This window comes from Carlito syrichta, unplaced genomic scaffold (genome assembly GCF_000164805.1).
Source record: "Carlito syrichta isolate Samal-C Ts95f unplaced genomic scaffold, Tarsius_syrichta-2.0.1 Scaffold311374, whole genome shotgun sequence".
NCBI lineage: Eukaryota > Metazoa > Chordata > Mammalia > Primates > Tarsiidae > Carlito > Carlito syrichta.
In genome coordinates this window covers 92,287-164,375 of record NW_007255470.1, presented here as the reverse complement: position 1 = coordinate 164,375, position 72,089 = coordinate 92,287, and the positions used below count along the sequence as shown (strand labels likewise).

Here is a 72,089-nt window from a genome sequence, read left to right as displayed (position 1 = left end):
CTTAATCATGAAGCTGTACTGTCTCTGTGTTACAGATCTTAGGTTTCATGGTAGAGATGAGAAGAAGCCACTGAAAGTTTTTACACTAGGGAATAATATGTCTAGTTTGCATTTTAGGAAGACAAAGTGGAAAATGGACTAGAACCAGGACAAAGAGACCAGCAAGAAGCCTACTACTAAGTTAAAGGCAAGATTTAAGGTAGGGAGTAGAAAGAAGAGAGGAAAGATTTTAGAAATATCCAGAATGTAGAAAGTATTAAGGACTTTGATAGATAGTATGATGGTTGAAGACCCACATATTCCTGCCCTGCTATCCACCATTCTCTCTATATGTATTTACACTTAAAAAAGAATAAGGAATCAAAAGCTGAATGAAAATCAAAGTAACACTATATTATTAGTTGGCTCAGCATCCAAATACCACAAAGCAGGATCTAGTAAAGGTGGACTGGGCATTTCATTTAAGATCAAGATGCAATTGAAGGCCTTTATCTTTCCTTAAGTCCAATTCTGTATCTTGGAATCTTCCCATCTTTTCAGGCCAACCACACATTACAGGAATCTAAGTAGTGTCTGGGCTACTTAGGCTTATATGCAGACAGAAAACAAGAATGAGATTATAGAATGAACACCTGGGTTGCACAAAGTGTTCTGGGTGAACTTACTACTCTGACTACATAGAAGGAAGAAGTATAAATGTAAAGAGAAAGTAATGGCAGTACTATCTCATGAAGGCAGGAAACCCTCAAGAGGAAGAACAAGATAGCAAGGCTGGTCCAATCCCAAAGATAATAAAAAATGAGAGAGGATCCCTATAGCTGCATGGTACATATAGCCTAATAAAAGTCCTATACTTTACCAATTAGATTAGTATATTGTTAGCATACCTTTGCCCCTCTGTATCTGCAGAGGATTGGTTCTAGGAACCCTGGAGGATACCAAAATTCACAGATGCTCAAGCCCCTTACATCAAATGGCACCGTATTTGTATAGTATATCCTGCATACAATCTTTTGCATGCTCTAAATTATCTCTAGATTACCTATAACACCCAATACAATGTAAATGCTATATATGCAGTTGTAATATTTTATTTGTACTATTTTTATAATTGTATTAATTTTTTCTTGAATATTTTCAATCTGTAGTTGGTTAATCTGTGGATACAGCCTCTGTCTGGTACAGCAGGCCAACTGTATTAGAAAAAGCCACAGGACACCAAGTGTGATGAAAATGAAGGGACAAAGGCAAACAGGAGCACACCATGATGGGTCAATCTGAAAGTAAAATTAATGCCAAGATCATGGTGAAGGAACTATAATTCATGTGATATTGATTAGATTTGGAGGAGGCAGGCTGGTCACCTAAAACAGATCCAACAACAAAACTGTCATCTCCGCCAGCTTTAGTTGGATCCCAGCATCTTTAAGCCTGACATTCTTTGAGTATTAGAAAAGAAAAAACTGGACAACCTCTATAGCATAGTCCCCAATATTATTTGAGAGGTAGGACCCACAGCCTCCCTAGAAGATCAAGGGCAAAAAGTATTTTTCAAAGATTCTAGACAATACAGGACACTGTATGCACTAAGAGCCACAGCCAAGAGAAATAATCATTCTGGCCTTGGGGGAAAAAAGAGATAATGGCAAGACTTCCCATTAGTAAACTAGCTAAATAATACAATGTAAAAGATCTCACACTAGCTGGGTGTAGTGACATGAACCTGTAGTCCCAGCTACTTGGGACTTGGAAGACTGTCTGTCACTCCATCCTGGGCAATAGAGCAAGACCCAGTATCCTAAAAAAACAAACAAAAAAACCCAGACTGATTGCCTAATTACTAAGCAAGGGGGAGGAGGAAGCTTTGGGTCTAGCAGATTTATACACTGTTTTTAATACTGGGCACAGGGAAGACATTCAACAAAATATACTACTTACTAGTTTAATCATCTTAGTATCAACTTTTCAACATTTTGATGAAAATACAGTCTTGATCATACTAATAAAAGAAACCATATGGCGCTGACACTTTTCAGCTTCTAAGAAGGAAAACTTGGTCGGGCATGGTGGCTCAAGCCTATAATCCCAGCACTTTGGGAGGCCGAGGTAAGATGATGTCCTGAGCCCAGGGTTCAAGACCAGCCTGGGCAACTTGGTGAGACCTTGTCTCTACAGTATATCAAAAAATTATCTGGGCCTGGTAGCGTGTGCCTGTAGTTCTGGCTACTTGGAAGGCTGAGATGGAAGGATCACCTGAGTCCAAGGGGTAGACGCTGGGGTCACCGTGAGAGTGCCACTGCACTCTAGACTGGGAGACAGAGTGAGACTCTGACTCATAAAAGAAGGTAAAACTCAGAATCAAATCCTTGGACAAACATAAATTAAGATTTATGACTAGTACGATATATGAGCTACATGATTTGTCATAAAATGGAGGAGTCAGTCACACATCATACTTTTCAGTGAAAAGTAATCTCACAACTATTGAGATTCATGACATGTCCGTCGCACAGGTGCTATAGACAGCTCCACAAATTCTGTGACTGTTTTGTCCTCAGATCAAGAGACCTATCTAAACTGCACAATGACTAATTCAACCCTTCTTAGAGGGATGAACTTTTCCAATAAAAGAAAAATAAATTGAAATGCCAGCTACTTTAAATCAAGCACTTAACTAACGTGTTGCTGCTTAAATTGCAGATAAATATTCTGGCCTAAGTTCAAGGGAAACATGAATGCAAATGTAGGTCATAATGAATGAGTTCTATTTGGAGAATGGCTTTAAGGTATACATTTACTTTTCAAGTCTCAAAAAAACAATCTCCTGGTTTTGTTAGAACAGGATTTGCAAGCAGTTCAAAGTTACCAGAAAATCAACTGTGCATTATTCTTTCCACTAATATTTGTTCTTTTCACATATTTCAAAAACCCCCAAATGCTAGATTCCCTGTTCTCACCACAATCTTGGGTATTCTTCTAACTCTAAGACTTAAAGAAAAAAATCCAAAAAGGAATGTCATCCCCGGAAATAATGGGCTTCCAGAACCTTGGCTGTAGTGATAGCTGCCAACAGAGTACACTAGATTCCACTCTTGTTGCAGCTGAGCCTGCCAAGTCTACCAGTGGGCCAAATTAAGGCTGGTAAAGTTACAAGCATGTTTTTTCTTTTCAAATGGATTAGGAAGATTCAAAATGTATTCATCTTAAGAGTCTGAGTAACATCAAGCTATGGGTGATGCTATGAAATAAAAATAAAGACTTCAAAAACAATACTACTACATTCTCCTTAGCCACCCTTAAACTGGAAATCTTTATTTATGCAATATCTTTTGACTTAATGAGTGACCTACAGTTCTTTCTCCAAGATATAATATGCTGGTTTGTCATTTATCTAGAATAGACTATTGCTCACCAAGGTTGCATTTCTTTGCTTCCCTGGTTAAAAGACAATTTTTCTCAGGATGAGATACCCCCATCTCTAAGTCTCCATGCTAGTGTTTACTGCTGCTGTTCATTACCAGCAAAACTAAAGAGGGAAAACAGATATTTGGATATATAAAGACAAGTATATAATCCATTACAGGAGGTTCTCATTATTCCAGGACAACAGTTATTTGAAAAAGAACACTTAAAGTAAAATCACTTAAAATAGGGACCAAAATTTCATAGTGAATGTGGGAAAAGGGTTTCATTAAGTTAAAAATTGAGATTAAATATAAGTATATTTTACCTTCTAATTAACAAAATGCATGTAATAAATGCAACTATGACATGAATAGACATTTCTCAAAAGACATATGAGCAATAAATAAATAAATGCAACTATGTCCTAACCAAAATAACAGTAGCAGTATTAGTAATAAACAGTTGTTAGACACCTTTCAGTATAGGTCTTCTAACATTTCCTAACTTTCCCAGCACAATTATAAGGAGAGATGTTCTTCCAAAAATATCTGGACATCACCAAAATTCCCTTAATCTTTAATACTCTGATTTCCTCTAAATCATTTTAGTGGATTTTCTCTTTTTCTATTGTTCACTGGTCTAATACTGCCAGAATTTTATTTGCCAATGGCTTTATATGTAAGTCTGGCAGTTCTTCTATCTCACTTTTCCTGATTTCAAGAAATCTTTATTTCCTGTACTTTTGCAAAATCTACCATTTGACTTTGCAATTGAGCACACTGGTTTTACATCTTCCCAGCAATCAGTGAAACACTATAACTAATGAGATGGGCAGGAATAGTATTCATCAGGGATGAATGTTTGAGTGGGAACTAATTTTACATGTGGACAGTTCATTAGTGAATATTTTTATACTATGATGACTTCTGTTTCCCTATGTAACCTCCGCAACTGCAAGGCAAGATATAATGAATATTCAGACAAGGGCACTATATATGAAAGTCATCACAGAAATGCCTCTGTCTCTGAGAACTAGAAAAGTTTCTCAGGGGACTAGAATCATATCTCAGAGGCACATCCTAACATTCTACATTTTAATATTGCCTGTCTGCGTGCCCTATTAGCACAATATAAACAGACTGAACAAAATGGTATCTAGTATGCATCTCACTCTTTGATAATGGAGACGATTCCAATCTGGCATCATCTGCTAGCCATGGTAGCAAAATTTAAATCTTGATTTATTAATTTAAGCATCCAAATGTATATCTGACAAGTGCCAGATTCCAGACCTACTAATGGTACTAAATGCTTTTAGAAGATTAAAAGATATACAGCAGATGAATATCATCCTTGTTCTGTAAAGTGTGTGAGTGTGTGTGTGTGTGTGTGTGTGTGTGTGTGTGTGTGTGTGTGTGTGTGTGTGTAGAGAGAGAAGAAAAAATTTTTTTTTTTTTAATTTTTGAAGCCTCACAAAAACAAAGATAATAGCACAAGATGATGATAAATAGAGACGGAAAAGACAGTGCTGTGTGTTTAAAAAAAAACAACCTTTAAAGTCAAAGAAATCTGAGCTTCAATCCTTGCTATTATGTTCCAGCTATATGATTATAAGTTCATTATGTTCTCTAAGTCTCAGTTTCCTCATTTGTAACATATAGTAGTTGGACAATAATACAATAATACTTACCTCCCAGGTAAGACCAAATGAAATACTGTGTCTGGAAAATTGAGGGCATTACCTGTGTTATAAACCATTTTAGCTAATATAATAACTTTCCTCCTTTTTCCAGGGATTATGACAAAACATAAGCCTTCAGAAGTCTTTGATAAGGCCCTACCTACTATAAAAACAAGGTATTAGGATATCATTCTGAGGACTTCGTCAGAATCCCTTGATAAAGCTACTATTATACACAAAGCTTCCCTCAAAACAATGAAATCCCAGGCCAAGCATATTTCTCCTAAGCCTCACAAAAAACGGGAGAAATGGTATTTAGATACATAAATGGTTTCTTTCTTAGTAACACTGTATAACATAACTGACTAAAGTTCAACATATCTGGGTTAGTATCCTAGACTTCTAGTTTTGAGATCAAATTACTTAACCTTTCTGAGGCCGTGTAAAATAAGAATAATAAAGCCTACTTCCAAGAGTCGTTTTAAGAACTCAAACAAATAATTTATGTAAAAGCACCTAGAGTACTATAAGCCATCGATCCTTATTCCTAACACCTCATTGACAATGCTAGTTTGAAAATAAGACACCGACAATTTATATTACAAAACAAAAACAGGCTGGGCTCAGTGGCTCAGCCTATAATTCTAGGATTTTGGGAGGCCAGGCCAGTGGATTGTCTGAGCCTACAGGTTCAAGAACAGCCCTGGCAGCGTGGCAAGACCTCGTCTCTACAATAATTTAAAAAATTAGCTGGGCAATGTAGCGCACACCTGGCTACTTGGAAGGCTGAGGTGGAAGGATTGCCAGAGCCCAGCAGGTCGACGCTGGGGTGGCCGTGAGCATGCCACTGCACTCCAGCCTCAGCGATGGAGTGATACTCCAACTCAAAAAAATAATAAATAAATAAAAATTTAAGCCGGGCTCGGTGGCTCAGTCTGTAATTCCGCGCCTTTGGGAGGCTGAGGTGAGTGGATTGCCTGAGCCCACGGGTTCAAGACCCGCCTGGGCAGCGAGACCTCATCTCTACAATAAATCAAAAAATCAGCCAGGTGTGGTAGTGCATGCCTGTAATTCCGGCTACTTTAAAGGCTGAGGCGGAAAGATCGCTGGAGCCCAGCAGGTCGAGGCTGCAGTGGCCCGGAGCAGCCACTGCACTCCAGTCTGGGCAACAGAGTAAGACTCCAACTCAAAAAAATAAATAAATAAATAAATATAAATAAATAAAAATTTAAAAAACAAACAAAACAACACCTCCAGAGATCAAGATATAAGGCAAACTCTTTCAGACCCAGATTCTGTAAGGAGTGTATGTATGTATACATACAAATTTTGGGGATTTTTTTTTTTTTGTAGAAATGAATTCTATGTTGCCTATGCTGGTCTTGAACTTCTGGGTTAAAGCATTCCTTCCATCTCAGCCTCTCAAAGTGCTGGGATTACAGGTGTAAGCCACCGCGCCCAGCCTGTAGGGTATATTTTAGAACACATTCTTTGCAGTCTCGAAGGTTGCAAAGGAAAACAAGTCATCATAATATAAAAACGTAATATTCTTTCCTTCCTTCTATTACACAAAATGAAGGCATTTCTCATGCCACTGACTTTCCCTCTTCAACCTCTCCCACTTGGATCCTTTTAATCAACAATTGAACAGCTTTGGTACCTTTACTCTTTAAAAGTCACATGCATTTTTTTTTTTTTTTTTTTTTGAGTTGGAGTCTCACTCCATCGCCCAGGCTGGAGTGCAATGGCATGCTCACAGCCACCCCAGTGTTGACCTGCTGGGCTCTGGTGATCCTTCTGACTCAGCCTTCCAAGTAGCCAGAACTATAGGCACATGCTACCATGACCGGCTAAGTTTTTGATTTATTGTAGAGATGAGGTCTCACCATGCTGCCCAGGCTGGTCTGAAACGTATGGACTCAGGCAATCCCTCTCCTAGGCATCCCAAAATGCTGGAATTACAGGCTTGAGCCACAGTGCCCAGCCCACATTCATTTCTAACAACCCTCTTGTATCTTTCTTCATTTTCACAGCAATGTTTACCAAAAATGTTACCAATTCTTTCCTTTCTCCATTTCTTTATCTCACAGAACTTTTTTAAATAAATTCAACTCCCACGGGGCTCGGTGGCTCATCCTGTAATCCCGCGCTTTGGGAGGCTGAGGTGAGTGGATTGCCTGAGCCCACAGGTTCAAGACCCACCTTGGCAACTTAGCGAGACCTCATCTCTACAATAAATCAAAAAAATTAGACAGGCGTGATAGCACGTGCCTGTAGTTCCAGTTACTTGGAAGGCTGAGGCAGAAGGATCGCTGGGGCCCAGCAGGTCAAGGCTGCGGTGGCAGGGAGCATGTCACTGCACTCCAGTCTGGGTGAGAGTGAGACTCCAATTCAAAAAAAAAAATTTCAACCCCCTATTTAATTTTTAGAAAGATGTTATGGCAAGTATAACAAAAGATAAATAAAAATCAAATACTATCTTCCTCCTTTTCTTACCCTATCCTCAATTTCCTAAAGTAATCAATATTAAATTCATATATATGGTTGTTTACTGACAAAAGCAGCATCATAATTAATACTATCTATAATGTGTTTTGTAACAATTTTTATGGAACTCTCTCTAGGTCAATTCATGGATAAAATTGATTCTTTTTATTTTAATTAATTCCCTCATTCATGGGCATTTTGGTCATTTTTAATTTTTTGATGTTATAAACCATGCTGCAACAATCATCCTTATGTACAAATTTTCATTGAAAGAATTTTGCCAACAGAGATTTCTGACTCAATAAGTGTATGTATGTTTAATTTTATATAAAGTATAATTTGCATCTTTAACCTTCTTTAATCTGACTTCCACTCTTACCGTATCAGTGAAACTGCTCCTGCCAAGGTAAGTAGTACACTCTGCGTTGCCAGGGCTGAGGGAAACCTCGTGTTTCTTATCTACTTGATCTGTCAGTAAAATCTGGCATCATTGATCTGTCCTTCCTTGAAGCCACACTTGCTTGCTTGTCCTTCTCTTGCTAGCTGTTTCTTCCCCCATTTTCTTTGACAACTTTTCCCCTTCTACCTGAGCAAATTTTGAAGTACCTCAGACTCAGTTCTAGGTCCTGTTTTCTTCTTCTACACTTTACTGCATTCTATTACTTTTGGATTTAGTCAACTCCTATAGCTTCAAATATCATCCTCTATGACAACAACCCTTAAGTTTGCTTTTCCAGCCCAACCTCCTTTTTTTTTTTTTAATCTCCAAGCCTGTATATCTAACAATGCTCCCTTGAAGTCTCACTAGCTGAAGAACACATCTCAGATCTACTCATTTCTGTCTAACTCCACTGCCACTATCTTTACACAAGCAACTACTAACCTCTCCTGTGCTACAACAGAAGTCTCCTGACTCATCTCCCTGCTTCCTTTCCCACCTACCTCAATCCAATCCCCACAAAGAAGACAAAGTCTTTAAAAAATTAAAGTCAGGTCATGTCATATTCCTCCTTAATACCCTTCCCAGGGACTGTACTTTCCACAGACTACTGCAAGGTCTTTAATGTGCCCTCCAGAGCAATCCAGCCCTGAACAACCTGGTCATTACCTACCTCTCGGCCCCACTGTCATTCTTCAACTACAATGACTTCTCTCCATTTCCTTAAACAGGCCGAGTTCTTTCCTCCCTCAAGGTTTTTCTCTCTGTCTTACTCCAAATGCTTCCCCCTTTTGTCTTTGACTCTCTAACTCCTAATCAATATTTAGTTCTCTACTTAAATATCTCTTCCCTAAAAGATCTCCCCTGACTCCCCAGTTTAAACTATATTCCTCTGTTACACCTATATTGCCCACCTGTGCTTTTCCTTTGCTCCATTTATCATGGCTTATAAATTTCTCTTTATTGTAATTATTTTGTTTAACATTTGATTTTCCTACTAAGCTGTAAGCTATAAGGGCAGAGAATGTGTGTTCAAAACTCCCCACTGTAGTTCTAGAAACCAGCACAGTGCCTGTCAGGAAGCAGGCACTAGATAAGTATTTGCTGAATAAATGGAAAAAAAAAAAAAACCTTTATTTCATTTGGAAGATCAAAAATTTCCTGGAAGCAGTGGCATTTCTGTTTGCCAAATGAAAGAGATAGAATTTCAAGGGTGGAGATGAGAGAATACTTTAGAAAAAAGAAACTGAGCAAATGTTTGGTACTAGTTTGAGATTTTGTAACCCAAAATCCAACACAATCCTGGCTCCAAGCACAAAATAAGAATCTCATTACATAAAAGCAAAGCAGATAAAATAGTAAATACCATCATTTTTTAAATTAAATAATAATTCTGCAACTAGCTCAAGCTGACTCCTTCACAGCTTCTATCTACCAATCACATTCCATTTCCCAGCCACCTAGGTTCCAAACATTAAAGTTCTCTTTGACTCAATTTATTGTTTTTTTCTCTATATTCAATCAGTCATAAAGTTTGACTGGTTTTCTTTTGAAATACCTTTCACAGTTATTTCCTTTCTCCATTTTAATCAAACACACCCTAATTCAGGGGCCCATCATTAACGGGATTACTGCAACCTTTTCCTAAACCAGAGTTTCTCAACCTTAGCACCATTGACTTTTGGGGTTGGATAATTCTCTGTTATAGGGAGCTGTCCTGTGTATGTTTAGCAACATCCCTGGCTTCTACTCACTGGATACCAACAGTATTCACCCACTCAAAACTCTCCAGTTTGCCAAATGTCCCCTGGGGGAACAAAATCACCACTGTTCCAGATGACATCATATGAAAAGGACTCTAAAAGGCTCTCATCAAAACTCAAAACCCATAGTTTAAGGCTAACTCAACTTTCATCTTTTCTATGAAAATGTGGATGCTGATCAACAAATAGATGCATGGTTGTTAACTTTACAAATAATCAAAAATCTGCACAATAAAACAAATGAGAGGTCATGGTTTGCTTATCAGTTTGACAAAGATTAAAAATAATGATAATGTCTATTTTTGATAAGAATGTGGGGAAATAGACTATCACACACTGATAGAAATGAACTGATATAATGCTTTTGGATAGCATTTAGTAAAGTATTTTACATTTTAGGATGATTGTAATCTCTGACTCTGCTTGTTTGGAAATAATCAGGTAAGTGGACAAAGACAATATTGTTCTATAACAGCAAAACTAGAAACATGCTAAAGATCCCTCAATAGGGGACTGGTTGGGTAAGCAACAGTACATTTAGAACACTCTGCTATTGTTAAAAAGAATAAAGCAGATTTTTATGGACTGATATAGAATGACAGCCACAATAAATATAAAGATGTATGTGCAAGGTTTCAAAATAGCATGTGCAACATAATATCATTTTTGTAAATATTATGTTTATGTATGATTATACATGGAAGACTAGAATATATTTAAAAATATATGAATATATGTCAAAATATTAACATTTCTGTAGTCAAATCATATTTTGAATGTATTAGAGAAACTGTTAAATCCTCTTTAAAAATCTCTTAGAAAAGTTTATGAATACCCACACTTTAAAATCCATACTTCAGTTTACTTAAAGCAGGACTTTGCATTCTCCACCTTTATTTCAGGCAAATATCTTGAGTTGAAATGTTTTTTCTTAGCCATATTTTTGCCCTTGAGAAATTAATGGCAAAAAAGGAAATTTACAGAAACAAACATATTTTTGTGCATGACAGTTACCGGTGTGATGCATCCATGAATCATACTGAAAATATGTCCCTTGAAATCAAAGAAAACAATATGTTTATACAAAGAATGTGCCCCAAAGTTCCCCAATAAAGAAAAGTGTTTAATCAAAATATTTGTTGACAGCTGGTTAGTGCTGATTCTGAAGTAGAAAAGAAAATCAGTGTCATTGTAGTCTTTTGTTTTGTGTACAAGAGCCGAATATGCAAATGAGCCCAAAATGGAGACTCATTATCTGTTTTACACTTCAAGTGTGATTTTAAGCACTGTAGGTATATACACACACACACATCCAGAATACACATATGTCTCAACAAACTATGCACATCATCTGTTCAGGCCTGGGAAACACATGCATGCTTCTACAACATAAATGGAAGGCAGATGGTAGTCACTGATCAACAGATATAAAATAAAATCCTTGTAAATCCTACATCCTCTAGCAGTCCTTCTAATTTTTTTTTTTAGAAAAATATCAAGTAGTTTTTTGTTACTGTTGATTTGCAGCTCCAATATTACAACGAGCAATGCAAAAAAGGATTCAAAAAAGAAAAAATGTCTTTTGGCACGGATTCTCTCTCATAGTCTTAGGCAGGAGATAACACCAACTTTGAAACTCATAGCATACTGTAGTTTTATCAGCATCTAATGTGTAAATTAGCTCTTTCTATAACTGGAAGTTTAGCTTTCAAAATACATAATTACTGATCACTTTAGTCTGCATCACATTTCTTCTGCAGGGTGAGAGGAGCTAAAACAGCTGCTACATCCTAATAGCTTCATAATGTGCACAGAATTTCTATGACTACTAGAAATTAAACCTATAGCTTCCTATCAGAAAGAACATATTCATGTGTATATATAACCCACATTATTTGGAAGAACAATTATTAACTTATGAAATTATAATTTGAAACATAATGAAGGCTACTAAAGAAAATATTACAGCTCTTAAATGAGGTCAAAGCCACCAGTCCACTCCGATCAGTTCCCTCACCCTTCTTCACATCAATAAAGTGCTTTCAGCTGAAGAAAGTCCAAGTGTTCATACTACCACCATTCCTTGCAGGGATCGAGCCCTCTATTTTCATACCGAGAGATGAATTTTTAGAAGGTGAACCAAGCCTGGCACTCTGCCCAGAATTTCTGGCAGCCGACAAGCAATCTGGTTTTACTTCTGGTCTACTCTCCCCTGGGCTAACCTTGTATCCACAGAAAGCGCCCTGATCTAGGGAACTTATACTATTTATAATGATCACTGAGAAAGCTCTGATGATTTTATTAACCATGGGACTTGTACTCATAGTTCTCTTTAAACATATTTTCTGGGGAAAGAAATATTATAAAATCTTGTTTCCTAGCATTTTCTTCCAACACTAGAAAAAAAAATAGCCTGTTAAAAGTATATTTTCCAGAAAAAAATCAATTATTATCCAGGTACCTGCATTCAGGCATGTTAGAGGGCTAAAGAGATTCAACAAGATAGCTAGTGAGCAACTACTATCAAAGGAATATAAAGTAAGGTCCAGAAACCACAAAATAATTAGAAAAGTATACAAGATACATTATATAATTAATACCTGATTGGGTGATCCAAGCTGTAAATGCTAGGAAAAGTCAGAGCAATCACTTCTAGGCAGTGTGGGGTGAAATTTCAATGTACACAGGCTTAATTTTCCACGGAGAGGGTTATTAAAAGTACTTAACAATATCTTCTTTAAAGTACCATTTCCAAAGTAAGCAGGATAGGAAAATGACTATAAAATCCACAAATAAACCTATGTCCATGTTTGTTTACCTCCAAGATTTAGCTGTCTATCCATCTTTTTTGTCCTCCAAAAAGCAAAGTCAATGATGTTTTATTCCATTGATATCATTTTCTTTTCACTTCAGAAGCTGAACTGGAGAAACTCACTGCCACCAGTTCTATTAACTCCTGGGTTCTATTTCCAGTTCCCAGGTCCACAGCTCACTTCTGTCTTGGTCCCTACTCGGGTTCGTATTCAGGAGCTCAAAGTCCTAGACTGCTTTGTGTTCTATTCCTTCCTTGCTTTCTTGGTAGGTCCAAGTCCCATGTCTCATAGTTCAGCACCTGGTTTCTATGCTCAGGATTTCCTAAGTTTTGTAATAAGCATTGGGAGAGTTTCACTGCACCACAGCAGAATCCTACAAGAGATCTCGAATACAAAAATGGAAACATTGATGTTCATCTCCTCCCATGTAGCATGTACCCAACAGTGAAAAACCTATGAAAATGTACTATTTTTCTAAGCAAAGGGCATACTAGCTCAAGTCCTGGCTCTAAAAGAAAGACTTTTCTTCACTTATTGGGAATTTTTACTATTTTCTGTGACAACCTAATTTACATTTCTTCACAGGGAGTTTTTTAATCTTATTGAAAGCAATTTTAATAAGCATAGTTTCAACTAAAACCAAGCAAGTCCCAGATATCTGAAATAGTTATACAAGGTAACACAGAGAAAGAAAAGATTGTCATTTATGTGCAAGCTCCAAGATTAGAAATGTGGAGGTGTGAATAGGTAAATGGTAAATATACAATTTTGATTACTGAGGGGAAAAAAGGCATTTTTCCTAAGAATCAAAGATAAAGCAAACAGAAACAGAAAGATCCAATGATGGAGAGTTTTGATTGAAGAGTTTAGATACGGCCAAGTTCATTGCAGAGTCTATCTCTGGGGTAAGTGTCCTAAATACACAAAACATCCTTTCTTCCTTATTTTGCCTGCACAGTCTCTTGGTCCTTTAAGACTCCATTCAAATCCTCTCTTCAATAGGATCCACCATAACTCTGCTCCTATACGCCCTACATATACTGTTATTATTGCACTTATCATATTTTATCAATTTTTAGAAGGCTGCGATCCCTATTACTGTATATCATTAAATTCTTGAGAGCAGCAACTATGTCTTGTTCATCTTTTTATGCCTGCCACCTAAACAAGGTACTGCAATACAGCTGGCATTCAATAAATGTTTGCTGAGTGAATGCATGAAAAAAATCCTACAAGTAACAAAGTAGCACCGAGAAGAAGAAAAGCATAAGAAAAAGAATGTGTGATGACCAACTAGAAAAGTGCTTATCTGAACTTAATCTTGAACCTATCAGCATAGGAAGCAACTGTTAGCAGAATCAAATACAGTTTTTGCCCTTCCAGAATGAAAAACAGACAATGACTGTTGTAGTAATAATAACAGGTTGTTAACATCATCTCATGTTAATAGGCTTACTAAGACACTAATTTATATTCTAAAATTATAAAATAAAATGCAAAGGAAAAGGACAACACTGTTCTATTTTCTCATGTTCCAACCCCCCTTACACATAAAAGAAATTTGCCATGTTATTATCCTTTAAACAAAATAAAATTAAAAGTCTAGATTTAATTGAATAACTTCAGCACAGTCATTTCTCAAAGGTCTTACTGAATATAAAACACAATGGTGTTTTGCTTTTGGGTTTTGTTTTTTTCCCCCTAAATAAGAAGATTCTAGGTGAAAATAAATAAAAAATTTTCCAACTTAAAAAAAAGAGAGCAATTCAAGATGTGAAGAAATCTTGCAATGAGAAATTTCATAATGCATACGATTTGTTTCTAAATACAGCTGAAGCAAAACAAACCAAGAGTTAAGAACATTAGATTCATTCTATAATAATAGTCTAAAATGATCTTACGGGGAACTAAGGGGCAGGACAATTTAAAGCTCTATTGACAAACTGACAAAACATACCTAGATAAAGGATTACTGCACTCCCTTTGGAGCATTTTTGAAAAGAAAACTTCCCCAATTGTTCATCATCATTATGAGTACACTGTGCTTGTAGTCTGGGTGGCTGTGTCCAGCACTAGCAGAATTTAGCCACAACAGGTCCTTTCCTACAGCATACCTGTAAACTGTTCTTCCCACAGAGGCAGTGAGAACTTCTGCAGAACTCCATGTACTTCCTCCTACTCTAAAGGAGAGCTACTTCTTTACTTCAATTCCTACAGTGGTAATGTAATATGGAGTCAGACAGACCTGGGTTCAAATTTAGCTCTTCCTCATCTTTAAAATTAATGTAGTAGTTTTTCTCTCATGGTTTCTCTGTCATGAGAACCAAAAAGGTAATGCTATGTGCCTGGCCCACGGAAGATGCTCAGTACTAGCCTGTTCCCTTCCTATCCCTCTGCTGGTTCTGTAACCTTGTTTCTCTTTATCATCATTCCTCCTTTCTTCTGCTTTCTGATTCCTTATAAATATTTAGAGAATCTACCTCCTATTTCCTTTGAGTTACTCTTCTATTTATTTCAAACTTGCAAAGAAAGGTTTAAAAAAAAGTATTTGCATGAAACTGAATAACTGTACTACAGAAGCCCACATAACTCCTATGCGTTGCAGATGACAACCCAAGAGCTAGCACCTGAATGTACATCTACAGACTTCAGGCATAATTAATGCTTCATATCAGTGGAAAGACTTAAACAGTACAAATAGTTTCACACGTTATTTCACAAATCACAGACTTCAGAACAATTTATAATTAAATATGGTTTTGCAAAAAGGCAGTTTTTAAATTGTGCTTAACTCCAAGTAAAACTGTTATAATTTAGTGACACCATGTGGCTATATTTTGCTTTGCATTCATGGAATAAAACGTTCTCTATATGCAGAGCTGCTTTATGCTAGCTCAATTATATCAAAGTTGTAAGTGGAGGTACAATTCAAACTAAGTGTGAACTAAAGCAATTTTTTAAGTGAAATTATTCTTGTTTTTTTACATTTACATTTGTTTTACAAATGAGATATTTATTTAATTGTTAAGCTCTCAAATCACATGAAAAAAAGACTCAACATAATTCTAGCTACGATTCTAAAGTATCTACCTAATTATAAAGCATCTTAGTGAACACTGAATGATGTAAAAGTGTCCGCCTTTAAAAGTCAATAAATACACTTTGGGAGGCCGAGGCAAGAGGATTGCCTGAGCCCAGGGGTTCAAGACCAGCCTGGGCAACTTGGTGAGACCACGTCTCTACAATATATTCAAAAAAATTAGCTGGGCATGGGAGCGCATGCCTATAGTTCTGGTTACTTGGAAGGCTGAGGCAGAAGGATCACCTGAGCCCGGAAGAACAACGCTAGGGCAGCCGTGAGCATGCCACTGCACTCCAGCCTGGGCAACGGAGTGAGACTCTGACTCAAAAAAATAAAAAATAAATAAAAGTCAATAAATATATCAATGCCCAATTATTGGGGTAGGAGCTAAAGAGAAAAGAAAGAAAAAACACATGCTTTTATATAATGTTAATATGGTAGGAAAATAATGCTTCCATAAATAGCAATGTTTATTTTCTCATTTGTTTTCTGTCTCATAAATCTATAGCCCAGTGTAGGTATTATAATCTAATGAGAATGGGTGAAAAAAATGATGCTGTATCTAACAACGGCAGGAATGAAGGAGACCTTGAATGTACGGTAGTAATAAACAAGATTAAAATGTCTTATACCAAAAAAGTACAGTTTCAGTATTCATCTAATGAGGCCTCCTACAGCACACCAGCTGGTCTTGAATAACATTCAATATACACCCAAGAAAGTCTAAATATCTAAAACAATGACCGGAAAATGTCACCCTCTTCATCTCAACTTAAAACACCTACCTCTCCCTCTGGCCTTTCCTAACTACTCTATTTAAAATAATAACAACCTTCCTCCTCTGATCCCAGTCACTATCACAGTACTATCTTCACAACACTTATAATTACCTGATGTGTTATTATTTGTGCTTATATGTTTCTCCCAAATTCCACGAGCACAAAAACCCTGACAATCTTCTTCAGTGTTATAACTTCAGAATCAAGTAAAATACACAGCACAGAGTAGGCAGCATAGCACTTCTTAGTTGAATGAGTGAGTGACGAATGAATAATAAAGAGAAATCTATCTCCTTAGCTGGTGAAGTATGCCTAAATTTCTTATTGTAAGTGAAAGGAGAACCATTCTAGTGAGATATTTATCAACACTTATGGCCTCTAATGTGATTACCGCAACCAGAAGACAGGCCAGTAGACGCTCTATGACACCCTTTCTTTTTTTCTGTGACACATTTGGCATATTACAATTTCTCATTCTAAGAAAAGAAGAAAAGGGAGGGAAGGAAACTACATAATTGAAACACTTCAGCAAGAGTCAAAGAAATCAGTAGACAAAGAAGAGTATATGCTAGCATTCAGCTCATGATAAATATAGTTGCTAACATTCGTACAGCTAGAAATGATTATTAAAAAAGTGGTTTGGGTCAACTGACTATCACTACCTGAAAAGATATATGAAAACCATCCTGGCTTAAATATTTAGATAAAAAGAAGTTTTTAAGTGGAAAAAAATATATACATGAAAATATAACATTTTTTAACACTGGAATAAGGAACACTCTTCTAAACATAATACCAAACCAGAAATCATTTTTTAAAAATAGATAGATTTGAGCATATTTTTTAAAAAGTACAATTCTGTATGGCAAAAAGTACCAATAAAACACAAAAAATTAATGACACTTTCATATATATGACAAGCAAATGGATAATGCCATGTGTGTGTGTTCGTGTGTGTGTGTGTGTGTGTGTGTGTGTGTGTGTGTGTGTGTGTGTATCAACAAAGTTCTCCCAAGACAAAAAGAAAAACACAACCACCTAAAAAGGAAAATATGCAGAAGACAAAAACAGGCTTTTCATAAATAAGAAATAACAAGTGGTCAGTATTAAAAGAGACTTTAACTCACTGGTAACTAAAGAAATTCAAAGCAAAATAAGACATTTTTAACAAATCATAAATTACACTGGCAAGAGGATGACAATGTCTACATTGGTGAGGATTCAGAGAAAGGAGCCTAAAATTTTTACATACAATTGGTAGAAATTGGCTGAGGTGAGTGAATTGCCTGAGCCCACGTTTCGAGACCCACCTGGGCAGCGAGACCTCATCTCTATAATAAATCAAAAAAATTAGCCGGGCGTGGTAGCGCACACCTGTAGTTCCAGCTATTTGGAAGGCTGAGGAGGAAGGATCACCGGAGCCCAGCAGGTCAAGGCTGCGGTGGCCGGGAGCGGCCACCGCACTCCAGTCTGGGCGACAGAGTGAGACTCCAACTCAAAAAAAACAAAAAACAAAAAACAACAATTAGTAGAAATTGGGCACAACATTACCAAGGGCAGGTTTTATCGACAATTAAAATATATACTATAATTTTATAGTGAGAGAGATTTCCATTTTCATAATTTTTTAAAAAGGAAATAAAGAAAGAAACCCAGTTTTGTGTTAACCAAGTTCATCCTCCTGTGGCACTTTCCAAATTGTCAAATTGCATCATTCTCAACACCCTTTGTGGTCTTGTCTCCAGTGCTGTCACTCCTAAATCCTCCTCTAATCTCTCTGTCCAGCCCCTGAGGTAAACACCTCTGCCACCTACTCTTTTCACTCTCTCAGTAGGCATATCCTTGAGAACTGTGCTTTCAGCCCTGCTACTCTTTTCCCTCAGCTCTGGGGTTTTACACCAAGATCACACTTGGAATTCCAGCCATCAGTCATAAGCACATTTTGAAGTCTACTCTACCCATTCACATTCTTGTTTTCTAGTCTTCTCATATACCAGCAATACTACATGGCTGCCAAATTAACAGTACCATGTTGAGAAACAGTCAGAAATTTCAAAGAACACCCCCAGGGTACTCAAATCTTCACCACTCTTACTTGTACTTTCTACTGAGGTCTAGGGCTCTACCATCTAAGAAGGCTGTAGAAAGGACTGTGAGAGACCTTACTAGATAGCCAAGAGGATAATCTGAAGGTTGCAGGCTATGGGTAAGGTGGAAATTGCCTCTCCTGAGAAAGAAAAGGCTGAAAAGACATAACATAGTTATTGGGGCATAGAAAAGATTAGGCATAAATTGATGAGTGACTTTTCACCATCCCCAGTTAGGAACTGAAGGGGGTAAATGGTCTAAGCTTTTGGTTACATAGAGCAGTCCCCACTTAACCCATAAACATTCCTAAAAAGAGTCCAGAAAGACAGACCAGATTATTTCCCTCCATTCACTATTACTGTTGGAATTATCAAATACTGGCTTTGAAGCCTGATGTTTTCCTTATTGCCACTGGTAACATCTACTGTCTTGGTCAGGTGGATGCTGACTAACTGACATTCCACAAGATCAAAGAATAGCAAATTTTTGTTTTACCCAAAACAAAATACATGAAGACTTCTGGAAACAATGCTAACATGGGCAGTTTAAAAAAAAAAAACAAAAAACCTTTAAGGCATGTTTTGGATTGCTATGCATATAGACTGGCAATACGGAAAAGTGCCAAAAAGACTAAGCTCCTAAGGTAAGAAACGGTGTCCTCACAGTGAGAGTCACCAGAGACAAAGAAGAGAAGATGGCAGGGATGGCTCCCTTTCTCTGAACTAGTCAAACACTAGTTAGAAGTCTCTGAAATTAGGGGGGAAAAAACCCTGCTATTTACTGAGCCTCTCCTTTCCGCCAGGCACTGTATTCAATACTTGGGGATGCACTAGGTCCTCTAACTCTCACGTCAAACCCACAGAGAGGTGCCACGATTCCTAATTTTTATGGGTGCAGACACCAGTGATCAGAGAGGCACAAACTTATCACAACACAAATATTAAGTGAAACAAGGATTTGAGAAGGGCTTTAATGCCACAGCCCAACAGTTTTTTTACTACACAATGCTGATTTATATGAAGTTTAGTGTAAACTCAGAAAGAGGACTGGGTAATCTTACTCTCTCCAATTCATAGAGTATTTCTTCTATTGTGAATGTATTAGATGTAATATTTCATTAATACATGATACTCACATCCTTCAAAATTAAGTTCAAAATTCAGTATCCTGAAGAAAAAACAAAGTAACCTTTGCAAACAGTACAAAACCACTCTCGAAAGTTTTCTAGCATTCGTATGTTTTAATTAAGACACTGATTAAGAGTACAATGACTTGTACAGAGTAATGTTAAAGCAATCTCTCTTCATTACAGTCAGTGTCTTGACATCACAAAACTTGTACTAACATTTATAGAGTACTTTACTACATACAAGGTCACAGTCTGCATACTGTGCAAGAATACTAAAAGATTAGAATCCATACTCTTTGCCTTCAAGAGCTTGTAATTTTAGTATTAGAGGCAAGATAAACACACCAAGGACACTAAAGAACAAAGGTGACATACAAACATGCAAATTAACTAACATAAATGCAAATTGAACACTTACATGCTAAGAAAATAAAGTAAAGAATTATTTGCCCAGTGAAGTTCCTGGTAGAAGTGCAGTTAGAGTATTGTTTAGGAAGTCAATGAATGATTGTGAAGGTAAGAAATACCAAGACATCCTTGGATAATCAATAGAAACGTATTTTTAGATTCATTTTAAAACACTATCAAAATTCTAACCTAGCACAAAAGGCAATTTATAAAGAAGATTAATTAATTTAATAAGTTCAAGTGGTGATCACTATTTTTTAATTTTCTTAGTAACATAGATATCAAAATTCCTTCCTTTTCTTGGTATCTCTAACACCACTTTTGCTCAATTTTTCTCAACCAGAATTGCGAGTTGGTTATACCAAGACAAAAACTAGCATGATAAATACAACTAGGCTCTAATTACATAAAAGCTACATCAACAAAGTCAAGGCCACAAGGGAGAGACAAAATAAGCAAAGAAAAGTCTAAATAATGCCCATTAATAAATAAAGGCAAAGTATATTTTCTAGAAGTCAGAGATTATGACTGAAGGCACCTGTCTCCCTCCACACATACAGCAGGAGCTTGCAGGTGAGTACATCCCACAGACTGTCACAGCTGGTATTATATTCACGATGATGTGCTCTAGAAGTCATGTTCCTGTTGTTTCTAACTAAATGCAAACCCACAGGCCTTCGGTCCATATCAGATGCTTTGTTATGCCACCTGTGTTTTAATCAGACACAACAATAATAACCTGAGTCAATGCAGACTCAATCTCTTCCATGTAGGGACCCCTCTGTCACTCTCGAAGTATCCCTAGGCAGCTCTGCGAAATGGAATCTTCACTCAATTTCTTGTCCCTCTCATTTTAATCCATTCTACACTCCTCTGATAAAAGAGCAACTACTAGACCCGAGACACTTCAGTTCCTCTGTGGGGAAATGATATTGATTTTCTTCATTTTCACACTAGAGGATCCCTGGGTAACAATACTGTGTCCAGTCATACCCATAATTAAAAAAACGTAAGCAACATTCTTTACTGCACTAGAAGCTGAAAGGTTTTGTGAAGCTCCTGTGGCGGAGGTAGGAATTCAGCCTTATGCTGTTAGACCCTGAGTTTCACAAGGTTAAGGGTGACTTCTGATCAAGACATGAAGGGCTGGGGGCATCTCTATCTGTTCCTAAGCAGCCACAGGGGGCAGTCATGCAGGGTCAAGGGTGAGGGTGAAAGCTAGCTACACATTCTCCTGGTTTATGCCTACATATCCCTTCCCTTCTCTTCCTGCCACACCTGAGCAAACGAACTAATCACTTTCTGCCTTTGAATTTTTGACTTTAAAGAATTTGGGGTTTTGGGGGTTTTTTTTGAGTTAGAGTCTCACTCTTGTCACCCAGGCTGGAGTACAGTGGCACGCTCACAGCCACCCCAGCGTCCCTGCTGGGCTTAGGTGATCCTTCCACCTCAGCCTTCTGAGTAGCTGGAACTACAGATGCATGCCACCATGCCAGGCTAGTTTTTTTGTGATTTATTGTAGAGACGAGGTTTTACCAAGTTGCCCAGGCTGGTCTTGAACCCCTGAGCTCAGGCAATCCTCCTGTCTCAGCCCCCCAAAGTACTGGGATTATAGGTTAGCCCACTGCACCTGGCCAAGTAAAGAATATTTAAAAATAATTTCCAGTGGGGAAACAATTGAAAAAATAAAAATAAAAAAATAGAATTTCAAGAGCCTTTAACCACCTATACAAATTCATTAATTTATACAGGTTTTACAGAATTTTGGAATGAAAGTTTAAATGATGGCTTCTACCTAAAGAGAAAATTAAAACAGTAGCTTTTTGATACTTTTCACAAACAATCTTACCCAGGGCTACAATATCTAACAACGATAAAAGCAGAGGTGATATGGCTGAAGGGAGCCTGGAATCCCACTAGTTAAGCCTTGCTTGAACCAAAACCAACCCCACTTGAAACACCTGCTCTGTGAAACTCCATTTGATAACCACTGACCTAAAGAAAGAACATAGATATCCAGAACATGCACGCTGGCATTCAAAAATCTCCTCCTGCCCTGGGCACTGCCAGGGAAACCTCTACAAATATCTCTCAAGGCTTTCGTGGGAGGAATATATCCTGTAACAATAATTCTATTTTGTGTATAGCAATGTGAATACCATTCAATGCATAGCACAGAGTTTAAGAAGCATTTCCACCTCTCACGTGTTCCCTGTCCCTTCTCATTCATTCACATGTCTACTACATATTATGGTCCACAGTACACTCTAAATATCATGTTGCATAATTTTCTACATTTTCCCTAAGCTTTTTACTTGGGATGTGTTTGGTAGTTGACATCCTGAAAAACTTGTTTCCATGAGATAGAAAAATGCAGTCTGCTTCTCAAAGTCCCAATCTCCTTACATAAAAATCAAAATCACTTATTAAGCATCACAACTAACCTGCAGACACGGGCTGGAAAATATAATTTTTGCCAAGAACGACACAGATATTGTGAATGATCTATCACTCTGATCCAGTCAAGTTCATCCATTGACACCTCAATGAAGTATGAATAAGACCTATGAATCAAAAGGAAAAAGACAGGAAAAAAATACCATATTAAAATAACAATACAAAGCTACATTTTAATAAAATGTTAAAAGGTACCAAAAATATAGAAGTTGTTCATTACATTTTCCATGTAATCAAATTCTGATAAAAATGAAAGGTGTAGACACCCTTCTATTACAGCATTTACCCACAATGCACTGGAATTCTCTCTGAGCCTGTCTGATCAAATCATAAGCTGCTTAAGAGCAAGGACCATCTGTATTATCTTCATATCCCCAGTATCTTACACAATGCTTGGCATATCAGACATGCAAGATTTTTGCTCCCTTTCAAACATGGCCAGGATGCCTGGCCCATACCATATTAGATTAATAAAGCCATGAAAGCCGGGCTTGGTGGCTCAGCCTGTAATCCCGCGCCTTTGGGAGGCTGAGGTGAGTGGATTGCCTGAGCCCGCGGGTTTGAGACCCGCCTGGGCAGGCGAGACCTCATCTCTACAATAAATCAAAAAATCAGCCGGGCGTGGTAGTGCGTGCTTATAATTCCGGCTACTCGGAAGGCTGAGGCGGAAGGATCGCGAGAGCCCAGCAGGTCCAGGCTGCAGTGGCCGGGAGCGGCTACTGCACTCCAGTTTGGGTGACTGAGTGAGACTCCAACTCAAAAATAAATAAATAAATAAATAAAGCCATGAAAGAGAGAAAGAGCAGGAAATCGAGAAGCCAAAGGTGTGCCTTCTCGCTTGACCTTCCCTGGACAGTGTACTTAGCCTCCTCTCCCAGAAGAAAATCCAACTTTGGAATGGTACCCACAAAGGGCAACTTATCTCCTACTACCTCCCAGTCTCCCGCCATCCCATACATACAAGCAGCCTGCAAAAGAATAAATGATATGGGTCAACAGATAATGTGTGTTTCTTTTGGGTGCAACTTAAAACTTGCCAGCTAATAATCTGGCAGTAATGAAAATAGTCTACCATTCTCCCCTACTCAGCTACCCTGGACCATTACATGCGAGTCCTATACTGAACAAATCTATATTCCCCTGTCATAAGCCAAATTTAAATTTGAGATGCGGTTATTACTTGTACTTGTAATATCAACAGGAACAATCTTGGAAGATTTAAGTGACCATAAATGTCAGCCTGCAACCCACAGTTGTGACCAGAAAAGGTCAGCTTATTTTGTGTCATCCCCTCATTTTCCCCTCACTCCCATTCATTTTATCGCTCAGTCTCAAACTGGTTATAACCTTTTATTGAACATCTCTGGGTTATCAGTAATGCAGGATATAATTTTACAATGTCAGAATCTTTTTGGCTTAAGATTCTGAATTTTTCACCTTAGCTAAGAATGATAACAATTTCTGTGAGAAAAGAACAGTTATGTGGTAAAGTTAAGTCCCTGTGAATGCAACGCACATACTAAAACAAAGTGGCCTATAAATATTTAACATCACAAAAATGATAATTATGTTCAGTTTCAAACATACTAAACTTTTTTTTATCATTTTAATACTAATTGCATTATTAATTGAGTGAAATACATAAAGCTTTCAGAACAGTGTCTACCACATAAAAGTAATGAAAGTACTTTAGAAGTATTTTTATACTGTTATTATTAATCAGAGGCTCTTGGAAATGAGATATGTGAATTAGCTCCACTTTGCCAACTAAAAACATCAAATTATATCCAGTAAAATATATAAAAGGAAATACAGACTTAATAAAAAGGAAAAAGGAGGCCAAGTACAGTGGCTCATGCCTGTAATCCCAACACTTTGGGAGGCCAAGGCAGGAGAATTGTTTGGAGCCAAGAGTTTGAGACCAGCCTGGGCAACAAAGCAAGACCCTGTCTCTACAAAAAAAAAAAGTAGAAAAAGTAGCCAGGCATGGTGGCATGTGCCTGTAGTCCCAGCTACTTGGGAGGCTGAGGCAGGAGTATCACTTGAGCACAGGAGTTCAAGGCTGTGCTGAGCCGTGATCATGCCACTGTACTCCAGCCTGGGCGACAGAGTGAAATCATGTTTCAACAAAAAGAAGGAAACAGGAAGAGATAACCTTGGGACCTCAAACAATGAGAAATGCTGATTCCCATTTCATAAAGCTTCTCTCATAACTGACTCAAATGACTTAAAAGACCAATGATGCTAACAAGAAAAACCATACTACCTTACACAATTTGCGGAGCATCATTTCCACTACTAGTAAGTCCTTCACATCCAAAGAGGCATGAGTGGGGCCCACTTTCTGAGAATACGGGGTTTAGGTTAATGATAAACAGCAATGATGGAGAGAGTTCAGTTCTTGGTTACCCAAACTGCTCTGGTACTTCTGCCATCATGATGAACCCAGAAGCCACACTAGGTGAAAACACCACAGTGGCTGGAAGAAAGAAAGAATCCTGAAACCCCTGAGAAACTGTGTGAATATTCAGGCTATGGTGCATCAAATTTTTCACAAATTCCTTTTTTTTTTTTTTTTTTTTTTTTTGAGTTGGAGTCTAGAGTGCAGTGGCACGCTCACGGCCACCCCAGCATCGACCAGCTGGGCTCTAGCAATCCTTCCGCCTCAGGCTTCCAAGAAGCCGGAACTACAAGCATACACTACCACGTCCTGGATAATTTTTGATTTATTGTAGAGACAAGGTCTCACCAAGTTGCCTGGGCTGGTCTCAAACCCGTGGGCTCAGGCAGTCCACTCACCTCAACCTCCCAAAGTGCTGGGATTACAGGCTGAGCCACCAAGCCCAGCCAATTTCTTTTTTTTTAGAATGATATTCAACACAGCAAAAGACAAATTTTCTCTTCATCCATAGAACGAAATGCATTTTAAAAGTTATAATATGCAAAAGTAATGTATCAAGTAAATAAATAATGTTAACTCATATGGTAGAATACCAGATAACCATTAAAAATATCATTTTAGAGGAATTTTTTTTAAGAATGGACTATTCACAATGTATTCATAAAAAAGTTAAATTAGTCTTTTGTATATCTAATCTTTATTTATAAAACTATATTTATTCAGGTTTATTTTTGTGTGTGTATATGGTGTATCTACTCATAATAAAAAAGCTAGCTACATACATACAAAGATTGATAATGGTGATAAGATTACTAGCAACTTTTATTTTCTTCTATGTGTGCTTTTTTTTTTGAATCAGAGTTTCACTCTGTCGCCCAGGCTGGAATGCAGTAGCATGCTCACTGCCACCACAGCCTTGACCTATTGGGCTCAGGCGATTCTTCCACCTCAGCCTTCCAAGTAGCTGGAACTACAGATGTGAGCCACCACGCCCAGCTAATTTTTTTTATTTATTGTAAAGACGAGGTCTCACCATGTTGCAGCTGGTCTCAAACCCCTAGGCTTAGGCAATCCTCTCGCCTTGGACTCCCAAAGTGCTGGGATTACAGGCTTGAGCCACCATGCCGGGCCTATGTATGCTTTTCTATATTTTCTGTTTTCTACAATAAACACACATTAATTATTTTTATAAGCAGAATAAAACAAAAAAAGTACATGTCTTTTAAAGGAATATACCCTTTAACTCTGTCCCCAGATCTAGCCTTTAAAAGAAACAGCACAGGAGCCGGGCTCGGTGGCTCAGCCTGTAATCCCGCGCCTTTGGGAGGCTGAGGTGAGTGGATTGCATGAGTCCGCGGGTTCGAGACCCGCCTGGGCAGCGAGACCTCATCTCTACAATAAATCAAAAAATCAGCCGGGCGTGGTAGCGCATGCCTGTAATTCCGGCTACTCGGAAGGCTGAGGCGGAAGGATCACCGGAGCCCAGCAGGTCGAGGCTGCGGTGGCCGGGAGCGGCCACTGCACTCCAGTCTGGGCGACAGAGTGAGACTCCAACTCAAAAAAAAAAAAAAAAAAAAGAAACAGCACAGTGATCACAAAGAAATAAACCACCATAATCTGTAAAGCCAAAGGAGATGACCACAAAGCTAGGTCATTTCAATCAAACATTATGTCAGTTTCTCTCTAAGTCATGCTCATGACTCACCGGCTATCCCGATCCCATAGGAGAATCCGTATGTGATTGATAATGGACGGCTGACCTAGCTTAATCTCAATGCCTGAACGGCAGTCATCATCAATTGGATGCCTAGAAAATCCATGATCTAAATCATAATTTTGAGTATCACCATCTAATAAGGCAGACTTCAGCTCTCCTTTTACAACCTGGGCTCCATACTTCATAGTTGCAATGTTTTCTTCTGGTACTATGGATAAAAATAGAAAAAGCAAGGTTAATGGCTACTTATTAAAATTATTCTATATTTTTAGAAAAAAAAGATAAAAGCCTAGCAGTTTAGTTGATTCTAGTACCTGCATTTAACTTAAAAATAGCATGGGCAGGTTTATGAGGATAAAGGATATGGAATGTCTATGAGGATTAAGATAACATTTAGTTGAAATTTACTGTCACTATCACAGTCACAAAATGAATGCCTGGACTAATGTTATTTTTAAAAAGTTAATAATACTAGAAAAAGCATGTACTAGGACAAATCAGCTCTGCTAAGTTTATTCTATTAGTAGTTTTGATTTAATATCTACTGAGCAAAAATAGCATGTAAAATGATCTGTACCTGCCATCTGGACTGAGGACAACATATAAAAGCAAAGCAAACAGGTCAGACATCTGATAAAACAACAAAAAGAAAGGTTCCAATATAGCACAGCTGTTAGACATACATGGACGTGCCCAATTAATCTAGCTAAAAAAAAAAAAAAGATTATGTTTAAAGGAAAATATATTTTTACTTCATTTGAGAATTTTTAAAAATGAAAATTCAGGCAATCTGTCTTCAAAATCAGTATTATGGTTATTATTATTCCCCCTCCTCTCTCCAACATTAGATTTATTAAGTACCAACTGTGCCTGGGATGCTGAAGTCCTCTATGCAAATTATGCTTCACAGATCTGGCACCTGTCCTCCAGGTATTAACATTCTAAAACTGACACTCTCCATGGAGAGACAACAGGCTGCATAATGATGTTAACAGTTTGAAGAATCAGAGTTTAAACAGTGGCTCCAACTTTAACCAGGTGTATCACTTTGGAGAAGTTCTCACTCTACATTTCAATCCCTCAATAGGACCATATCTATTTCCCAGGTGTTTTTGCTTATTTTAAGGATAAGATGAGATTTGTAAAGCACATACTATGCTCTTTAAAATATAACAATTACCATTATGAAACATATAAAAACAGCACACAATAGTAAGAGAACTATGTAAATATACGAACTATAAACAAATACTGAATTCTCACAGTATACATACAGCTTGGCTGTGTGATTTGAATAGGGTAAGTATGAACTATAATCAGACTCTTAGGGAAAACAATGGTAAGTAATTCACAAATGCAGATTTCTTGGAATTTTTAAAAAATTTTACATGAAGACAGGTAAAGAGAGCAGCTCCAGAAGAGGACAATAAATGCAGCTGAAAAATGGAAGTTGGGGTGGAGTTTAGTGAACTAGCAAAGATTGAGGCAACTTAGCAAAAGCAAGCAAACAAAGAAACCCTCAAAATACTTGACTTCTTACCACCAAAGTTTAAGTTCTGTAGATATATAGTTTTCTAAATTCTATTAGCTGACAGTCACCCATATTCTTCCTAGTTATTTAACAAATCTTATATAATTCATACTATGCGCTAGACACTGTTCTAAGCACTTTGCTAATATTAATTCCTTTCATTTACTCCTCATACTAATCCTTTCAGTACAGTACTACTATTACATCCATTTTGCAGATGAGAAATGAAGGCAGAGAAAAGTTAGGCAGACTTACTCGCCCAAGGTCACACGCCGGTCAGTTACAGAGGGCAGATTAGAACCCAGTCTGTCTGCAGGGGCCCTGCGTCTACCACAATGTTCTGCCACCTCCCTCACGAAGGAGGTTTCTGGTGGATGCCCATAACTTTTCCCTTTTTCTAACCTCCCTCTAAGGTTGCCTAAGACCAGAGGAAGGAAACAGTCTGATATACTGACAAAAAATGTTGAACTTAAAGCAAAAAACTTTAAGCTAAGTTTAAGACTCAGGTTCTATCACTCACTACCCCTGAGTAAGTCATCTTAGTCTCTCAATCTGCTTTCTCATCTAAAAATAATAATACTTTGACAACTAAAATGAATAAAGTCTAAAATGAAAATGAAATTTCTGCCACAAGTCTAAATCTTCTTTTGAAGTTTATTTCACAAGTACTTGTAAACTTTTCAACCATTCTTGATACAGATTACTTCCCTGAGAGTATCTTTCACTACAAGATAGAGAACATTTATATAAGTGGAAATTATTTCAGGGTAACTATAATGTGATTGTCTCGCTAGATAAAAATACAACTCTGGGTCCTTCGGTCCCCTCCCACTGCGGGAGCTTTTCTGTCCTCTCAATAAATCCTGCTTTCTCACACACACACAAAAAAAAATCAAAGTATTTGTTGCAAAATCTATAGCTAAATGATGAGTTAAACAAGAAGAATGATCATGAGAAAAGTTAAATCATGATACAATAAATCAAATCATAGAATTCTTAGTGTCTATTTGTCTGTCAAGAGAAAAGAGCCCTAGGCCGGGCTCGGTGGCTCAGCCTGTAATCCCAGCACTTTGGGAGACTGAGGCGAGTGGATTGCCTGAGCCCACGGGTTCGGGACCAGCCCAGGCAACTTGGCGAGACCTTGTCTCTACAATAAATAAAAAATTAGCCGAGTGTGGTAGTGCACACCTATAGTTCTGGATACTTGGAAGGCTGAGGCAGAAGGATCGCCGGAGCCCAGCAGGTCAACGCTGGGGTGACCATGAGCATGCCACTTCACTCCAGTCTGGGCGACGGAATGAGATTCCAACTCAAAAAAAAAAAGAGAGAGAGAGAAAAGCTCTCAAAAAAAAAAAAAAGAAAGAAAACAAGGTGGAAGGGATTAAACAAAATAGTAGACACCAATCATAATTTTTTACATTTGTAATTTGTAATGCATCTTACAAGCATTGAGAAAAAAAATGAAGCTTTAAAGTTCTACAGGTAGGTAGAGATGAGCCAATTACTAGAGAAAAACTAAGAAGAAACAAAGCACGACCTATCCTTACCTATATAAAATCTGAGTAGTGCCAAAATCTAAATAGTGCTGGGTTGTCTTGTGTTTTTCTTTCACTGCTTTATGTTCTTAATCATCTTTTATCAAACTCTCTAGTACATGTAGGTTGAAAAGGTCATTCATCCTGGTGGACTATTTGGACCCAGACTAAGTTCTCCGCCTACTGCAACTACTTACCCTATTCCGTCACCTAAACCATCTTTCAGGGAAGTCGGGGAACACCAACTTCCCTGAAAACTGTGTGGCTCCTCCCTTCCTATGAGTTCCCCAAGAACTGCAGCATTACAAATGACTTTCTCAACAACTCTCATCTTACCTTAACTTTCCCCATTATCTCCATTCTCTGCAGGCCTCTTTTCTACATTTGACAATATAAGTACAAAATGAAAATTTTAAAAAGCAGGCTAAAGAATCTATGGAAGAGCACTTGCCTTGTGAGTCAGAAGACTAGAACTTTGGTTCCAGCTCTGACATCAAATTCACTTGGTAATTTAGGCAAGTAGTCACAGAGATCACAGAATTGAAAAGGACTTTCATCCTATTTACTTAATTTTTTTGGTTTAAATGTCATAAGCTGCCTCCTATGTGCTGGGCTCAGGTCTCCAGAGCTTACCAACTAAGGAGATAAGAGAACATATAAAGACACTCACTGCCTAGTGTCTACTAGTTTACAAATGAGATTTTCTCTATCACAGCAAACTAGTCAGGAAGATACAAGAGTAACAGGAGTCAAAGAGTTTTAAAAACATCAAGGGGCCGGGCTCGGTGGCTCAGCCTGTAATCCCGCGCCTTTGGGAGGCTGAGGTGAGTGGATTGCCTGAGCCCGCGGGTTCGAGACCCGCCTGGGCAGCGAGACCTCATCTCTACAATAAATCAAAAAATTAGCCGGGCGTGGTAGCACGCGCCTGTAATTCCGGCTACTCGGAAGGCTGAGGCGGAAGGATCACTGGAGCCCAGCAGTCGAGGTTGCGGTGGCCGGGAGCGGCCACTGCACTCCAGTCTGGGCGACAGAGTGAGACTCCAACTCAAAAAAAATAAAAAATAAAAAAAAAATAAAAACAAATAAAAAAAAATAAATAAAAACATCAAGGGTTCATTGTTGCTATTACTGTCTTTATGTGATAGGTGAGATACATTTAAATTTTAGTTTAGAATACAGCCAGGTGCAGTGGCTTCTGCGCATAATCACAGTTCTTTGGGAGGCTGCTTGAGTACAGGAGTTCAAAACCAGCCTGAGCAAAAGAGCAAGACTGCATCTCTACAAAAATCAAAATATTAGCTGGGAGTGGTGGCACACACCTGTAGTCCCAGGTACTCAAGAGGCGTAGGTGAAAGGATCACCTGAGTTTATGAGTTCATGTCAGTGAGCCATAACTATACCATATAACTCCAGCCTGGGTGACAGAATAAGATCCCCAATTTTAAAAAAATAGTTTAGAATGAATGAATTCATTCAGCTACTCATTAATTTTTTTTTTTAAAGTCTAGATTCGGACACTCTGCTAGGTGCTGAAAAAACACAGGCAAAAAGACCTAATTACAATCCTCAAGGAGCTCAGGCTGGTAGGAGTCTAGGCAAGTAAACCAACAATCATAGACTCACAGTGGCAAGTTCCTTCAGTCTGAGGAATGGAAACTACAGGACTAGCTACAGGGGTAAACAAGAAATATTTAAACACACATTTATCTATTAACCAGTAACTTGGCAATCCTATGAACAAACTGACTTTTACTCAATAAAGAAATCTTGAGGATAGAATTTGTGATATGCTCCTTACTACAAACATGCTGAAACAAGAAATTACTGTTTTCTTTTCCCAAAGTCTGAAAACTGAGATAATACAAAACAAAATATAATTCAGCCTTAACAAAAAAAGCACTAACTTTTAGGACAGAAATATCTCCACAGTGAAGATAAAGCTAAATGTTAACAAAATGGTACAGGCAGTTCAAATATACTAACGGAAAAAAATAATTTCATTAAAAAGTGAATTCCGGTTCCCCAGATGTTTAGAAAAACTACCTTTCACAAAGACCAGTCATCACAGATAAATTTAAAACACCCTTTGGATCCTCTTTTTTTTTTTTTTTTAAGAGGGGAGAAATCTGTAATTTGTTAAAAACCTCAGAATATGCAGCTCTAAGAACTAAACTTTCTAGTAACCAATGATGAACTAAAAAAAAGAAAGAAAACATTAGCATCTACACTCCAGTCCCAAGATAGAACCTCTCTACATTTTGTGAAAAGTCCCAAAGATACACAGAATCTACACACAGAGAAAAGCAAAAGAATAAAAAAATAAAAAATTCTATCGGCCGGGCTCGGTGGCTCAGCCTGTAATCCCAGCACTTTGGGAGGCCAAGGCGAGTGGATTGCCTGAGCCCGTGGGTTCGAGACCAGACCAGGCAACCTGGCGAGACCTTGTCTCTACAATAAAATTAAAAATAGCCAGGAGTGGTAGAATGCGTCTATAGTTCTGGCTACTTGGAAGGCTGAGGTGGAAGGATTGCCAGAGCCCAGCAGGTCGATGCTAGGGTGGCTGTGAGCATGCGTGCCACTGCACTCCAGTCTGGGCAAAAGAGTGAGACTCAAACTCATTTAAAAAAAAAACTAAAAAAAAAAATCTATCAATAATTTCAAAATAAGCAGATTTATCTTTCCAAGTCATCAACTTAGGGACAATTCTGAAATTTTAGATAATTTTCTTCCTAACAGTGAAGAAATCTGATAAAAGAAAATGACATGAATGTTTAAAATAACATTTACTTAGAAAATAACCTATTTTTTATAATCTGATAGGAAAGTGTTAAGCTTCCTTAGTAATTATATTACTGATTTTACTATTTGTATGCTTTAAAAGTCAGGAAAAAACAGACTGCTATTCAACCACTACTCAAGTTTAGACGTTAGATAAGAGATCCTCAAACATTCATATAAGCTCTTCTTTGAGCTCCCCCTGATTTACTCCAAACTGAAGAATTTAACATTGATGAGCAATAATCTCACTAAGTATCATTCCAGAACTGCGTGCCTCAAGGCTGAGTACTTCTTTTCACAACTAATCTCATGGGTTTATTATATAATCCAGATCTTACACGTTTATAGACCATCTGACCAAACCCAAATTACCAGTAACTATGTTGAAATGTCCCCAAATTTCCTCACTCTTGCAACCATGTCCCAAGCCTATACCTGTAATGAATCCAGTTCATATCACCACCTCAAATCAATTATAGGGCAAGAAGAGGGAGGCGGAGCTTATATAAGAGAGGCTCCAACAATGAGAATTTGTAAAGTCTAAAGTTAATAACTGGCCAGGTGTGGTAGCTCATGCCTATAATCCCGGCTTTTTGGGAGGCCTAAGCAGGAGGATCGCTTGAACCCAGGATTTCGAGTACTCCCTAGGTAACATAGCAAGATTCTGTCTTTACATGAAATTTTTAAAAATTAGCCAGATGTGTGGTGGTGCACACCTGTAGTGTCAGCCACTTGGAAGACTGAGGCAGAAGGACTGCTTAAATCCAGGAATGGGAGGTTGCAATGAGTTGCAATTGTGCCACTGCACTTCAGCCAGGGCAACAGAGTAAGGCCTTGACTCTAAATAAATAAATAAAGTTAATTATTCATCTTATTACTTCTCCATCCTCCTACACTTTATCAAAGGATAACCCTCAGATGAGCACAGTGGCTCACACCAGTAATCCCAGCACTTTGGGAGACAGAGGCAGGCGGATTACTTGAGCCTACGAGTTCAAGACCAGCCTAGGCAACATAGCAAAACCTCATCTCTACAAAAAAAAAAAAAAAATCAAAAAAATTAGCCAGGGGTGGTGACACACTCCTGTAGTCCCAGCTACTTGGGTTGCTGAGGTAGAAGGATCACCTGAGCCCAGGAGCTCGAGGTTGTCATGAGTCATGATCGTCATGATAATGCCATTGCACTCCAGTGTGAACAACCGAGTGAGACCCTGACTCAAAAATAAGAAAAGACTGACCTTCAACAACTACCATTCTCTAGCATCTCCAATTTCTTTTCTGGACCTCTCCCAACCTATTTTCTCTAGCTACTACACTATTTTTCTACTACCTTTCACCACAGTTCATAAATCAGAGAAGCAACATGTTACATCCACTCCCTTTTCAAACATTCATGGTCTAATTTTCCTCATGCAGCCAGTCTTCTGTCCTGACTACTCACCAACTCACCACAATTTATATCTAAACGTATTCTCTCAATTTTCATTCTCCTTGACCTCCCAGCACCACTAGATACCACTGACCACTCCATCTATATATCACCTCTCTCCTCTGGGTAGTCTCGGTAACTCTCCTCTGTCCTAGATGTCTTCCCACCACTCCAATTCTTCCTTCTTTACCCTTCTCCAAGTCTCCTGGCTATAGGTATTCGCCAAGGCTCAGACTTTGATTTTATTTCTTTCTCTATACTGTAGGCCAGATTTCAACTTTTTTTTTTTTTGAGTCAGAGTCACACTCTGTTGCCCAGGCTAGAGTGCAATGGCATGATTGTAGCTACTGAAACTTCAGCCCGCTGGGCTCAGGTGATCCTTCCAACTCAGCCTTCCAAGCAGCTGGGACTACAGGTGCATGCCACCACACCCAGCTAATTAATTAATTATTTATTTATTTTAGAGATGAGAACTCACCATATTGCCAAGGCTGGTCTTGAACTCCTGGGCTCAGGTAATCCTCTTTTACCTCAACCTTTCAACGCCCCACATCAGCTTTTCTATCGCCAGCTTTGACTACTTCCTAAACACTAGTAATGTGTTTCTACTTCCTATTAGATGTTTCTCTCTTGTATTCATTCATCAAATGCCTACTATATGCTATTCAGTGCGCTAAATGTTGCGGATATGAAGATCAATAAGACGTACAAAGATCAGCTCAGCCTTCAATGATCAAAGTCAGGTAAACAAAAACATCTTTAAAAATGTGATAATTCTCACAGATATACACAGATGAGGAGGAACACATCAGTAATGATATATGAGTCCAGATGCAGTGGCTCATGCCAGTAATCTCAACAATTGGAGAAGCCAAGGTGAGAGGGCTGACTGAGTCCAGGCATTCAAGACCAGCTAGGCAACATAATGAGATCTGGGCTCGTAAAAAAAATTTAAAAAGCTAGCCAGGCATGGTGGCATATGCCAGTAGTCCCAGTCATTCAGGAGTCTGAAGCTTAACGATCACCTGAGCCCAGGAGGTCAAGGCTGAGGTGAGCTATGATCATGCCTCTACACTCCAGCCTGGGCAAGAGAATGAGATCTCGACTCAAATACATAAATAAATGGTATAGGATAACAACAGTTTTCTATATTGAATGTATACTCGTTTGCACACTTTATTTCCATTAAATCTCATATCAATACGAGGAGATATAAAACAAAAGGTAGAACTCCTTTAAAGTAACTTAATACAAGATCATACAACTAGTAAGTGACTGATTCAAGATTTTAGGTCAAATTTGTCTTGCCTCAAACCTATACTTTTTCTTCTATGCCCAGTGAAAAGAAATCTAGACCTGATAAGGTAGGAGAGAAGTCCAGGCTAAGGACACCTATTTGAGATCAATCAGTATTTCAAGGGAGTGTCTAAAGTCATAGTCAAGAAGAGATCACTCAGGAAAATGACTTAGCATAAGACAGAACTTAGAACTTGCATGTCCCAGAAATCCTCAGACTCAATCTTGAAACAGGTTAACAGCATCTTCTTCAAAGAAGCACTGTACTGTATTTCATTAACTCTAAGATATATCTGTTTTTCAAACTTTAACCCTTCTGAAATTGGGATATAGACACCACTGTGTATCATGGTTTAATTAGCAATAGTGCTTCCTTTCTTAGTGGTACATCAAATAATGGTGCCTCCGAATTTCTGGCTTCTTAGATTTGATAAAATGTGTAAATTTTTCCTAAACTTAATCCCAAAATTTAAATCCCTTGAATCACCAAGATCTAACTTTTTTTTCCCACAATATCCCTTATATATATCCATTATTTTCCATTCTCCCTACCACCAATCTGGTTTAAAATTGTTATCAATTGCACACAGATTAAATACCGTCCTCATTGGACTCCCTGAATCCCATTTTTCCCCTATTCCAACCTCATATAGCACCATGGATCAAGCTTTCAAAATCACCATTCCTCTTCAACATATTATAGAAATTCTAGCCAAAAAATCAGGCAAGAGAATGAAATAAAAGGTATCCAAGTCAGCAAGGAGGGAATCAAACTATTTCTGTTTGCTGATAACATTATTGCATACTTAGAAAATCCTAGAGACTACCCTAAGAGAATCCTAGACCTGATAAATGACTTCAGTTAAGTTTCAGGATACAAAAACAATGTACAAAAATCAGTAGCATTTCTATACACCAATAATGCTCAAACTGAGAACAAAATAAAGAGCTCAATCCTATTTACAATAGCTATACACACACAGAAAACAATACCTAGGAATACATTTAACCAAGGAGGTGAAAGATCTCTACAAGGAGAACTACAAAACACAAATGAAAGAAATTATAGATTACACAAATGGAAGCATACCCCATGCTCATGGATCAGAAGAATTAATATCATTAAAATGACTACATTGCCCAACGCAATCTACAGATTCAATGCAATCACTACCAAAATTCCAATATTATTTTTCACAGGACTAGAAAAAACAATCCTGAAGTTTATATGGAACTCAAAAAGAGCCTGAATAGCCAAAGCAATCCTAAGTAAAAAGAACAAATGAAGAGGCATCACACTGTCTGACTTCCAATTATACTACAAGGCTATAATAACTAAAACAGTATGGTACTGGTACAAAAATGGAGAAATCAATGGAACAGAATAGAGAACTCAGAAATAAAGACACATACCTCCAACCAAATGATCTTTGACAAAGCTGACAAAAATAAATGGGAAAAGGATACCTAGTCAACAAATAGTGCTGGAAAAATTGGCTAGTCATGTGTAGAAGAATGAAACTGGACCACTACCTCTCACCATAGATAAAAATTAACTCAAGATGAATTAAAGACTTAAATGTAAGACCTGAATGAAACTATAAAAATCCTAGAAGAAAACCTAGGAAAAACTCTTATGGACATTAGCCTAGGTAAAGAATTTATGATGAAGACCCCAAAAGCAAATGTGCCAAAATAAAAAACAGAGACTTATAAACTAAATAGCTTCCGCACAGCAAAAGAAACAATCAAAAGAGTGAACAGAAACCCTATGAATGGGAGAAAATATTTGCAAATTATTCCTCAAAGAACTAACATCCAGAATCTACAAGGAACTAAAAAAAACTCAACAAGAAAAACAAAAAATCAAAAAGTAGGCAAAGGACATGAACAAACACTTCTCAAAAGAAGACAGACAAGTGGCCAACAAACATAAGAAAAAATGTTTAACACCACTAATTATCAGAGAGATGCAAATTAAAACCACAATGAGTTATCATATTACACCAGTCAGAATGGTTATCACTAAAAAGTCAAAGAACAACCAATGATGATGTGTTTGAAGATAAAAGGGAACATTCACACACTGCTGGTAGGAATGTAAACTAGTTTAATCTCTATAGAAAACAGTATGGAGGCTGGGCACGGTGGCTCAAGCCTGTTCCCAGCACTCTCCAAGGCTAAGGTGAGTGGATTGCCTAAGTCCATGGGTTGGAGAACAGACTAGACAACTTGGCGAGACCTCATCTCTACACTAAATAAAAAAAAAAAAAAAAATTAGCCAGGTGTGGTAGGGCACACCTGTAGTTCCAGCTACTCGGAAGGCTGAGGCAGAAGGATCACCTGAGCCCAGCAGGTCAACACTGGAGTGGCCATGAGCATACCACCGCACTCCAGCCTGGGCAAAGGAGTAAGACTCCAACTCAAAAAAAAAAAAAGAAAAGAAAAGAAAACAGTGTGAAGACTCCTCCAGGAACAAAACATAGAAATACTACTCGACTCAGCAATCCCACTACTGTGTATCAATCCCAAGGGGGAAAAAAATCATTATATGAAAAACATACCTACATTTGTATGTTCACTGCCCTACTATTCACAATAGCAAAGTCATGGAACCAACATAAGTGCTCATCAACAACTGAAAACGTAGCATATATACACCATGAAATACTATGCAGCCATAAACAAGAACAAAATTATGTCCTTTGCAGCAATATGGATGGAGCTGGAGAACATCACGCTAAGAAATCTAACTCAGAAACAGAAAACCAAATACCGCATGTTCTCACTTATATGTGGGAGATAAATAAACATAAAAATAGAAATAACAGACACTGGGGACACTAAAAGGCAGAGAGTGGGGCGAGGATTCAGAAGCTACCTGTTGGGTACAGTGTTCACTATTTAGGGAATAGGGACATCTAAAGCTCAACCTCCACCAGTATACAATATGCCCATATTACAAACATGCATTTATACCCCTTGAATCTCAAGCAAAATAATTTTTAAAAATTTTTTTAAACTTTCAAAATCAACACCGTATACATGTCCCTATCTCAAACTGGTTCCTCACTGCATTTAAGGGAGATTCCAATCTAGTTTCCAAAGCTTCCATATTCTGGCCTAAGTTGACCTTCACACCCTTTCTTAATCAATATAAGCCTTCTACTCTAATCAAGCTCTTCTATTCGTGGTCCCTCAAATGCTCTAACTTCTGTCTATTAACCTCACCAATCTCTCTGACTGAAATTCACCCAACCAACCCTGACGCCATTCAAATCAAATTTCAAGGCTCAACTCAAGCTCCATAACCTCTATGAATCTCAATCATTCCAAGCCACTTCCTCTTCTGAAGTTCCATAATATGTACCTCTTGAATACCGTTGTACGTTTAACTTTTCATGCAAGTTATGTCTTATTCCCATAACAAAATTAAAAAGATCAAAGGCAGAGACTATGTTTATACTCTGTCACCTAGACTGGAGTGCAGTGGCACACTCACGGCCACCCCAGCATCGACTTGCTGGGCTCCAGTGATCCTTCCGTCACAGCCAAGTAGCCGCAACTACAGGCACATGCTACCAACCACACCCAGCCAATTTTCTTTTTTTAATTATTGTAGAAACAAGGTCTCGCCAAGTTGCCGGGGCTGGTCTCGAACCTGCAGGCTCAGGCAATCCACACGCCTCAAAGTGCTGGGATTACAGGCTGAGCCACTGAGCTCAGCCTATGTTTTATACTTATGCAGCATAGTTTAGTGGTTTGATTACACAGCCTCTGGACCCAAATTACAAAGGTTTGAGTCTCAGCTCTGCATCTTCCTGCATGACCTTGGGCAAGTTACTTAGCCTCTCTATGCTTGTGTCCTCATTTGTAAAATGGAGTCAATAATAGAATATATCTCAAAAGGTTGTGAGAATTAAATGGTTATGTAAGACCTATTCTCGATACACAGTAAGCACTTATAAGTGTTAACTGCTATTATTTTCACTAATAAATGAGTAGAAAAGCTTGATTACAGTAGAAGGCTTATGTTGATAAGTGGTGATAAGTGTTAGAAATGCTATATAATTGTCAGCTGCACTGTGCATGTTACATAAGAGTTAGCTATTATTATTCGTATTTGGAATCTTCATCTTCATGGTACCGAAAATAATAAGTCACAGCATGTACTCAGTATTTATTTGATGGAAGAGAGAGGGAAAGGTCCTAGTATGAGAACAAGCTTTTCAGCAAAGTGTCTATTTCCAACATTCTGGGGAGCAATTGGAGAAATTGGCCCAGAAATGGCAAAAATACCTATTTTGGAATCTACAAAAGCTAATCAATTTAGAAGGAATTAACAGGAGAATGATAGGGAGAGACACTCCCTAGGAAGCTACCTATTCATAAGCCTACATATATCATGTATACCTGCACTATATAGTTTTATAGTAAAGTTTATGGTTGCAAATGGCATAAGATACAAACAAAACTTCTTGTTGTGTTTAGGATTAAGTAGGTACTTACTGAGCATGCCTCTATAATTGAGGTCCATATCCCGGCTCTCTGATCGTACTTTAATAGCATCCAGAATAGCATCAGGAGACAACAGTCCTGAAGGCCTCACAACATTCAGAAGTTCAGTGAGGCTCATCAGAGGTAAACGCACAGCCTGCATGATTTCAGCATGATTCTCCTTTGAATTGTGCTTACACCAGTTTAACAAGGCTAAGAAAATATCTTTTTCAGGAGCTGCAAATGAATCTCTTAATACGATGTTTAAGAGTGCTGTCTGAAAAAGATAAAAAGGTAAAATTCCAGTTATTATGAAGCTCAACCACGTGCATGAGCAATCAGTAAAAAATTAAAGAACTATAAATATTACTTATATTTACTAATTAACTCTTTTTGATCCTCTTCTTTCCTTATGCTTTATGCCACATATTCTCCTGCTTGTTGTGGCTGTGTGAATAACAAGAAAGGATGGTAGCACCTTTCTTTCCTGCTCTGGTATCCTGTACCACCACATCAAACATCTACTCTTTCTAAACACATCTGTACTGATCTTTTTTAAAACAACAAAAATAGCAAAATGATGAGCTGTCAATACACAGATTCTTCAAGAGAGTGTATACTTTTAAGTCAGTAAGATACATCTGGCATTTAAAATTCAAAGCCTTTTATTCCACAGTATTACTGCACTACCATATATTTGGCTCTCAGATCTCCAGACTGACCTCAGCAACACTAATGCAACCCTCAAAGATCCTTGTCTTTAAAAATTAAGTAGGATCATAAAAATATTAATTTACACTCAAATCAAGATATATAGGTTTTCTCATTAGAAGTACTATAGCCAGGTTTGAGAAAGAACACAAGGGAAAAGGAGAGATAACCACCCAGAGTTCTGAGAAAGATTTGTGAATTTTAAGCCAGCAAAAAAAGCAGTGACTTAAAGGCATTCAATGACACATCATAGCTCCTTTATGAGTTTTCCTTCTTACTATAAGGAATTATTAGTTGTACTCTCTATTAGAGAAAAACAAAACCACAAGGTAGAATGTAATACCACAAAAGGCCCTATTTGACTATCACCACACTGGAAACAACCACTCAGCAGTACCAGAATAACTTTAAAAGAAAACAGAACCAATCAGTCTCTTTCTTTTTTTTTTTTTTTTTTTTGAGTCGGAGTCTCACTCTGTCGTCGCCCAGACTGGAGTGCAGTGGCCGCTCCCGGCCACCGCAGCCTCGACCCACTGGGCTCCGGCGATCCTTCCGCCTCAGCCTTCCAAGTAGCCGGAATTACAGGCATGCGCTACCACGCCCAGCTGATTTTTTTATTTATTGTAGAGATGAGGTCTTGCTGCCCAGGCGGGTCTCAAACCCGCGGGCTCAGGCAATCCACTCACCTCAGCCTCCCAAAGGCGCGAGATTACAGGCTGAGCCACCGAGCCCGGCTTCTTTTTTTTTTTTAATGAGTTGGAGTCTCACTCTGTCGCCTAGGCTGGAGTCCAGTGACACACTCCCAGTCACCACAGGTTCAACCTGCTGGGCTCCAGTGATCCTTCCGCCTAGGCCTTCCAAGTAGCTGGAACTACAGTCGCACGCTATCACGCCCGGCTAATTTTTTGATTTATTGTAGAGATGAGGTCTCGCCAAGTTGCCCAGGCAAGTCTCGAACCCGTGGGCTCAGGCAATCCACTCACCTCGGCCTCCCAAAATGCCAGGATTACAGGCTGAGTCACCGAGTCCGGCTTAGCCTCTTTCTTATATGGCCTAGAGTCCCAGCAACTAGACACAATAGCTAAACCAGATAAGCTCTTTGATACCAATAACTTACTTTTATTTGTAGTCCATTGCTATCTTTCTACTATACATATATAAATAAAATAATACATGCCTATAAATTACCTGCAGAAAAATGACACACCTTAGAGAGAGAGAGGAAGCCTTCACTTGAGAGCACCTCCTGAGCATTCCTGTCCATAAACATGCAGCACATACAAGTTAACTTGGGAAGGGAGTAGAGACTGGCTACATCAAAAGTCATACAGACATTCTGAATGTTAAGTATGGTGCAGAGATACTCAGAGGTAGAATCCTCCAGCTCTGGAAATCCATATTTATGAGCCAGGCTCAAAAAGTCCAGCAGCACCTCCTCCTTTTCATCTGTCAGTGTAGCCCGCCCAGTGTAGATATATTTGAGTAGCATTGTGAATGCTTCTGCAGTCGTGTCTTGGAGAGGGATTTCTGCTTCAGGCTGAGACTCTCGCATTCCACCATACAGCAATGCTCTGCACATCAGAGAGGAAATACATGAAGAAAACCCCAAATAGGATTTGCTACAAATAGGATTTTCTAGGAAATAAGAGTTATCAACATTATACAAGCAGAAATGTGTTTAATGACACAAAGATCCAGGTAAAAACATGTGAAGTAATCATTTTAAATGGTTCTTTTTTTTTTTTCTTTTTTTGAGTTGGAGTCTCACTCTGTTACCCAGACTGGAGTGCAGTGGCACACTCCGGGCCACCACAGCCTCAACCTGCTGGGCTCCGGCGATGCTCCCGCCTTAGCCTTCCAAGTAGCCAGAACTACAGGCACGCACTACCACGCCCGGCTAATTTTTTATTTATTGTAGAGACCAGGTCTCGCCAAGTTGCCTGGGTGGGTCTCAAATTCGCTGACTCAGGCAATCCACCAGGCAGACCTTAAATGGTTCTTTAAAGAAAGCAAGAGGGGCCAGACACAGTGGCTCAAGCCTGTAACCCCAGCACTCTAGGAGGAGGAGGCAAAAGGACTGCCTGAGGAAGGAAGGAAAGAAGGGAGGGAGGGAGGGAGGGAGGGAGGAAGGGAAGGAAGGAAGGAAGGAAGGAAGGAAGGAAGGAAGGAAGGAAGGAAGGAAGGAAGGAAGGAAGGAAGGAAGGGGAATGATTTCAAAACTATTTTGAAATAATTCTACAAACCCCTGAAATGAGATAACTTGAGAACTCAAGACAAATGATAGATATTAAATAGAAAGATAAAAGTCATCTTTTGAGAGGAACAATGAAATCAATATAATCAATATAAAGATGTTAAAGGTCAATAGGTAGTTTAAAAAGTAAAACTCTATAGCAAAAGATGTAATGAGATAAAAACAAGCAAACACCAACCTGATGCCATTCTCCCCATGAGACTGGCAGAAATTAAAAAACTTGTTAATATCCAGCACTGCAAAAGCAGTAAGAAAACAGGTTCTTTCATGCACTGCTTTGAAAATATTTACAAATGGGCACTCCCTTTTGAAAAATAATAATATCTACTCAAATCTAAAATGTGCATAACCCCTCAACTCAGTAATCTTTTAGGACTCAACTCTAGAGAAATAATACAGTACAGTAAAGGAAAATGGATAAGAATATATAGTGAAACACCCCAAAAAAATCTCAATGTCCATCAATAGGAACATGGTTGAAAAAGCTGTAATATATACCTTCTACGCAATCACTAGAAAGGTCAAAGGAGTTCAATATGTACTGTTTTGGAAAGATATCCAGTATATAGTAGACAAGTAAGTCAAACTGCAGATCCATATGTACTGCATGGAGAAAAGTCTACAACCACATCCTTATATGTCTATGTACATATGTATATTTAGATATATCTGCTTAAATCAAGAAAATACCAAAGGAAATTCATATTAAACTATTAATATCAATTATCTCTAGGGAATAGTATTAAATGACTGGGACAAAGAACTTTTATTTATTACTTTATAAATAAAAATTAAATTACTGATGGAATTATGGGTGATTTGATTTTCACTTTTTGTCTTTCAAATTTAAAAAAGCTCCACATTATTGCTTACCTGCTTGTCTAAAAAATGAAAACTAGACAATCCAGTCATTTAGTCTCATCAATACTTAGGTTGCTTTTAATGTGGGATTGTCAAACGACATGTCTTAGAGAGATTGTTGGGTTACCAGCATGTCCTGGACCTCAGTGGTCTCCAACCAAGAAGTATATACGTCCATGAACAAGTCCAGATGTCAGGCTACCTATACAACAAAAAGCCTACCTGCCATAAATCAATTTAAGTCCCATTAGTTATCTTCTATGAGGAGGAGGTGAGGGCAATAAAGACTCAGTCTTAGAATATTCTTAAGATCTTGAAAAATAGTTGACTGGGTACTATCTGGCCTGAGAAGCCTTCTAACCCCTTAATTTTAAGATTGTTCCTAAAGGAAAATGTGATTCTCAAAAAATAACAATAAGTCTACAAAGATGAAATTCTCATAGATGCTGAACTGAGGGACTGCTAGAGTTTGTCATTATTCTTGGTTACATATTCTACATAGAGCAGAAAATACCAGTGTACTCTACAAGTGAACTGAATCTTCAAAAAAGTATTATACACTTACCGAAAATACTGGCATCTGGCTGCTAAAATTACCCTGTGGGCAGGAAAACGTTTCTTTTCCACAACAAATGTAACGTCGCCATATTCTTCCCCAATCAACAAGGCACCAATATGTTCAGACAAAATGTGCACATGATCAATTTCCCCCACTGCAGTAAAAGGGCGAAGAGGGTGGCTGTTACTCATCTTGTAGAATAGACGATAGTCGCTGATCTATTATATAAAGAAGAAATGAGAGTTAGTTGGGCAGGGGAATAAGCTTAGAAAATCACATACTATAAACACAGCTAAGCAAATATTTAAAGTACTTAAAAAAAATTCACATGAGAGAGTGTTAATCATCAATAGTATCTTTATTAAGCCATTTATTCTGAGAAGCAATTCAGCCTTCTTCCATGAACTTTATACTTCAGGGGGAAAGTGAAAGAAAATGTCAGCATCTCCAAACACTAACAACACTTGGAACCATCACAATATAGAAAACTGAGCCCCAAAACAAGTCTCACATTCCTTACAGTATCTCAAGAAAAGAAAAATCAACAATCAGGGTAACTCCTCTTTTACATAGATATATTTAATAAGATTGGGTACAATTATACCCAGTAGAAAAGTGATTCAGATATACATCTAGGTCTAAATTACAAACAGAATAAATGAAATAATCAGGCTTCAACTAAGTTTTTATCTGAAACCCTCTTAAAATAAAATTATAATCTTCTGGAGTCACATAAATAACTTGGTATTTATTAATAAAAGTTAACAGTGCTTCCTAACCACCCCTACCCCAGCAAAAGAAAAACTCCAATATTTTTCTCAAGACTTCCATTCCAAACTGTCTGCCAGTGTTACCAGAACATCATGATGTTTTAGTTCTTTTACAGGCCCATTCCTTGCCTTTATCTGCATGCAATGCCTTTCTATAACTGCAAATCAAAGGGCTAAAACATGATTAACAGCTTTCCATGTTAGACAGGGGAGTTATGTTCTTTGAAAGATAAAAATGTTTATATTTTTGCTAGTGCACTTGCAGGTACTGCCTTCATAAGTGTGGTAACCAGCAAGTGCTTCAGGCCTTCGCTAGCATTCTGGAGTCCCTGGTGGAAAGGTGGCTGACAGTGCACAGATAGCCACTACCCGCCGTTGCACCAGAGCCTAGGGGAATTGAACCAGATGTGCTGTCTCTACTGGACCACTACAACTTTTTGAACTCTCCACCTGAACCACAATTAGAGGTTGAGCAGCTCCTAATCTTTAAAATTTCACACCCAGATCCATAATTAGCAAGGTGTGTGAAAAATGGTCTTTCTCTCCTGCTACTGCAGTGGAAGATCCTCAGAGACTAGATTCCCAAACTGCCTGTTTCAGTTAACTGACCACCAAATGCCTACCCCCAGTAGGGGGTGAAACAGCCAAGTAGGATGATGCAGAAGAACATGTAAAATGAACTATGCAAGGAAACACTCGCCCAGGTAAGTGAGCAAAATCCTGGTTCCCTATAGTAGGAGCACCAGAGGGATAGCAGCATACTCCCCTAATTGCCAAAGTAAATCCTTCTCCCTCAGCTGCAGCCTCTATTTGAAAACCTGAAAAGCCGAATCATCTCCAGTCAGTTGTGTATGAATGACCAATTCAACTTAAGAGATCTATTTAGGAATATGAGCAAGTAATGTATGATACAATAGTCTAATGTGTAATACACTAACAGTATAACACAGGAGTTGGCAAGCTTTCTATAAAGGGTCAAACAGTAAATATTTTAAGGTTTTGCAAGCTGTACAATCTATGTCACAACTATTCAACTCTGTAGTGGGAGCCTAGAAGCAATAGGCAATAAGTAAATGAATGTACATGGCTATGTTCCAATAAAACTATTTATACAAAACAGCCAGATTAGACCCTCAGACCATAGCTTGCCAACCTCTGGTCTAACATGTGATCAAGAACTGAGTGTACTCTAGACAAAGGACCAGACTGGGTTTTTTTGTTTCTCGCTGGGTTACCCAATCGACATTCAAAATAACATGGTCACTTCCTATGGCCGCCAGGAAATTCTAAAAGCTACTGGAACCTGACTTCAAAATCTCGTTCCTCTTAAATACAAACTCTCACAACACTATCCACTATTCAGTGTTGGTATATAACTCTAAACAAAACAGACTCTTCCTGGCAGAAATAATGCAATGCATACACCCAGTGAATATATTCTCTGGTATAATATTCTGTTAATATTTTATCTAGGTCATGGCTAACACTCAAATCACTTGCTTAATGACTTGATGAACAATGATTGATTTTTTTTTTTTTTTTTTTTTAGTCAAGGGTCTCACCCTGTCACCCAAGCTAGAGTACAGTGACATAATCACAGTTCACCAAAACCTTGAACTCCTGGCACCACACCCAGTTAATTTTTTTTCTTTTTCCTTTTTTTAATGTTTTGTAGAAATGAGGTCGTGCTATGTTGCCCAGGCTGGTCTTGAACTCCTGGGCTCAAGCAATCCTCCTACCTCTGCCTCTCCAAGTGCTGGGATTACAGGCTTGGGCTACCATGTCTGTCCCAATGATTGATTTTTGGCTAACCAGTTCAGAGAGAAATTTATAATTCTTCAACTCATACTTCATAAACATTAATACTACATATGTTGGGACTTAGCCAGACCCAACAATTACGTCAGTCATTCTTTATAATAAATAAATTCATGTATATCATCCCTAAAAAAAACTACATATGTAAATTCTACCTTAATATGTTCTCCAGATCTTCACCTCTCAATAATATAATTTTATTTTGCTAAATTTACATTTTAATTATGCTTTTCCAATTAGAGACAATAAAAATACTGCCTGGTACAGAAAACAGCTACTTAATATAGAATACATACAATTTTATTGGCATATAGAAATAATTTTAATTAGACCAGTGATTCTCAATGAGCTTGCCATACAGTGGAAAGGGAAAAAAAAGAAGAAGAAGAAAAAAAAAGGTGCCTGAGTCCTATTCATCAGAGACTGTTATTTAACTGTTCTAGAATGGGGCCCAGGCATTGGAATCACCATTATGAAGTGATTTTAATGAGCAACATGGAAAAGAGCCACTGTATACAAGTATACAAAAAAAAAATCCACAAAAAAAATCATTGACGATATAATTCTATTTTGAATCTTATTGTACAGAAGTAAATGGTGTTAACAGTTACCAGTGCCACAGTGTATACAGAAAATGAGTTCTTTTACAAAAATGGACTAATGTACCTACAAAGTGATAATTTGAATTTACCCATGCATATTTTTTAAAGTGTATCTTAGAAACCACATATCAATGAAGTGAATGATTTTTTAAATTACATGGTATAACTTGCTACTGCCTTTTAATATTTCTTTGTTATGGCCTGTCATTTAAAATCAAGATGCTTTGGCTAATAAATAAGAATGTAACATTCAAAATCAAAGGTAATGAAGAGGAGTGGATGTTTTTAAAAGTTTGTACTAATGCATTATTAATGTGGTAAATAGTCCCAAAGATGTCTGCCTTCAATATTTGTCCTTTCAATATACACACATACCACCTCTCCATTGAGAAGTGGATTCCATTTCCTTTCCCTTTGACTCTGTGCTTGCCCTGGGATTGATTCAAACACGAGAAGTTATGTTCTGGGCCTAAGCCTTAAGAACATTTGGCAGCTTCTGTTTTTGCACTTTTGGGACCCGTGAGCTGCCTTGACCATGCTGGAGTGGCTACATGGAAAGAAAGAGGCAAATAAAAAGTAACTGCATTAGGAAACAAGGAGGAAAAATAATGATTATCTGTAGATAATGATTGCTCACATGAAAACTCTGTAAGAATCAACTGGAAAAAAATGTCATAGAAAATAAATGACATTCACTAAATTACAAATAATTAAAATAATTACATGAAAATATATAGTATTCATCCATGTCAAAAACAACAAGCTGGAAAATATGAAAAAAAAATTTGCAATTTATAACTGCAAAACACATGAAATATCTAGGAATAAACTTATAGGACATGTAAAGGAAATTATAGTTATATTGAAGAATTTAATAAAAATGAGTGAAGAGACATACAATGGGGATAGAGTGATCTAATACTGTAAAAAGATCAATATTTTCAATCAATTTTTATCAGGAGTCAACCCCATTGCAAGTCTAGGAAGATTCCTGTATTTACATAAATGTAGCATTTCAATTCAATGAGGAAAAATATGGATTTTCTTCCAATAAAAGATATTGGCTAGTCATTTTGAAAAAAAGTAAACTGAATGAATACTCATACAAGAGTACAAAATTTAAAACATATGGATGTTAGTTTCAGAACTTTCTGTAATAGCATAAAACTAGAAAAAAATAAATTTCCGTTTAAATGGAGGTGGTTAGACCAGGTGCAGTGGCTCAAGCCTATAATCCCAATACTTTGGGAGGCCGAGTCAAGAGGACTGCCTAAGCTCAGGGGTTCGAGACCACCCTGGGAAACATAGCGAGACCTTGTCTCTACAATAAATAAAAAACTGCTGAGTGCAGCAGCTGGAGCCTGTAATCCCAGCACTTTGGGAGGCAGAAGCAAAAGGATTGCCTGAGTCCACGGGTTTGAGACCATAGTGGGCAAGCTGGTGAGCCCTCATCTCTACAATAAATCAAAAAATTTGCTGGGTATGGTGGCATGCACCTGTAGTTCCAGCTACTTGGAAGGCTGAGGTGGAAGGATCACCTGAGCCCAGCAGGTTGAGGCCACGGTGGCCATGAGCGTGCCTCTACACTCCAGTCTGGCTGACAGAGTGAGACTCTAAGTCAAAAAAAATTTTTTTTTAATTAAAAAATAAAGGAGGTGGTTAAACAAATAATTGCATATCTTTATAATGAAATATTATAAATGATTAAAAAACAATAAAGTTGCTCATAACATTGAAAAAAACCTTAAACATATGTATTTACATGCAAATGGCAAGCTATGAAACAGTAGCACAGTAAGCTCTTCTGTTTAAAAAAATAAAAATAAACACTGAAAAAGCAAGAAAATACATCAAAATATTAACGAGTTAATCCAACGGATCAAGGCTGTGGAAAAATTTTACATAATGAGATAAATATTTCCATAATGTTTTAAAATTTTATAATAACCATGTTTTATTTATAGTAAAACTATAAACAAATATTTCAATAAATTTGGTCACTAAAATTATAAAATAAATTAATTTGCATATTAGATAACAGGTATTTTAATTTACTACAACCAGTAGTGCCTGATTTAGTGACTAAGACAGAAATGGCAAGCAGAGGGACTATATTTTAACTCTACAGAGAAAAATTAATTAACAACTTGAAGGCAAGGACATAAAGTTCATTACTATAAGACAGGCCAAAAAAAAAAGTTTATTACACTAAGACAGGTAAATCAGATACCTGGATAGGGAAGCCTACTAGAACATTCTATCTAATATATCTCAATTAAAGATCTTCACCTAAGAGTTTCAGTCTGACTTGCTCTAGACTTAAGGCAAATTTTCTCAGATGCAAAGTATTCTGAGATTTGTTCCTGTTGACAGTCCGGGAGTCTAAACTTAATGATCTTCACAGGATAGGGCAAGAGTAAGCTAGTCACTCAAACTGTTTAAGATGGGAGGAAGAAGAGTGGGAAGGCAAGGGAAATACGGATTTACATTAACAGAAGACAGGAATATCTCAACCAGGAAAAGGTTCCTTTCATGGTGCCATATACATTTATTAGTTCTGAGTTCTGGGACCTCAAATGGATTTATTCACTAGGGATGGGGGTTTGGAAACTACACTATTTTTCCTGGTTAGTTAACTTTCCAAGGATTCACATTAATCAAAAGTTTTAAAAATGACAAAAGCAGCGGTAACTAAAATCCTGAGGGTTACTGCCTACTTGTTATGCAGTGAGAAACCCAAGCCCATTTGTTCTAACCAAAATAATAAACAATGTCCATCAATAAAGTGAAAGCACCATATGTAGCTCATAATGCTATAATGTTATAATTGCCTCTCAAGGAGGAAGAAACCAATTGACCTAAATATCAATTTCTTTACTTAAAGCTAACTTACAGCAGAACCGTTTACAAACTTTAACAAGGGCTAATTACATTTTTTAGAAGTAAAATTTATTCTCCAGGGTTTAATCTTAAAATAGTCGAAGAACAAAGTTCCACAAGGTGGAGATGCCAAAGAGTCCTTGAACACTATCAATCTCCCCTGGGAAGCCCTCTCTGCCCCACATATTTCCTGACTGATAGGGCTTTATGGGAAAAAAGACCTTCTGCTCTTTAATTGCAAAATATAAATGATCTTTCTCTTGAGGAAAGAGATGGCATTTACAAGCATATGGTTTAGCAATTTCTTTCTGCTCTTGGCACCCATGTGATGTATAATTTGAAGTAGTAATCCTTAAACTTTAAATAAATATCACTTGGGGAAATAAATGATGTCCTGTGTGCATCTTAAACACTCTCCAAAAAAACTCACATTCTACCTTCTCACAGGAAGGCTACTTCACTTCTTTTGATATATACTCTACCCTTGTCATCCAAAAGTCTAAATAAATAGGTGTAACCTTGATTATGATATTCTGCAAATCCAATCCTAAACCTTGCAGGAGAGTATTATCATCCGACCTGTAAAATGCTACAGGATTAGTGTTCACATGGCAGGATTTCTGACATGTCTTTTTCTCTGGGAAACACTGAATGTACAGTCTTGCCATTCTATGATTTTATATGTTTGCAAATACACGTTTATAGATGTGCTAAGCTTTGACCACTAGAGAAATGTATCATAAAAAGTCTGACAATGATTATTTTATTGAGAGTGCATGCAATTCCATTTACCAATCACCATATTGATCCTCCACTTCTTTGCCAAGGGACAAACTAGTTTCTAAATCTGCCTATAATTCATTTGGTAGAAGATTAATTAAGCTCTCTCTACAATATAGGTCCAGACTAGGTGACAGAATCACAAAGGTTAACAAAAGTCTCTACCTTTGAAGAACTCGTCTACTGAGGAAAGCAGGACTAGATAACAAATAATGTCAACTTAAAACCAGTAGGCCATGACTTTATGATTTTTTTGATAGTCAAATACTTCCACAAGTATCATACTAAGACAACTACAAAGATGCTAAATAGAATATTAAATGAACAAACTCAAAAATTGTCAGTTATATTACTATATCAGAATAAGAGTTAATGTTCAACAGCTTGGCTACTTGCTCTCCAAAATGAGGTACTCATATCCAAGGGAGAGTACAATATAAAAAATAGGCATTTGATAAGAAAAAAGGTTTGTTTGCTTGTTTGTTTGGTTACTTATTTATTTGTTTCATTTATTTACTTATTTATTTCTTTTAGAGATGGGGTCATTCTGTGTAGCCCAGGCTGAACTCGAACTCCTGGGCTCAAGTGTTCCTGCCTCAGCCTCCCAAGTAGCTGGGACTACAGGCATAGAGACCACCATGCCTGAGTTGATATGAATTTTTAACCTAGAAAAATGAGAAAAAAACTGAGCTTTACTAGTATTTAACATGTAGATGGACACTGCCTCCCTCTCATCATCTGCATGTCAAAAATAGTTGCTTGCCTTGTAAGATGAATTGGTATCTTGAGAGAAGAGTGGGAATTCCACAGAGGCAGAGCTGAAGGTTTTACTTATTTATGGAAAGTATTAAGTTTACATGCATCTACTTAAGCAAGCTTTCCAAATGTTATCTACTTTTAATTAAATTATCACTCACAAAATGGCAAGTGAACTAAAAAGCTTCCCGCAAGGAAACCACTGATTGAAGAGAATGTAACATTATCAGCACAAGTAAACAATAAGAAAGTGGCCAATATGACAAATTTACTTAGATTTTATAGGAAGGTGATTCCCAAATTTGAAATAATCAAGAAGATCATTTGAAATAAACATTATAATTAACCATGAATCTCAACACAAAAGGCATTGAAATATTTGTTGAATAAATATTTGTTAGATGTTTTAACCCCAAAACAAGCTTAAAACAGTTATAATCTCATAACAAATTAACCATTTTACAGTAGAGATATAGAAAATACTTCTCATGTAACAATATAATGGCTACTATTTATTGAAGACTTACTATAAGCCAGGCACAGTACTAAATAAGTATAAGATGTGCATTTTATACACATCTTATTTAACATCCAAAGAACTGAATTAGATAGGTACTTTTTAATTTCCATTTTACATTAGGAAATTAAGGCACAAAAAATATTAAGTAACTTGTCCAAGGATACAGCCAATAAATAGCAGATTCAAATCAAGGTCTGTCATGGTCTTAAACTTATAAAAGCCATGCTGTGACACATAAGAAATTACAAATAATTTTATCTCTGACTTCGAGACCCATCAACTAACTGCTTTGACAGCAGTTCTCAAACTCTATCATATCCTATTCAGACCAGGTAAAATATGTCACAGGTAATTTTCAGTCCCCTACTGGGGATTACATATACATATGCTTTGCTAATATAGGGAAATTCAGATTTGAACTGCAATGTAAAATCTAGTTACTGATAAAGTTACATAAAAAGAATGTTGTGGATACAAATATGCATCAATATATATGATAGGGTTAACTAAACAATTTATAACAAATTTAAATGATAATGATAAAGCTGAACAGTAATTTATAATGAAAAAAACAAGAACAGAAACAACTGAAAAGCTCAACTAAATATTTACTGATGGTATGAATCTTTCAGAAATGTAAAATTTTTGAAATTCCAGCCAGGCATGGTGACTAACACCTATAATCCCAACACTTTGGGAGGCCGAGGTGGAAGGATGGCTTGAGCCCAGAAATTTGAGACCAGCCTCACCAACATAGCAAGACCTCATCTCTATAAAACATTAAAAAAAAAAATTAGCCAGGTGTGATAGCAACATGCCTGTAGTCATAGCTACTCAGGAGGCTGAAGTGAAAGGATTGCCTGAGGCCAGGAGTTTGAGGCTGCAGTGACCCATGATGGAGCCACTGCACTCCAGCCTGGGCAACAGAGTGGGAACCCAACTCAAAAAATAAAAATAAAAAAAGTAAAATAATTCCAACATATGCAAGTTCATATGTAGGATAGGAGTACTTCAATGTTGCTACATACTGCATAGTGTCCAGACTTCTTAGTAGAACACTTAAATCAGAATTCTTCATAAACTCCAGTATTATGCTAATGTGCATTTATGAATGCCACATTTTGCACAGGCTTAATGCTTCACTTGATTATTAGTAAGCTGACAAAGGATATATACAAATGAAGACTATGAGATTGCTTGTTACTTGCCTATTTTTTGGACCAGTGGCCTTGGGCCATCTTTTGAGAAATGTTCTTCTAGACTGTGCAGTGCTCCAGGCTTATTTTGCCAATGATAACTAATTTTGTGGTGACTGGAAGAAGCTACTCTTTTATTTATTGTGCAATCACAAAACAGTTAAGACTCCCAAGGCTAAAAAAAAAAGGTCCAATTTATACTTCGCAGAATTTTTACTTTCTATTCAGTTCAAGCCTTCTTTAGTCTCTCCAATCTCTAATTAAAACAATCTTCCCCAAATATCTGCAAACAAATGCATTCAAATCAGGTATCCTCCAACAAAATAAATATCAAATGATCCAAATAACCTTCATTCTGTTTTAGAGTTCCTCTACATACGGAAACTTTCTTCTTCTTTCTTTCCTACTAATACCTTCTTCAGCTTATGCTTCAGAAAAGGATCAGGTGCCAAAACCTGTCATCAGATTTTCATTAAATTCTGAATATTTACCCAAGACCTTTCCCATTCAACCACCAACCTTTCCCTCAGTCTCTCAGCTCTCATTTGTTCTATTATGTGAATCCCTAGAAGGCAGTCTTCCATAAAATGGGGTGCGTTTTAGGAATGACAGGTCACAGATTGCAACTTTAAACTGCAGTAGCTCTAGCTTAGATATCTCAGAGATAGGCCGGGCTCAGTGGCTCAGGCTGTAATCCCGCGCTTTGGAAGGCTGAGGTGAGTGGACTGCCTGAGCCTGCGGGTTTGAGACCCACCTGGGCAACTTAATTCCGGCTACTCGGAAGGCTGAGGTGGAAGGATAGCCAGAACCTAGCAGGTCGAGGCTGCGGTGGCCAGGAGTGGCCACTGCACTCCAGTCTGGGCAACAGAGTGAGACTCCAACTCAAAATAAATAAATAAATAAATAAAAGATATCTCAGAGATTACATAATCATCCTTTTTCCTGCTCTCAGCCTTCTTGGTCTTAAGCCCATTGAAAACTGCATGAACTGTATGCTGGGAGCAGAAAAATATATGCACCTAGAACTAAAAAACAGTGAAAAAGTCATGATGATTGCAGAGGTTATTAGTTGTAATAATATTTGAAAACACAGGACAAGCCATTTCTGCTTAATTTCTTCAGTTGCGACTTATGAGTCTGTAATATTCTTGCCCAGATTTAAATTATATGATATCTTCCTAATTAATAAAGGTTATTATAACATGAACTCTCATTAAAGCAGTGGAATCATCAATTGCAGCAATTTAATTTCTTTGTAGCAAAGCTACTGTGAACATTTGCATTATTGTCTGTATAAAGGAAATTGGCTTTTCATTTGTAAAATGTTATAAAAATGTTCTACTGTGCATACTTTGCTGTTTGTTAAATCCAATATCTTGGTTATTTTCTGTGAAACTGAAAAAAAAAAAAAAAAAAACTCTGAGAAATCAACCTAAAATCCTGATTTATCAACGTCTGTTCTGTTTTGTTTGTTTTTTTAAGAGGTGAGGTCTCAATGTGTTGCCCAGGCTGGAGTGCAGTAGCATAATCATAGAGACAGGTTCTTGCTATGTTGCCCAGGTTGGTCTCCAGTTCCTAGCAACAAGTGATCCCCCACACCAGACTCCCAAATTGTTGGCATTATAGTAGGCATGAGCCACTGGACCTGGCCTGATTTATAAGTTTATTTGTGCCATTCTACAATATAATCTAAAGGAAAAGTTCACAAATTACACTAGTCTTTTGTTCTTTTTCCCCACCTATATAATGTCTTCTCCTTTCATTTTATGAGCACTATCTTTATTCTAACGCCAACATACCATTGTCTACTGTGATGAAAAAATAATAACAAAACTCAGCAAGAAAGTGTGAGAGTTATTGCCTAAAACTATAGCCACTGTCTGGCTCAGGTAAGGGACCACCAAACTAACCAAGAATTCCTTCAAATCCAAACCTATAGTGTAAGAATAAGGGAATAAGCAGGCACCGGTCAAGCCACAACCTCTATTTTAGCAACAAAAAAACTTAAGCCAAAGAGTTAAGTCCAAGAAGTTCATGTCTCCTAGATTATGAAAGTGGACTTTTCTTATAAAACTGCCTCTCTTCCATGTTTCAAACTTAATCTTACCATCAAAATTCCACAAACCCCTACCAATAAGCAAATAGGTGGCCTGCCTTTCATCTTCTTCTGGAGTACACATACGTTTCCCCTACCTACACTAAGGGAAATAAATCTCTTTTTAAAAAGTGAGAATAATGTATATTCTTCCTCCTGTTGTAGAGCAAAGACTCTAAAAGGGCAGAGGAAGATTCTTCTGTATTCTGTGCACTAATACCCACAAGACATTAATGAATAATTGATGAGCTTATGATTAGACTGCTATCCTCAGTTTTGAACAACATTCATGGACCAGATTTAATTCATATCTAATATTGAATTCCCTATCTTTTATCATGATTGAAATATGCATCAAGGCTGATCTCTGTCCCTTAGAATTTCATCAGTTGATTCTTTACTTAAAGTCATAATCTTGTTATATGACCAGCTCAGCAACAGTATCAACTTGGGATGTCACTGACACAAATTCTCATAGCCCATCAAAAGAGGACACAGGAACCATACCTTTATAAGAGAAGCATACAATGCAGGCACCTTAGGAATAAATACATTGACACAAGAAGAGAATCTATTTATACTTTATAAGCAGAATACTTTCCTAAAGGTCATTTCTAAGAGGAAAAATAAATCGTGGCTAATAAATTTTTAAATGTTAAGCTATATTTCATTAATTGAAACAGAATCACATTATTTGACAAATGTACAATGATCAAGTGTAGCAGAAATAGTGTAACAGACAAATGCCTACAGTCTATTTTCTTCTCAGAGTCTATAAACAAAGAATCTTATGTCTTACTTGACAACCAGTAGAATCAGTGGCTAATGATGAAATAAGATTCATAAAACACTCTCTTTGCTGTACCCATGGGTAAATCTAAAGTAATCCATATACCCTGTGGATAAGGTAGGGTTTAAATAATGGAAGAAGGTGACTTTTTAAGGATATTAGATAAAAGATGTTCCATACAGACAACATGGCAAGGGGTATAGACTGGGCAGCACTAATGGAAAATGTGAGACTGAAAAAGAAGTTTGTTTTGAGTAACAACAGAGAAGAAACTAAAACAGTAAAACTACTATAGCACCTTGCAATATTAAATGTCTCTAAACTAAGTCAGCTTCAGGAGGACAAAGATCAGAAACTGGGGAAAGCTCATAGTTCTGCTGGAGTTAAGATCTGGACAAATCAAGTTCCTGAAGACTCAGTTTCCATCTTGAAAAAGGGGATGAGCCGGGCTCGGTGGCTCAGCCTGTAATCCCGTGCCTCGGGAGGCTGAGGTGAGTGAATTGCCTCAGCCCACGGATTCAAGACCCGCCTGGACAACTTGGCAAGACCTCATCTCTACAATAAATTTAAAAATAAGCCAGGTGTGGTAGCACGCACCTGTAGTTCCGGCTACTTGGAAGGCTAAGGCGGAAGGATCGCCAGAGACCAGCAGGTCGAGGCTGCGGTGGCCGGGAACGGCCACTGCACTCCAGTCTGGGCGACAGAGTTAGACTCCAACTCAAAAAAAAAGAAAAGGGGGTGGGGGATTAGACTACATTCTGTAGTCCTCCAAGTTCTAAAACTCTTTAACTAAATCATATATGTAGGAAACAATGTTCTCATATTTTGTTGGAAGTACATGGTTCAACGTTTTGGAGGTCAAAAAATTTATCAACATTTTAAGTATATATTTCTTAAAGCCCAGCAATTGTGTTTCTAGAAATATATAAGGCTATTAATTACAGCATTGCTTGTAATGAGAAAAGCTGGGGTGACTGCACGTCCAACAATATGGTGAGAGGAAATTGTAAATTATAATGCAGCTATACAAAGCAGCCATTAGTAAGAACGGAATAGATCTGTATGTTCTAGCCTGAGCTCCAAAGCATATTGGTGAGATGAACAGGTTTCAGTAAAATAAGATATATTTATGTAAATATGTATATGTGAGTATATATGTGTGTCTAAATATATATGTGAGTACATACATGCTTGGCACCTAGAAGGCACCTAAATTTTTACTAAATTAAGTTTCAGGTAAATATAGACATAGAACAAAGGAGTCCGAGCACACACACCATACTGTCAACAGTAGGAGCTTCCAGGGAAAGGACTGGAAATGTGGTAAGATAGGGATTGATTGGGGAGTTTTATGTTTAAACTCAATATATTTCTGAAGTTTTTTCTTCTTTTAAAACAAGAAAGGATTTATCTCATATAAAATATATTTCAAAAACCTTTAAACAGTAAAAATTATTATGAGATGATGAGATATTTGTTTAAAAGAATGCATTAAAAAAAAGATAAAGATGACCTCTGACTTGTACTGAAAACCAATGCAATGAGAAATGAGCAAACACTGATGCAGACAGAATGTTAGTTAACATGAGACTTTTCAGAATTAGTTAAGTATATGTGTCCTAATGTAAATCCTAGAAGGCAGTGACTAGGTCTTTCTTCCTGGTGTCCCACAAGGATGTAATAAATAAATATTACACTGAACACAAATGTGGGACTCCATGTCAGACTAAGGAATCAATAAGAAAAATACATGTCCCCATCTTTATAATATCCCTCAACTATTTATAATGAAATATTTTCATTAGGAAGCTCTCCTGCCCAGGATTCAGTAAGTAGTTGGCTTCCTAATTTCTACTTTACTAACCAAGGTTATACTCTCTTATCACACTTTGTATGTTTCTCATTTTTTTCCAAATACTTTTACTTACGAAACCACTTAATTATTATATAGCACCTTTCTTGGTGTTCTTTCTCAATGTCTCTAGGAATTTAGAGTGGTTTTTTACAACTAACAATTTTATAGTTTCAGTGGAATGTAAATAAACCTTAGCAATAGCATTATCCTGAGACAACACTCCTTTAAAATCTTTGCATATCACTATTCTATATTCCCATCTGCAAAAATATAAAACTCATACTCAGGATTTTCAGACAGTGCACAGGTTTGCATTATCAGAACTCAGGAAGGATAGGACTCTCTGTTCTTTCTTCACGTCTGTTATTTAGTTTGTTAGGATAAGCCTATGTTACTTTTTCATTTTTGTTTTTTTTTCTTTTTTCTTTTTTTCTTTTTGTCTGGGTCTCACTCTGTCACACAGGCTAGAATGCAGTGACACGATCACGGCTCAGCAAAGCCTCAAACTTCTGGGTTCAATTGATCTTCCTGTCTCAGTCTTGAGGGTAGCTGGGACTACAGGCACATGGCACTACATCCGGCTAATTTTTTTTTTAATGTTTTGTAGAAATTAGGTCCCACTATGCTGCTCAGATTAGTCTCAAGCTCCTGGGCTCAAGCAATCCTCCTGCCTCAGCTTCCCAAAGTGCTGAGATTAGAAGAGTGAGCCAACCAGTAGTGGGAAACTGCCAAGAGAGAGGGGTGGGATTGGCAGTTGAAGGAAAATGCCAGAGGAGAGAGGGGAACACCTCATCAACAAGAGTACCTGCATGATGAACATTAGTATATCTAACCCTGAATTGTACCCCAAATCTTTAAAATACAGGAGAAAAAGAAAAAAGAAGAGTGATCAATCATGCCTGGCTCTGTGTTGGTTTTTATAATGGGTGGGACTCATGAGAAGACAGTGTTTCAGAACTGAAGTACATGAAGGAAACAATTCACATATCTCAGTTCCAGGAATATCTGCTTCCCAACTAATATTCAACTCAACAATTGGCGATGGTTTACTCTGAGATAGACATCACCCCAAATACCAACTAACAAAGTTCATTACTCCTCTCCTTGCACTGTGATAATTATGATTCCTTCTCTAATCTCACTTCCTCCACAATTAACAAAAGATGACATTCCAAAAACAAATTATTTATAAACCTTAGGATTCTTAAGTCTTTTCTAAAGAAACAATGTTGCAATATCTGTGGCCAGTCCACAAATGCCTATTTATTCCCAAGGTAACTTGGGGAATAGAGTATATGGAAACTAACCATGATGAGTTAATATTCTGGGGAAATGCAGAGTCTCAATTTGAGGGAAAAAAAGACGCCTTACCAGTTTCAGGGCAACAGGAGAATAAACTCTCCTCTATCCTTCACCCCCATTTATATGTTCTTGAATCAGCTTCTGTTTCCCCATCATAACTTACGGTGACTTGGTATTGACCTGTCTTATTGATAAATAAGCTCCCAAAGGGCAATGACCATGACACAACAGAGGACCTATAGGCACTCAACAAAAGCTTAATGAACATCTTACTCATCTTTACCCCAGCACCCTACAGTATCTGGCACAGTTAAGTCCTCAAAATTAACAAATGAAGATACTAACAGACCTCTTTTCTGAATTCCAGATCCATATATACCTCTGCCTATTTTCTCAAAGGTACACCTAAACTCATTTCATACTCTCTATTCCTCTCCCCAGTAAAAGCCTGTCCTTGTGCAATGTTCCCTAGCTTAGTGAATTCACCTGTGGAAGCCAGAATGACACCGCCCACGATCTTGCCTCCTACCTAATACATCAGTAAGTTTTTGACTCTACCTCCTAAATTAGTTCTCCAGTTGACTGACTTCTGTGCAACTTCCATGCTACCACTGTAGTCCACTCCACCCTTCACCTCCACTTGGACATCACACAGCTCTTAACTGATCTTCCCACTTCCACTCACACCTCCCTCAGCTGTCCTCCATGCAGTCGCCAAAAAAAGAATTTACCAAATTATAAAACTGACTGTGAACCATTTCCCTCAATCTCTCCCTCTACAACTCCCACCCCTACTCAAAACCCTTAAGTGACTTTTCAAGGCTCTTAGCATAAAAGAATCACAGGGGAAAAAAAAAAATTTAATTGGGCCTTCAAGGTCTGTGGAATTTGGTCCCTGCCTAACTCCAGTCATTCCATTGGAGCACTTGACATGCTCCCTTATGCCATGGAGTCTTGACACAAGTTGTTCCTTGCTGGGACCACCCTTCCTCTTTTCACTTTCCATTCTCCAGGTGCAACTCAGGTGTCAGTTCCTCAGGTGACTTTCCTTGACCCCAGTCTAGCCAGTGTCTCATCATCTGACTCGTAAGACTCTGTTCTTCTCCTTTACAGACTTCATCTCTTTGTATTTATACATTTCCACCCTTACAAGCCATTTCTTCACACAAATCTTTTGAAAATGTAAGTCAGATCAGTCATTCCATTGCTTAAAATCCTCCAATGCCTTCCTATCTCACGCTGAAAAAACACCATACCCTACCAAGGCCTACAGAGCTCCATATGAGTTGTCACCCAAGCACCTCCCTAAACTCATATCCTATTCTTCTCTTCACACATTCTGCTCCAGTCACACTGCCCTTACTATTCCTTAAATACAAAGTTTATAACTGACTTAGAGTCCTTATAATGACCATCCCTCTACTAGAATGTTTTGTTCCCAAAGCTCCATACCACGGTAACTCACCATTCAGGTCTCAGTTCCCTGACCACCCTACCTAAAAGAACATCCACCCCACCCCACTTCTAATCCTGTACTCCATTTGATTTTCTTCACTACACTTATCCTTAGAAGATACCCTACCTGGGAGCAAGGGCTCACCCTATTCACCCCAGTACCTAGAAAAGTACTGGCATAGAGTAGGTACTCACTAGCTGTGTGAATGCTTAAAGTAGTTACTGGTGTCCTTTTTCAAATAACTGAACTCCACTGACAGTTAAGAGTTATAGGTATGAAGATGTGATAATATTGGCTGTAGGAGGCAGAAATGTAAGATGACCCCCAAGATTCCTGCCCTCTGGTATACATGCCTATATAATCCTCTTTCCTTGAGTGTGGGCAAGACCTGGAAATATGATGGGACAGTCATATCAGTTACTTTATTAAGACTCTCAGCTAGGTGTGGTGCCTCATGCCTGTAATCCCAGCACTTTGAGAGGTTGAGGCAGGAGTTCAAGACCAGCCTAGGCAACACAGAGAGACCCCATCTCAAAAAAAGAAAGAAGGAAGGGAGGGAACTCTCAGTCTAGGCACAGTGGCTTATGCCTGTCATCTCAGCACTTTTGGAAGACTAAAACAGGAGGATCACTTGAGGTCAGGAGTTTGAGTTCAGCCTGGACAACAGAGTAAAACCTCGTCTCTCCAAAAAAAAAAATTTTTTTAATTAAAGTAAATAAACGTTTAAAAATACGCTAGCTGGCTGGGTTCAGTGGTTCAGCCTGTAATCCTAGCACTTTGGGAGGCTGAGGCAAGTGGATCATTTCCCTTTTTTCCCCGGGGCAACTTGACGAGACCTTGTCTCTACAATAAATAAAAAATTAGCCAGGCATGGTAGCGCACACCTGTAGTTCCAGCTACTTGGAAGGCTGAGGCAGAAGGGTCGCCAGAGTCCAACAGGTCAACGCTGGGGTGGCCATGAGTGTGCCACTGCACTCCAGCCTGGGCAACAGAATGAGACTCCAACTCAAAAAATAAAATGCAAAAAAAAAAAAAAAAAACCCCAAAAACAACAGCAAAAAATATGCTAGCTATACTATAAAGGGGAAATCAAAGGAAAATAATTTATAATGAAATAGTATCTCAAAAAATTACATTAGAAGACACAAATGCTCCCATAAATTTGTATAATGTCCTCTGAGGTGATATTCCCTGTAAATAAGAACTTCTGCTTTCCAGGATTAACATAGCTAGAATACATGGACTCTGATTTGGGATAATATTTAATTTTAAAATGTCTTGTATTTGCTAATTTTGTTTCTTTTTACATCATGTTGTAAAGCATGTTGTTGATAGTCACATTAACATTATATTTTTATCCTCATCTTTTTCCAAGATGGACTTGAATTTGAAAGTCTCATAATTTCCCTTTTTTCTTCTCCTCCTCAATTATTAAGCACTCACTGGGCACATAATACTATTCCCTGAAATTAATTTTCACAATTAAATAGACCTTTAAAGCTTCTAATTCATTTCCCAACACTCATTTTTCTGATGAGAACAGAGAGTCATCATCATCTAGTGGCGCATTATACAGGCTATAAAATATTTCACCCCAGCTGTGAAGATAGCCATAGTAAATATGTTTTGTTGCCTTAATCAAGATGTATGATAATATAATAATGTAATTTTTAAAGGCCACATGCCAAAGTACTTCCTAAATTAATAAAAATACTTAGCACTTAACCTATAACACACTTAAAAATCATCACACAATCTTGCAGGTAGCTATTTGCCCATGCGCCCAGAGCCAGTAACAACTGATGGAGAGCCTGTCACCAAGCCTATTTACTTGATTTATTTTACAGTAGCCTTCTAAGGCCACATACATAATGGGTATTCACTTTGTGATGGGAAAATAAATTATTTAGTCTGGACAACCTGATGGTGTTACTATTAAGTTATTAATTCACTGAGAGGGGGGAAATTCCCTGAAGAGCCTTTTTTTCATGCCCAAATAAGAACACTATTAGTAAATATTCACAGACTCCTAGAACCTCACACTGGAAAGAACATAAAGTATCATAATCAGGACTTTTTACAGATTTACAAATGAGAGAACTGAGAGACTTTTCCAAAGTCACAGCCATTCAGTGGCAGAACCTGGAATAAGGAGAGAGAGAGGATCTCAGCCTCCTCATTTAGAAAATGAGCATAACCCACTACCCATATAGGGTGGCTATGAGGATAAAATAAAATAATGTGCCTGTGATTCCAGCACTCTGGGAGGCTGAGGCAAGTGGATTGCCTGAGCCCACAGGTTTGAGACCAGCCCAGGCAACTTTGTGAGATCTTGTCTCTACAATAAATAAAAAAATTAACCAGGTGTGGGTAGTACATGCCTGCAGTTCTGGCTACTTAGGAGGCTAAGGCGGAAGGATTGCCAGAGCCCAGCAGGTCGACACTGGGGTGGCCATGAGTGTGCCACAGCACTCACTCTCAGAGTGAGACTCCAACTCAAAAATAAAATAAAATAATGTAAAATAAAATACATGAAGGACAATAAGAGAGTGCCTAACATGTAACAGTCACTCCATACTTCCATACTATCATTTTCTTTCCCAGCGTTTCCTCTACCAATCTCCCCCACCACAGTGTGGGGTTTTTGTTTGGCCAAATATAATTATAATAAATATATGTAGGTGATGATTTTCTGACATGTACATTGCATTGACAACAAATTATATTCCATTCAGGAAAAGAAGTCACCTGAAAGCTTCAGAGGAAGCATTTGACCAACTCTCATGAGTTAACTCTATAGTCCCCAAAAGTTTCAAGGTCTTTCTACTTGTTGGACTGAGCCCAAACCAACTTCCCCACAGTGGAAAGTATACAGAGCCAACGGTTCAACCTGTGCTCCACGCATACTTTTTAATTCTTTTTCCAGTTTTTATTCAAACTTTTCCTAAGATTATCTATAGTCCTGGCCTCCTATACCCAACCCTCAATTCATTCCTGAGTCCACTGAAGTCTCACAATCAGCCTACCATTCCACTAAAACTGCTCTCACCAAGGTCATCAATGACTTCTTTCTTAAGGGGAAAAGCCAAGGGTCACCTTTCTGTCCTTTCTTTCCTGGGTGTCTCTGCAGCACATGAAACCATTGAACATACCCCTCCTGATATTTTCTACTCTCTTGGCCTCTGTGACCCTCCCCTTCTCTTGGTTCTCCTTTTACCTCTAAGTCTCTTCTTTCACCACTGTCTCCTTAAGACTCAGGTTTCCCAGGGTTATGCCTTCCAGGTGAGTTTACTTGTCTATCCTATTTCAACTGCCACCTAATAACTTCCAAATCTCTATCTCTAACCCAGACCTTTCATCTGAACTTCAGATTCACATGCCTACAGTAGAATTCCACTGCATGTTCCCACTGGTACCTCAAATCACCTAACCAAAATCAAACTAATCTTCTCTTAAAGGATATCTGCCTCCAGTCCTTTATCTTAATATCTGACACCACCATACAGTAATCCAAGCTAAAAACCTGTAAGTATCCCTTGACTTCCTCTCCCTGACTCCACCATACCTAATCAACTAGTTAGATCTTCTGATTTCATCTCCTAAATATTCCTGCAAGTCATCACTCCTGTGCCTATCAAATAACTTCTAGTCTAGTTCAGGTTTCAATCAATCTCACCTGGACTACCTCATCAGCTTTCCAACTCCCTTTCCAACTCCCTTTCTCCCATTTTGTCCCTCTCAATTCCATCCCCACTTTGCCTGCAGAATAATCAGTCCAAAATGAAGATATAATCATGCTATTCCCCTGCTTAACACTTTTCTAATGATTCTCTAATTAAAAGGTTCGGGAGTCAGACAAACTACTGCACTTAGGAATTCACTCTCTGTGCTCATTAGACATGGCCTTGAACAAGTTATTCAACTTCTCTGCAACTCCATATTTTCATTTGTGAATGTCCCAGAGGATTACATGAGAGAATACCTATAAAGCACTTAATACAATTCCTGGCTTATAGTAAGAGCTTAGCAAATGGTAGTTACTAACGACTGTATTATTAGGCTGGTGTATAATCATGGACAGGGCATATGTGGTACTCCTTGAACAGACTCTAGCCTCCTCTGAGGATGCCCCATCTCTCACTTTCTGCTCCAGTCAACACCAAAGGACTTAGTTACTTACCCTTACACACTTTGCCATTTCTCTACTAAAATATATATTTGCTTATGCATAGTAGGGACTTATTTTTAGGCCTAATAGGTGTCACTTTCACCAGGAAGCCTTCCTTGGACACCAGGGTTTATTAAGCTGTCTCAGAAGTATTAGACAGACAGCTAATAAGCATACAAATTCTAGGCTAATTGTCTTCTGGATATATTTCTATCACAGCTCTTACCACTTTACATTACAAACATCTACTTTTAAATCGCTTCTCTCACTAGACTACACATTGTTTGTGAACAGGAACTATAAATTATTCTCCTTTGTACCCACAGCAACTAATATCACCTAGCAAGGGGTCAACACACTTGCACAGATAAACGAGACGCTGCTTGGGCATCTCCTCCTCAACTCTACTTCAATTAGGTCAATTCCTACCATGAAGGAGTCACACCATGCTTTAATTCAACTTATATGAATTCAACTATTTATATGGAAGAAGTGAGAAATAGCAGGAACTGCTCACTACTCCATGTAATGACTGTATGCTCCATGTTGTAATCAAGCCTAAAACAGGTGTGAGTGATTTTAGACGTTTCTCAAAAACAAGTGGAGGCAGCAAAGAGTTAATTGAAGGCCCTAGAGAAACACTGACAACAGACAGCTAGAGCAGTAGTAGAACATAGTTATCCCCCCTTAGGAGAATTGACCTTCCTCAACAAACTCTCATTGGGTGATTTTTCCACATCAAAAAAATTTAATTATTGGTCAGGCTCAGTGGGTCAGCCTGTAATCCCAGCACTTTGGGAGGCCAAGGCAAGTGGACTGCCAGAGCCTATGGGTTTGAGACCAGCCCGGGCAACTTGACGAGACATCGTCTCTACAATAAATCAAAAAAAATTTAGCCAGGTGTGGTAGTGCGCACCTGTAGTTCCGGCTACTTGGAAGGCTGAGGCGGAAAGATCACCGGAGACCAGCGGGTCGCCACTGGGGTGGCCGTGAGCATGCCACTGACCTCCAGCCTGGGCGACAGAGTGAGGCTCTGACTCAAAAAAAAAGTATTTAATTATCACTGAAATAAATGTCACACAATTACTTCAGTAGTTAACAAAGTATACACATTTTAATGTTTAGGTAATTAAACCTTTAATCAAGAGGTGACAGAACAGTAAAAAGAGCAAAGAAATCGATGAAAACAATGCAAATGCATACAAGATTATTACTACTATGTCAAAACAGCAAACCAAGTGTCTGAGAGAACTTCAACAACCCACCAATTACATAGCTGCAAAGATAGCTTCATAGTGGTGCTGGGAAGTCAAATTAAGGGTGTAAAATAAAACGAGCAAAATTAAATTCTCATAATCCAAATTAGCTTATTTTGGGACAAATTTGTATTATGAAAACCACTCTGTAGGCATTAATGTACTGATAAGGAACAGCCTCCATGATATAACAAGAAAAAGGCAAGATGCAGTAAAATATGTATGTGGTTAAGAATAAACATTAAAATATGCCAGATATATATAGACTGTTTCTGAATAGATAAATAAGCAATCTTCCTTTTTTTTTCCTTTTCTTTGTTCTTTTCTCAGTTCTGTTCCTTCTATAGAGACTTTATTATTTTTAATCTCTCCCAGAAAGATGAAAGCTCTATTAAAGCAGATCTTGGCCTGTTTTGTTCACCCCTGCATCCCCCAACACTAGAGCAATGGTTGGCATTCAAGAGGCATTCAATAAATATCTACTGAATAAATTAATAAACCAATGGTAACAGTGGCTGTTTCCAGGATGAACTGGATGTCTGTGGAGGAAGGATGAGAGACTTAATTTCTACTGTATACCCTTTTGTATTTTAAAGTTTTGTACCAAGTTAACATATTACTTCTTTTAAAAGGTAATGAGTTAATGTTAGATGAAATGCTGCAAAGCGCATTTCCTCAGTAGGCTGCCCTTCATCTCCAGGATTCTAGTGAGGTAATAAAAGCTGCAGCATGAGTATTAGCAGGCTTGATATAATTGATGCTCATGCTGTTAATATAAAGCCAAAAATAAATAGAAATATTTAATTGGCTTCACCACCTTAGAAAACAGCTTATCTACTAAAGTTGAAGATGTGCATATTTTATGACTCAGCAATTCTACTCTATGTACCCTATAGTACAGTGTTATTTATCATTTGTTGCTGTTTGTTTGTTTTTGAAGAGAAATCTCACTCTGTTGCCCAGGCTGGGTGCGGTGATGTGATCATGACTCACTGCAGCCTGAACCTCCTGGGCTTAAGTCATCCTCTTAGCTCAGCCTCCCAAGTAGCTAGGACTACACTATGCCCAGAAAATTTCTCTTATTTTAGAGACAGAGTCTCACTATGTTGCCCAAACTGGTCTTGAACTCCTGACTTCAAGTGATCCTCCCTCTTCAGCCTCTCAAACTGCCAGGATTACAGGCATGAGCCACCATATCCAGCCTGGTCATAGTGTCTTGATTGATAATTATCTACCCTGGGTAAGGTGAGTAAGAACAGGGTGGACTAGACAGAAGAAATGGGAGTGACATTTCTTTGTGATTATCTTTTCAACCTTTGGAACCATGTTACATTTCACATATACAAAAAAGGACAATAAATAAAATGATAAAATGGAGGGAGGGGAGCCCAACATGAAACACAAACAGAATCAAATAAACCAAATTGTATTTCAAATGAGTAACAAAACCACACTGATAAAGGGGAGGGAGAAAAACTAACTCCTATAACTTTGAACACTGTATTTGGACTATAGACCCTTAGGTTAACATTTTTTAAATATGTTGAATTATAGTTAATGGGTTTCTTTTCACATGAGTTAGCAATTTTGAATTTACTTTCTGGGTACACTGGGAGTTTGCAAATAAGTAAATATGTTGTCGATAAAGGGAGCCAGGTTCTCACTGTTGGAGAAACGAGTTACAGATACGAAAAGGGGAATGGATAGAATAAACCCTATAGCATAGGGTTGGAACTGGAGGTGTCAGTGTTAACTCATGGTTTTAACTCATGTGTTAACTCCGTGTTAACTCATGTGTATCTATCATATAGATAGATACACAAAAATATAGAACTGTGTGGGGACATGGCCCTTGGTATCTATTTGCTAAGGGGCCCTACAAGTAATGATACCCCAGAACTTCTGAGCACACCTAGCACTAAAATCTTCTTTTTAAATATAATTTTCCACCAAATGTTCCTTGGAGAGAAAGCTGATATCAGGGCAACAGCAGAGAAAATATGTGTGATGAACCTGGACTATCTTAATGTACTAGAAAATAAGGAAGTGATCAAAGAATGATGAAGACATGTCAGAAAGGCACAGAACCAGCCTGAAAAGATTTCCACTGGCCAAATCTGAGACAATATGCATTTTTTAAAAATGACAGTAAAGAAATATAATCCTTTAAATAACATAAGAATTCATGAGATCACAGAGATACTAATCAACTAGTTAATTCATTACTTGAGGGAAAGTCGACTGATAAATTTAAAAGGATGATGAATTAGAAAATCCTCACTTGGCAAACATCATGACAATAACTGATTCAGGAATGAATCATTAATGGATCCTAAAACTAGCAGGTGAAAGTCTGAGGAGTAACAGGATATTTACATAGGTTCAAAGTACCTCCCAAAATATACTTGTTACTTATAAAGAAAAAAATAGTCACTTTTCAGTGGAGAAACCAGTCAGAATCCATCATAACTAAGTGATCAAACTAACATCACCAATAATGAGACAAATCAATAGCATCGGCCTCCTGCAATGAAACCTTAAGAAAAACACAACATCACATCTATGATAGTCCTGCCAAAAATACATAATGCAGATCTAATCATGACCAGATAAACTTCAAATGAGACATATTCTGTGAAAAATAAATAAAAACTGAGCTATATTCTTCAAAAACGTCAATGTTAAAGATTAAGGAACTACTCCATATTAATGAAGACCAAAGAATAGTAACTGGATGCACCACATGGCTAGTGTTTTGTTTTTGTGTGTGTGTTGGATTTTTGTTTTTGTTGTTATAAATGGTGTTCATGAATAAGCCAATTGGGTCAACTGATGAAATATGAGTAAGGTCTGTATATTAGACATGGTAATAGTACTTGATTATTATAAGGTAATTAGTAAGAGAATATCCTTGCTTCTAGGAAATGTACACTAAAGGATTGGGAAATATATCTGTAACTTACTCTTTGACAGTTCAGGGTAAAATAAAAAAAGAAAAGAGAGAAAAAGGAATAAAACAAATGCAATAAAATGATAATATTTGGGGAACGTGATGAAGGTTATATGAGAATTATTTGTACTATTCTTGCAACTTTTCTGTATGTGTAAAATTAGGTTAAAACAAAAGGCTAGGGAAAAAAGTGTAAGCAGTCAACTGATACTTGTTAGGGGTAGGAGTACTGAAGTTAAGATCTGGTTAACATCTAAAGACATAAAGTGCCAAAACATAAACCTAACTGTGATGTGTTCTGAAAAGGTTCCCTGACTAAAGCAGTTATGTCCTATATACACCTTCTAAAGAATAAAATAGATCTACTTAGGACTTTACTCAAGGAGAAAAATTTGTAAAGTAGCCAAAGGACTTCAATGTAAGTTAGACTCATCTAAGCCATGCAACCCAAAGTCACTCTATGTTATAGAAACTGAAACATGGGCCTTCAGATAGTGGTTAAGCAAACATTTTTCTTCTAAAAGTTTGGAAGGTGAATCACTTTACCTAGAAATGTTTGGTTCTATTTTAGATTAATTATTAAGACTATTAAGTAAGTGTAAATGAAATTACATAAGAATAACTGTACAAAATGGACAAAAATGAAAGCATTCTGGCTGCATTAGTACTAAAGTTAATGTGATAGGTATAAAACTTCAAGGAATCCAAACAAATCTGTAATTTATGAAAACTTGGTTTAAATTTTAAAAATCGTCATCTTTTCTTCAGAGCATTTCCAGAATATACTGTGAATACACAAGTCAGAATAATTACAGCATGTGCTGACAGAGACAATCAATCTCAGTGGATGAAATGGCTTCATATGAAAAAGGATTTATGCTTGTTTTAAAATATGTCTACAAATTTTTTGACCCAAAAAAAGGTGGACCCTAAATTCTTGAGTGGACTTAGAGACTTGCTTAAAATAAATGACATACAGTAATAGTGTGTATATTCAAAATAGGGCATAACAGGCATATGGTTTCCTCCTTGCTCTCTCTGGCATCACTCACCCTGGATGAAGTCAGCTGACACATTGCGAGGATACTCAAACAGCCCTATGAAGGATCTAAGGTCTCCTGCCAACAGCCATGGAATGTGCCACCTTGGAAGCAGGTCCGCCAACCATCGTCAAGCCTTCAGATGACTGCTGTAGCACTAGTCAAAAGCCCAAATGCAACTCCTCAGCAACACTGAGCCAGAACCACCCAGCTAAGCTGGTCCTGAATTCCTGACCCACAAAAACCATGAGATTAAAAAAATGTTTGTTTTAAGCAGCTAAATTTTAGAGTAATTTGCTACCCAGTCATAGATAACTAATACAGGATTTAACAGTTATTAGCATAATTATACAGTTATAGAAATATGTATTGTAAAATTAGATGAAATTGATTATCATTTACAAAGATAATTGCAGTCTATATTTCCAGGAATGTATACAATAGGACCAAAAGAGTGACTCTCCAAATGCAAGGAATAAATCAAGTCAGAATAATGACATTGAACCATAAATAGAATGTATTTATTTTGCAAACAGACTTAAAAATAAACACTTGAGTAGAGGAAACAAAATGTAGAAAAGGAAGATTAGATGGGAAATCTCAAGTTTGTTTGATATCTCAATATTGTTTGGGGTGAGGTTTTAAGAGATTAAAAAAGAATTCTTGTTCTCAACACAGGTCTGAGGGGGGAAAAAGAGTTCTGAATTCACAATAAATATCATTAGCTTAATAAGTACAAGTACACGGAAGGATCACCTGAGCCCAGCAAGTCGAGACTGCAGTGACTGTGAGTGTGCCACTGCACTCCAGCCTGGGCGATGAGAGTGAGAAGCCAACTCAAAAAAAAAAAAGTACAATTTCTCCTCTAAATGACTACACTTATACTTCCCTAAAGAAGTGGAAACTCAGGTGAGGAGTAGTGGCTCATGTTTATAATCCCAGCACTTTGGGACACAAGGAAGGAAGACTGCTTGAGTCCAGGATTTTGAGACCAGCCTAGGCAACATAGCAAGACCTCATCTCCACAAAAAATTTTTAAAACTTAGCCAGGCTCACGCCTAATCAAAAAATTAGCCTAGTCAAAAAATTAGCTAGGCATGTTGTTGTAGGCCCAGTTACTCAGAAGGCTGGGGCAGAAGTATCGCCTGAGCCCAGGAGGTTGAGGCTGCAGTGAGCTGTGACTGACCCACTGCACACTCACTCCAGCCTAGGCAACAAAGTGAGACAGAAGGGAGGGAGGGAGGGAAGATAGGTGAGGAAAGAAAAAAAGAAGGGGAAACTCCGAGAGTTTATGTAAGATCTCCTGTCAGTCAATGAAAAAAATCAGCAATGGGGCCTCTAACTGTTTAGCCTCCTTTCCCTTCCAACCCCATCTACATAATCAAATTGTCTTCAAACTTTCAGGCAGTTAATAGAATTCTAGCTTCCTCCAGGAACTTTTTCTAAATCAGCAGAAACAAGACTGTATTTCTTCATTAGGACATTCACATGCTTGGACCCCATGTTGACACCAAGAGCTGACACAAAGTAGAAAGAACTGCAGCTCTAGAGTCCAAGTATGGGTCTGGAGTCCAGTCCCCCCCTCAGTGGACACACACTACAGAAACTGTTCTTCCCATTTGTCTTCTTAGTAAAACAAGGAAAATGTCCAACTTACAAGGTTGTTTTTAAAAGAATTAAACAATATAATGAAAGGGGCTTGTGTAATGCAGCCACTAGATAAACGGCAGCTTGCTGTTAATGACCCTCTAGCTT

At 37.8% G+C, this 72,089-nt stretch overlaps 1 protein-coding gene across 1 annotated transcript; it reads right to left on the bottom strand.

Annotated features, from left to right (window-relative positions):
- Window positions 1–20,632: 20,632 nt before the first annotated feature.
- Window positions 20,633–44,314, bottom strand: LOC103271177 (BTB/POZ domain-containing protein 9; the record flags this gene model as incomplete). Its single annotated transcript, XM_008068631.2, has 6 exons — window positions 44,107–44,314; window positions 41,634–41,997; window positions 39,728–39,992; window positions 26,638–26,857; window positions 22,519–22,638; window positions 20,633–20,782 (listed from the first exon to the last, which is right to left on the bottom strand). Coding segments are annotated over exons 1-6 (1,304 nt in total), but the record flags the coding sequence as incomplete, so codon positions are not given.
- Window positions 44,315–72,089: the final 27,775 nt, after the last annotated feature.